The following is a 72,089-nucleotide window of genomic DNA, read 5'->3' as shown; positions in this document are numbered from 1 at the left end:
CCAGCACAAAGATGGTAATTAAATCCAGAAGAGTTGATGAGATCATCAAGCAAAGTAGTATAGAGGGAGAAGAGGATCCAGGACAGAAGTCTGTAGGATACCTACTGTTAGAATGTCTGTTCTGAAAGAGTATCTAACAAAGAAGAAAGAAAAGGAGCTGCCAGGGAGATAGGAGGAGAATCAGGAGAGCATGGTGTTTCAAAAACCTACAGAGAAGAGAGAAGGCAAAAAGGCTGATCAACAGTATCAAAGGATGTAGAGAGGTCAAAGAAAATGAAGATTACAAAAGTTCATTCGTTTTGGTAACTAAGATCATTAGTAACTTTGGAGAAAGTAGTTTCAGTGGAATGATAAGGTCAGAGGGTAGATCGTAAGAAGTTAAAAAGAGTGAGTGACAGGAAAGTGGAAGAACCTATTGTAAAAGGTCTTTGTGAGGAATTTAGCTACAAAGGGTAGAAGAGATATAGGATCATCGTAAGTGGTTATGGAAGGATCAAGTGTTTTTCTCAGGATGGGAGAGACATGGGCAAGTTTGTAGGTGGTAGGGAAGAAGCCAGTAGACAGGAAGAGTTTGAAAATAAGTGAAAGAGCCGGGATAATAGAGGGGACAATCTGTTGGAGGAGATAGGATAGAATGCGATCACTTGAACAAGTAGAGGGATTAGACTTGGTAAGCAGTAAGACCATTTCATTATGTGAGCCTGAGGGTAAAGGAGATATCAAGCAGAAGACATTTGAGTGGGAAATGAGAAACAGGGGAGAACAAGAATTCATGGTTGAATTATTTGAATTTTTCTGTAAAATATGGGGCAAGGTTCTCAGCTGAGACAGTGGAGGGAGGAAGAGCCATGGGCAGTTCAAGGAGGGATGAAAGGCTTAAAAGAGCTCCTGTGAAGAGTGAAATAATGAGAAGTATAGGAGGATTACCTAACAGCAGTGAGAGCCCAGTTGAGATCATATAATATAGATTTTTAATGGACTCAGTAAGAATGGTTGTGTGATTTTCTCCATCTTTGTCAGTGTCAGTGGACTCAAAGCTAAGATTTGTCTGGGCATAACTGGTGATATGATAAGGGAGCTGGGAATTCCAGAGAGGTTAATAAAGAGCTAATTTTTTCACTGAGGTATCAAAATGGGGGAAAAGGAAGTAACTAGTGTAAGAAGGAGAACTGGGAGTGACCTAGGAGAGAACTGATGCCTCAAGGGATTGAAAGTCAGTGGAGATGAAGAGTAGGATTTTATAAGGGAAAGCTGAGAGAGAGGTAAAAATCCAACAGATTAAGATTAGATAAGGGAATTTCAGAATTCTTGAACATGGAGGTGGTACATCTGTGTATGATGGCATGATCAAGGTTATGACCATCTTTATGAGTGGCTGAGATGAGGTGAAGGAATAATTTACTGATATTTGATGGAGAGTCACTATATATGTTGAAATCCCCTAGTATAAGGGTAGGAATTGGGGAGAAAGAAAAAGTGTGATCCAGATGTCAAGTGCATTGAGGAAGGAAGGGCAGTGATCTGAGAGTCTGTAGGACATAACTACTATTATTTTTATTGGGTGGTAGATATGAATAGCATGAGCCTCAAAGAGGTCACTGAGTGTTTGAGATGGAGGAGAACTTGAAGGTGGGATAGGGACTAAGGAGTATTTTAATTCCCTCACCTTGAACAGTGAGCCAAGAAGAATGAGTGAAGGTACATCCAATACTGAACAGAGTGGTCAGGGAGGCTATGTCATCAGGGGAGATCCAGGCTTCAATAATAGTTAGTAGATGGAAGGAGTGGGAGAGGAAAAGACTTAAGATTTAAGATAAAGGGAAGTTATCCATAGAACAGGCATTCTAGAGGGCACAGAGAAAAGGCTTAGTGGCATTTGGTTGAAACTTTGGGGTGGGAGGGTTGGGGGTATGGCAATAAGGAACCCGCTGGAGGGACTGGGAAATGAGGTTTGGATGGTGATCTACAGGAGTTCAAAGTTACTTGGCTATGAAGGATAAGATGAAGTATGAAAATATTCATCATTGAGTGGAGGGCACCACTCCTCTTCCCAGCGGAGGCTAGAGGCTGGACTAGAGGTCAGACGGTAAGCACATGGTTAGATGGTCAGAAGGAAGGTCCCACTTCATTCATACTCCTCTTCCCTTCAAAGACTAGATCTTAGGCAGGAAAAGGATATAGCTCCAGATGGAAGTTGAATCTGCACAGTAAAAGAAAGAAGTCCCACTCCCCACCAATTTTTCTCTTCCTTTTCCTTCAAAAGACTGATGCAGCAGAAGATGAGCAGTCATGCAACATATATTTCCATGTTAGTCATATTGTAAAAGAAAACACAGTCTCCCAAAAATTCTCAAGAAAAATAAAGATGTTAAGAAAGTATGTTTCGATCTGCATTCAGACTCAATCAGTTCTCTCTCTCTCTGGAGGTAGAAGGCATCTTTTCATCGAGTCCTTCAGAATTATCTTGAGTCATTGGATTGCTGAGAAGAGCTAAGTCCTTCACAACTGATCATCATACAATGCTGCTGTTACTGTGTACAATGCTTTTTTGGTTCTGTTCGCTTTACTTTGTATCAATTCGTGTAAATCTTCTAAGGTTTTACACTCATCAATAATATTCCATCCTAATACATCCTAACACAAAACTTGCTCAACTGTTCCTCAACTTATGGGATTCCCTCAATTTCCAATACTTTGTCACCACACAAACAGCTGCTACAAGTTTTTGTACGTGTGTGTACATGTCTTTTTTTCTTTCTTTGATCTCTTTAGGATATTGACCTAGTACTTGTATTGCTAGGTCAAGGGACAGGCATAATTTTATAACCCTTTGGGCATAGTTCTAAGCTGTTCTACAGAGTGCCTGAACTAGTTCACAATTCCACCACCAGAGCATTAGTGTACCTATTTTTTCATATTCCCACTAGCATTCATCTTTCTCTTTTTGTCATGTCAGAGCTTAATTTTCACTTTTCTAATCAATAGTGATTTAGAACATATTTTGTGTTTATTTATATGTGCACATATTGACTCCCCCATTAGGATGTAAGTCCCTATCACTCGTGAGGGACTATTTCCTTCATTATATGTGTATCCTCAGTGCCAAATACAGGACCTAGAACATACTGGGTACATAATAAATACTTATTCATTGATCAGTTTCCTCCTCTGAAAATGGAGATATTATTGCTTGTGCTTTCTATTTTATGGGCTGCTATGCAGGGAGGCCTTTCTGAATCCTAAAACCTTAGAAAAAGTGGAAGGATTATTTGTGCACATTTTTCTTTGGTTAGAACTTCAGCTGTGCCTTCCATTTTCTTTTTTTGATTTTCAAAATATCCATGAATAATTTTGTTGCCTATCATACTTCCTGTTCCTACTTTATTACTGCTCCTCTACTGCTTGACTCTGATTGGAAATGTTATCAAAAAAAAAGAAAATGTTGGGAATCACTCCAGAGAGTCTGTCTGGAGGGTTTCAGGCTAGGTTTTGCTGTCTCAAGGTGTCAAAGCAAGGCAGTTAAAGCAATCAGGCTTTGAGGACCTCTCCATGTGGATGGAGTCTCTCAACATTGTCCTCCATGATTCCGCCTCCATCAGAAATAGCATCAGCTGTTCTTCTTAAGTGCCTTTCAGCCAGGATATTACAACCCCATCTCCTAAATGCAAAAATTATTAGAACCTGAAGGGACATTGGAGATAATCTAGTCAATCCCCTCATTTTACAGAAGAGGAAATTGAGGCTTCAAGGATGCTGGTAACTTACATATGAACAGAAGAGACTGAGACCAGTCATTCCCCATCAATAGAAACAGAGAACTCAGGATAGTGTAGATTCTATCATTCTTGATAGTCATGATAATCATTATTATGGCTGAGATTTATATAACATTTTGTGGTTTTGCAAATCAACCAATTTAACAGCAAGCATTGATTGTGAACTCAGTATGTGCCAGACAGTCTACCAAGTAGTGGGTATACATAGACAAAAAGGAGATAGTCTCTGATCTCAAAAAGCTTACATTCTAAAGCACTTTACAATCACTTTCTCATTTTATCTTCCCAATAACTCTGTAGGAAAGAGAAGTGTTATTATCTCCATCTTCCATATGAGAAAATTGAAGCACAGAGAGGTTTTACAGAATTACTATCAATTCATTTTTATATAACATATCAACATTATAATATACATTTTCTCACAACAACTTTATGAGGTTGATATGGAAGTGTTATTGTTCCTACTTTGTAGATGAGGAAAACTGAGGTTCACTGGGTCAAATATGATCAGGAATCTACCACTGGAATTCAAAGTTGGAAGGAACCTTAGAGGTCATCTAGTCATAGAATCACAGGACAGAAGATTTTGAGTTCGAAGACACTTTAAAAGTCATGGCATCCAACCACTTCATTTTACAGATGAGAAAACTAAGGCCCAGAAAAGTTAAAATAATTTATTCAAAGACACCCAGCTGGTAAGTATCTTAAACAAGATTCCAATCCAAGTTTTTGCGATTCCAAATCCATTGCCCTCTCCACAGCATCACCTTGCCTCTGACATCCTTTAATTTAAAAAGATGAGGAATCTGATTTTTCAAAGAATGAAAGTGACTTATCTAATATGATACAGTTAGTAAGAGGCAGAGCTGCAACTCGAACCCACATCCTCTGTCTCCAAAACCAGTGTCCTTTCCACTGCATCTCACTGCCTCCCCCTAGGAGCAATCGCATGTCGAGATGAGATGGCTGATCAGCTGTTTGCTATTTTTTTCTGGCTGTCACTCCAGTAACTATTGTTCCTGAAATTGTTTCCCCTGATTAAATTACTGAGGATTGAAGGCAAGAAGGTACCTCCTTCCCCTCCTACTGCTGTTTCTGATTGGTTAGCCCCAGGAGACTGCAGAGAAGGCAGAGGAAAGGAAGCAGAGGGCAGAGACAAGGTTTCAGGTTCCTGTAAATAGCTAAACAATGTCCTATTCAATAGCTTCTGACTCTTATGGAAACATGAGCCCTGTCTTTTTGCCTTTCAAAGCAGGGGGCTGCCATTCATTCCTGTCTCTGACCATTGGGGCCTGTGATTTTTTTGCTGATGGCAGTTTTTACAGGAAATCTCCTTTGATCTTTTAGTTGGCTAAAGTTGTGATACTCCACAGTATAGTGTCATAAAAAGTACATTGGATCTGGAGTTAAAAGATCTGGATTCAAGTCCTGACTCTGCCTCTTTCCTGTGTGTTGTTGATACTTGTATATCCCTGGGCAACACACTTCTAACCCCATTTGTAAAATGAAGGAGTTGGACTAGATGACATCTAAGTTCCCAATGAAGATTAAATCCTAAATCTAAGGAACACCATATTGTTTTAGGAACCAAGCTTCAAAAGCTAGAAGGGACCGTCAGAGGCTATCTAGTTCAAACCTCCCCCCTCCCATTTTACAGATTCCAGCACTGAAGTATATTGATGTTATTCAAGGCCACAGTGAATGATCATCAAGGGGAATTTGAACCTATAGCCTCTGACATAAGAACCAATGTCCTGTCCATTATATCATCTTTCACATGGGGACAGAGCCTGGCATTTGGGGCACATCTGAAAAGGTCCTATCCTTCTTTGGACCTTCTAATGTCATTGCAGAACTGGAAATAAGGAAACCTCGGTGGTAGCTAGTCCTGAAACTATTGCATATTAGCTCTGCAACATTGGGCAAATCATAAAATCTTAGAGCCATAAGAGATTTTCACAATCATATAGATTATTTTACAGAGAAGAAAACTGAGGTCCAGAGAGAAGTGATTTGTGAATGTCTTAGGATCCTAACTTAAAAGAATCTTAGAGATGATATAATCCAAGCTAAAAATGAAAGTCACGTTATATGATCTATATGATCCCTTCTAATTCTAAATGTATGATCCCATGAATCCTTCCATTTTGCAGATCAGAGAAGTTATGCCCAGAGAGGGGAAGGGACTTACTCAAGGTCATAAGTAGCAGGCAGCAGGGTTGGGATTTGAAGCCAAAAACTCTGAGCAATGTTCCTTCCAATATGGTATACTTTCTTTAAGTCTCAACTAAATTCCTAACTTCTACCAGAAGTCTTCTCCAATCCCTCTCAAATCTAGTGCCTTCCCTTTGTTAAGGTTGCTTTTTTTATATTTCTTTTCATGTTGTCTCCTCCATTAGATCATAAGTTTCTTGAGGGTAAGAACCGTCTTCTGCCTGTTTTTGTATTCTCAGCACTTATCACAATGCCTAGCACACAATAGACTCTTAAAAAACTTTATAGAATATATTAATTTTTCCAATTACAGATAAAAACAATTTTTAACATTCATTTAAAATATTTTTGAGTTCTGAATTCTCTCCCTTCTTCCCTCCTCATCCCCTTGATTAGGCAAGCAATTTGACATGTTTTACGTGTACAAAAAAGCATACTTATTTCCATATTAGCCATGTTGTGAAAGGAAACGCAGAACAAAAAAAACCCCACATACAAAAAAATAAAGTAAAAAATAGTATGTTTTGATCTACATTCACACTCCATCAGTTTTTTCTCTGGAGGGGGGCTTTTTTCATCTTAAGTCCTTTAGAGTTATCTTACATGATTGTATTGCTGAGAATAATTAAGTCATTTACAGCTGATCATCATGCAATATTGCTATTACTGTGTACAATGTTCTCCTGCTTCTGCTCACTTCACTTTGTATTGGTTCCTGTAAGTATCTTCAGGTTTTTCTGAAAGCCATCCTGCTCATCGTTCTTACAGCACAAATGTGTCTCGTTGCAATCACATATCACAGTTTGTCCAGTTATTCCCCAATTGATGCACATCCTTTTAATTTCCAATTCTTTGCCATCACAGAACTATCATAAATATTTTTATGCAAAGGGCTATAAAATGGCACATAACCTTTAACCCAGCAATACCACTGTAGGTGTATATACCAAAGAGATGAAAAAAAGCAATATATATTATTATATATAATATGTATGCATAAAAATATCCATTGGTGTTCAATTTACCTTTTTCATTTTTGATACTGGTAATTTGATTTTCTTCTTTCTTCTTTTTAAATCAAATTAACCAATGGTTTATCTATTTTATTGGGTTTTCCCCCCATAAAACCAGCTCCTTGATTTATTTATTAGTCCATTGGTTTTCTTATTTTCAATTTTATTCATCTCTCCTTTGATTATTAGGATATCCAATTTGGTGTTTAATTGAAGATTTTTAATTTGTTCTCTTTCTAGTTTTTTTTAACTACATGCTCAATTCATTGATCTGCTTTTTCTCTCTTTTACTAATGCAAGCATTTAAAGATTTAAAATTTCTCCCAAGTATTACTTTGGCTGTATCCCCTAAATTTTGGTATGTTGTCTCATTGTTATTGTCTTTATTATTGATTACTTTTATGATTTGTTCTCTGACCTATATATTTTTTAGGATTAGATTATTTAGTTCCAATTAATTTTTAATTTATATTTCCATGGTCCTTTATGGAATGTAATTTTATTGCATAATGACCTAAAAAGCATGCATTTAATATTTCCCACCTTTCTGCATTTGGTCGTGAGGTTTTTATGACCTAATACATGGTCAATTTTTGCGTAGCTATCATGGAAAACTGAGAAAAAAGTACATTTTTTTCTATTTCTATTTCTATTCAATTTTTTCCAGAGGTCTGTCATAAATTCTATTCATCTCCTTTATTTACTTCTTGTTTGATTTGTGATTAAATTAATGTAGATCTGAGAGGGGAAAGCTGAGGTCCCTCGCTATCCCTACTGTAACTCATTTAATTTCTCTTTTCTGGTTACCTTTTTATGCTTCTTTTGAGTCTTGTGTTTGAAAATCAGATTTTCTGTCCAGCCTTGGTCTTTTCATCAGGAATGATTGAAAGTCCTCTATATCATTTAAATGTCTATTTTTTTTTCCCTGAAGAATTATACTCAGTTTTGATGGTAGGTGATTCTTGGCTATGATCATAGCTCTTTTGCTCTTCGAAATGGCATATTCTAAGTCCTTTATCGTTTAATGTAGACACTAAATCCTGTACTATCCTGACTGTGTTTCTACAATATTTAAGTTGTTGTAATTGTTGTTTCTGACTTCTTGCAGCATTTTCTACTTGACCTGAAAGCTCTAGAATTTGACCATAATATTCCTGGGATTTTCATTGTGGAATATCTTTTAGAAAGTGATTGGTAGATTCTTTCCATTTCTATTTTACCCTCTGATTCTGGCATATCAGGGCAGTTTTCCTTAATAATTTCTTGAAATATAACATGTAGGCTCTTTTTTGATCATGGTTTTCAGGTAGTTCAATCATTCTTAAATTACCTCTCTTTGATCTATTTTCCAGGTCAGTTGTTTTTCAAGTGATATATTGCAAACTTCATTTTTTTCATTCTTTTGATTTTATTTTATTGCTTCTTGGTGTCTCATGGAATCATTTGCTTCCACTTGCCCAATTCTAATTTTTAAGAATTATTTTTTTCAGTTAACTTTTGTATTTCTTTTTTCATTTGATCAATTCTACTCTTTAAGGAATTCTTTTCTTCAGTGGATTTTTGTGCTTCTTTTACCATTAGTTCACCATCTTGGGTCTGCCTCCCATGTAGACTCTTAATTAATGTTTATTGATTGGTTCCTCTCTGCCTTTTTAAGCAGACAACCTCCTTATACTTATGGAGGCAATTAGTGGCACAGTGGATAGAATGCTGGATCTAGAGTAAGGTAGACTAGGTTTGTGACCCTGGGCAAAATATTTAACCTCTGTTTACCTCAGTTTCATCAACTGTAAAAGGGGGATAATAATAGCACCTATTTCACAGGGTTGTTGTGAAGGTCAAGAGAGATAATATTTTTAAAAAAGAAAAGAAAACCTTTAGCACAGTATCTGTCACATAGTGGGTGATATACATACATATATATGTGTGTGTGTGTGTGTGTGTGTGTGTGTGTGTGTAGATGTGTGTGTATGTGTATACATATATACTTATTCCTTATGCCTTATTCCTTCACATGTCTCTATAAAATGAATAGGGAGGCAGGGTGTAAAGACTGTAACAGTACCCAACTCAAGGTTGTTTGTGGAAAATTCTTTGCCATCATTAAAGATGTGAATTGTTATTGTTATCAACTAAATATCTGTAAGAAGTTATAAGGGGGCAAGTTTTGACTTAATATAAAGAAAAATTTCCTAACAAAAGCTCAAAGTGGAATCAGCTCTTTGGAAGAAGAGAACTTCCCTCTCTGCTGAAGTCCACATGTAGAGTCTATAAAAATATTGATTAGGAATACTGTAGAAAGGATTCTTACATTGGGCAGGAAGCTGGATTAGATGTCCTCTGAGGTCCTTTCCAACTCTGCAATTCCGTGAGAATGAACATTTACTTGTGTGTTCCAGAATACCATTTAGCAAGTTATCCATCTGGAGATAGCCAAAGGGCACAGTGCAGAGAATGCTGCACTTGGAATTAGGAAAGCCTAAATTCAAATCCTGTATCAGCCACCTACTAAATGAAGAATCCTGGGCAATTCCCTTAGCCTCTGCCAGCTTCAGTTTCCTTATCTGTGAAATAGCAATGATAGCACTTACCTGACAGGATCAAATGAGATAATAAATGTAATGCAACTTTGCAAACCTTGAAGCCCCATATAAATGCTACTTATCTAAATTTCTCTACTTATGCAAGACTCAATGCCCCCTTTCACAGTCCAGAAAATTACTGTATTTCTCTCTCTGGGTTCTTTCTTTCTTCTCTTTTTTCTTTTTTCTTTCTTTTTGCCCCTCCTCCTTTCTTCCTTCCTTCCTTTCTTTATCTTCCTACCTCCCTCTTTTTTCTTTTTGTTTTCTTTCTTCCTTCCTCTCTTTGTCTCTCTTCCTCTTTTTTCTCTCTTCCTTTCTTTTTCTCTTTCTCTCCTCTCTGTTTCTATCTGCCTCAGTGTCTCTCCTTCTCTCTCTGTCTCTGTGTCTCTGTCTCTCTCTCTCTGCCTCTCAGCTTCTAATACCAGCTGATCCAGGACAATCAAACAACAGGAAAGACCTTTCCCTTAATGACTGCCTTCAAATACAATAATGCCCTTGAGATCTGCTGAGTAAATCAGCTGATACTATCTTGTTTCCTCACATCATAGGATCATAAGATTTAGAAGTTGAAAGAATCTTGGTAATGTCCAACCCCCTCTTTATTTTACAGATGAGGAAACTGAAGCCTAGACAGAGGAAGCAACTTGCCCAAAGCAGAATATTTACCAAGTAAGTAGCAGAGCTAGGATCTGAACCTAGGTTCTCTCACTCTAGACCAACTGCCCATTGCTGCAGTCCTTGTAGGGGTGAATAGGCATCAAGTACATATGCTACAGAACCTCTTTTCCCCCCACTTAATAGTGTTTTATTTTTTTTCCAATTACATGCAGATTTTTTTCTCCTTCCCTCCCTTAGGACAGGCTGCAATCTGATATAGGCTATACATGTACGATTCTATTAAACAGATTTCACATTAGCCATGTTGTGAAAGAAGATTCAGAACAAAAGGGAAAAATGATGAGAAAAAAAAAGTGAAAATAGCATACTTTGATCTGCATTCAGACTCCATAGTTCTTTCTCTGAATGTGGTTGGCATTTTCTATCATGAGTCCCTTGAAATTGTCTTGGATCATTGTATTGTTAAGAAGAGCTAGGTCTATCAAAGTTGGTCATCATACACATGCTGTTGCTGTGTAAAATGTTCTTCTGGTTCTGCTCACTTCACTCAGCATCAGTTCATGTTGTGTCCAGGTTTTTCTGAAATCTGACCACTCATCATTTCTTATAGAACAATAGTACTGAATTACATTCATATACCACAAGTTGTTCAGCCATTTTCCAATTGTAGGGCATTCCCTTGATTTCCAATTCTTTGCCACCACAAGAAGAGCTGCTATAAATATTTTTGTACATATGGGTCCTTTTCCCTTTTTTATGGTCTCTTTAGGATACAGATCTAGTAGTGGTATTGCTAGATCAAAGGGTATGCACACTTTGGTTGCCCTTTGGACATAGTTCCAAATGGCTCTCCAGATTGGTTGGATCAGTTCACAACTCCACCAACAATGCACCCAATTTCCCTACATCTTCTTCAACATTCATCATTTTCCTTTTTTGTCATTTTGTTCAATCTGAGGTGGTACCTCGGAGTTATTTTAATTTGCATTTCTCTAATTAATAGTAATTTAGAGCAGTGTTTCATATGACTATAGATAGCTTTAATTTCTTCATCTCAGAACCCCTTTGATGGAGATATCAGGGTTGAGAAAACTCTGTATGTGGCACCCAGAAAGACCTAGGTTTACAAGCCTACTCTTCTACTATCTAGGTATGTGACCATGGGCAAATCAATTTCCTTTTTAGGGCCTCAGTTTTCTTCTCTGTCAAATGTGGTTAATAATACTTGCACTATTTGCCTTACTGAATTGTCCTTTAAAAAAGCCCTTTGGAATGTTTGTTCCTCTGATGATATTTCCAGCTTGTGCAAGCTGATGAGAGACACAGCTTTGGTTTCTAACAGTGCCACATTCATTTGGAAAGCCTAGGAAGGGAAGGTCACACTGCTCAAAGACACCTGGATTGCATGTGGTAGCATGACTCCATTTGTTTAAGCCCTGGCTGAGCAGCGAGGAGATTAGCTGTTTTGCTCTGTCCCAAGGAGATGATCTCATATGAGATAGATTTTGCTTTTGTTCCACTGAGAGAGACTCACTTCCAACTGGGAGCTTAAATACAGCATGGGAAGCTGATACACATAAGACAAAGCAGGCCCCTGACAGTTCAAATATAGCTGTGGCAATGAAGGGTTTGCAAAGGCAAGCTAGAGGGGGTTTGGCTGTGGGCCCTTTCCTGGAGTTGCCATGGAGGGAGAATGGGACTGAGAACCAAGCTGACAAAGCAAATTTAACACCAGGGGTAAGGTGAAGTCCAGCCAAGCCCTGGGAAGGCTTTGCTGAAATGGCCCCTATCTGGGATAGCAGTAAAGAGAAGGCTCCTGCTACTAGGATTAACTCTTGAGAGGCAGTCTGGGGTAATAAAAAGCATGCTGGACTTGACATAAGGAGGCATTGAAGAGATTTGAAATTCAGCTCTAAAACACTAAAGTCTTTGTGATAATGGGCAAGTCATAAAACTTTTGGAGGGCCTCAGTTTCCTCATCTGTTAAATGGAGATAATAATACTTAGACTGCCAACCTGATCTGACTGTTGTGAGACACAACCCCCTCCCATTAACTTCAGAATGCTTTAGAAATGTGGGCAATTGTTAGTCTGAAATCTAATCACTGCTGGGATGAGAGAGAGACAAAGACAGAAACAGAGATACAGAGACAGAGAGAGACAGAGACAGAGACAGAGAGGAGAGATAAGCCATCATTTTTCTTGGAGTTAGTTTTCTCTGAATGATGTAGAAGAATCTCCAAGAAAGCTTGATCAGTTAAATTAAAATATGCCAGGAAACCAGTTCCCAAACCTGGCAACTCAAGTCCCTGTTCACTCTCCCTTCCTGTTCTGTTCTGACTTCAAAGGCAGCAAAGTAAACCATGGATGTGGTCAGGCTCCAGAGAGCTTGGTAGGACATACTGATTGAGTAGGTCACAAGGCTTGCCAGCCTTTCTTAGCATGCAGGGCTGCCTGCATTCTAATCTACCACATCAGGCTGCCTACTTTTCAGTCTCTTGATCTATAATCTTACAATATCCATAGTAGACGAAAAACAGGTATTCGCTGATATTTTTAAACACAAGACAACAAAGGCATGAGAAGTTGAGGTAGCCTGTCTAGGACCAGCTAGGAGTGAGCCACAATGTCAGTTACAGAACCCAGTCTCCCATGTTCTTAGCTGATGATTTCAGTGACACAGTGACATCTCCCTTTTCTAATTCCTTTTGTACAAATTTTTATTGATAACAATAACAGTTCACATTCCTGTATCCCTTTTCACACAGTAACTCTATGGGACAGCTAGTGTAAGGATTATCAAATAATTCCACTTCCCTGATGTGGGTTAGGGGCTTTGAGTTGAGAGAAGGAAGGTGATTTTGGATTCAGGCCTTCCCTATAACATACTTTTCAATGAAGCTGTTCAAGGGAGCCTTATTCTTTAAGAATCTGTACTACATAGTTCAAGGGCAGCTATGTGGTACGGAGGATAGAGCACCAGGCCTGGAGTCAAGAAGATGCATCTTTCTGAGGACAAATTGGACCTCAGATACCTACTAGCTGTGTGACACTGGGAAAGTCCCTTACCCTATGTGCCTCAGTTTCCTCATCTGTTAAATGAGCTCAAGAAGGAAATAACAAATCACATCAGTTGTTTGCCAAGAATCCTAAGTGGGGTGACAGTCAGACAAGACTGAAATTAATGAACAACTACATACATGGTTCTGTACTTTATTAAATACTACCTTGTTCACCAACTGAATCAGGTATTCTTCTCTAACAAGACTGTAAATCCTTGAGGGCATAATAATAGTGGTTGGTATTTTCATAGTACTCTAATATACAAATGTTTTACATGCATGATTTCATCTGATCCACCCAAAAAGATTGTTATATCAAAGATATTCAAATCTCATTTTATAGATGTGGAAACCGAGGCTCAGGAAACTGAATTGACTTGCCAAAGGTCAGGCATCTATAAATGGCAGAGCTAGGATTTGAACTCACTTTTCCTGGGACTGCATTAAATATTTTTTCCTCCACTATGCCTGAGAAGCCTCTCATTGGTGACTAGAATACATCTGAATACATGATACGTACTCAAAAATATTTGTTGCTCATTTTCTTTATGAGATTTCCTTTGTCAGGGATTCATACATTGTCTCCCCCAGCCTATATGCCCATTCTAGTTTGAATAAAACCAAACTCCAAACGAGTAAATGGAAGTCCACATCCCCACCCCACCCCCACTCATCATCTCTTCCACATATCCTACCCCTATGCCTCTACTCAGCAATCTGGTGTAGTGGGCCCTGGGTTCAAAGCCTACATCTGATTCTTAGTACCTGTGTGATGTTCATTGTGTCCTTTTATTTTCCTGGATCTAAGTTTTCTCCTCTATGAAACAAGGATCTTACTCTCTGTGGACTCTGACTTTCCTTTCAGCTATAGATAGAACAGTGAGCACATGAATTCACACTTTCCCAGGATCCCAACCAAGTATCCCAGGGTAGCCATCTAAGGAGAAAACAGAGGAGACATGACATTCTGAACTATAGAATACTTTGGGATATCAATTGAAATGTAATCTGGAAGGGACAAAACAGTGGAAACAGGGAAGAATATTTCTTATGACCTTCCATGAATTAGTTACAAACCTTTGCATGTGCCAGCTGGAGAGCTAGTCAGAAATATCAAGGACAATGCAGGGCAGGATAAACTCACTGTTTATACTCAAGAGTTCCCTTTCCCTGCCTGATCTTTATTTTAAGACAATGAGAAGGAGGCAATGAAGTGGCACAGTGGATAGAGCACCAGGGCTGGAATCAGGAAGACCTGAGCTCAAATTTAGCCTCAAACACATATTAACTATGTGACCCTGGGCAAGTCACATCACCTCTGTTAGTCTCAGTTTCCTCATCTTTAAAACAGGGATAACAATAGTACCTATCTTCTTTGTTTCAAATGAAACAATAATAATTACAAAGTGTTTAGATCAATGCTTGGCACATAGTAAGATCTATGTAATTGTTAGCTATTCTTTGTAAAATGGGTTAATAATAGCACCTACTTTCTAGAGTTAATTCAAGTGAAATAGCCATTACAAGGCACTTAGCACAATACCTGGCACATAGTAAGGGCTATGTAAGTACTAGCTGTTGTTGTTAGCATTATTATTATTGTTCACTTGTAAAATGGGGATAATAATAACATCTACACACAGGGCTATTGTGAGGATCAAATGAGATAATTTTTTTAAAGCATTCAGCACAGTGCCTGGCACATGGGAGATGCTACATAAGTGCTACCTATAATTATAGAGTTGGAAATTATGTTAGAGGTCATCTAGTGCAACCCCACGTCATTTTACAGATGAGGAAACTGAGGTCTAAAGAGGTTATGCCCTTCACAACATGACTAATGTGGAAATATGTTTAATATGACTGTACATGTAGAGCCTATATCAGAGTGCATGCCCTCTTTGGAAAGGGGTGGGATTTAGAACTCAAAATCTTATACAAGTGAATATTGAAAACTAAAAATAATTTTTTTGTAAATAGAAGTTGCCCCTGAGAGGCAGTAAGTACAGTAGAAAACAAATCAAGACATTGGAATTGGAATCAGAGAACCCAGATTTGAATGCTATGACTTTGAATTTTGAATGCTATGACTCATTTATTGCCTCTGTGACCTTTGGCAAGGCATTTAACCTGGGACTCAGTTTCTTTCCTCTTCAAAATGAAGCAAGTACACTACAAACTATTTGGTCTTGGAGCTGTTTTAAAAATTACTGATAACCCCAAAGAGGAAAAAAAGAGGTTATGCCCAAGGTTACACAGCTGGTTCTAATATTCTTGGAATGATCAGTTATTTGAGCAGCCTCCTACTGTCATGCATATCCAGATGGCCTAATCACAAGCTAATCACCCAGTTCCCTTGTCCACAGCCTTCAAGACTCCCTAGCTCAAATACCACCAGGAATATTGAACATGGAGTGATGGGCTGGAATAATGGAAGGAGTCCTGGACTTTGGGTCAGAAGACCTGGCTTGGAATCTTGACTCTGACACTTCCTGACCTGATAACTGTAATTTAGTCATTTTACTTCTATGAACCTCAATTTTCTTACCAGCAAAATGGGGATATACCAACTTGAACTCCCTATCTCATAGGGTTGTTGAGAGGAAAATGTTAAATAATATTTAAAATGCTTAAAAATCCAAATTGTTATTAGTAGCATTGTATTTGAAAGGAACCTAAGATACCATCTTGTTCAAGCCCCTCATTTTGCAGATAAAGTCATTGAGAATTGAGGCTTAGAGATGGAAAGTGACTTGCCAGAAATTATAGCTATTAGTGGCACATGTAGAGAAAGGAGGAAGCAAATCAGGGAGGGTGACTTCAAAAGAGTGATTCGCCCTTTAAGAACTGAGTCAAATACACTTGAGCTGAAATTGATGAGGAATGTTGTTTGTTTGTTCTCTGTTCTTGAAGATGACCATGACTTCAGAAAGCCAATGCTGTGACTTGCAAATGAATTGGATTTAAGTGAGGCAGGGCTGTGCAATGTCACCAGCCTCACTTTATCCTGTGGAGCCATCTGGGTCCAATGGCCAGATATAGATCAGGAACTAGTCCTGGATGCAGTGGAGGATCTTGGTCTTTTTTCTAGAGGGATTTTAGGGGTGAGAGGAAGGGCAAAGAAGGCAAAGAACAGTGGTTTGGGAAATATGAGAGGACAGTAGACTTCAGGGAGGCTACACTATTCACTTCCTATTGAACTTGTTTTCTCTTCTGAGGAGGGGGTTGTCTGCATGGGAAGGAGAGAGCAGAAAGAGTTAACAGGGAGTGAAAATCCAAGAAAACAGAGGAAAAATCAGACAGCACCATGCTGCCCTGAATGAGTTCAAATCATCTGGCCCAGAAGAACTACCTTCTAGCTGAGCATGAAAAAAACTGTCAGATTCCTGAGATTCTGTTGTATTCTCTCTCTCTCTCTCTCTCTTTCTCTCTCTCTCTCTCTCTCTCTCTCTCTCTCTCTCTCTCTCACACACACACACACACACACACACACACACACACACACACACACACACATGAAGATGGCAGACTCTGCACACTATAAACCAGTAGACCAATGCACCTGACTCATATTTTTAGCTGAAGTTTATAGCATCTTATTAAAGGTGTAGTTTGTAAGCACTTAGAGAGGAAATGATTGCTAAAAGCCAACATGGCTTTATCAAGCATAAATTCCAGACTAACCTCACATCCCTATTTTGACAGGGTAACCAGACTGAGAAGCAGCATGGCACAGTGAACAGGGAGCTGGTCCAGGGTTCAGGAAGAGATGGATTCCAATCCCACTTTTGCCACACACACTTTCTATGGAACCCTGGCCAGACACTTTATCTTTCAGTGACCTAAGTACCTCCCTAAACTATCAGTTGTAGAGACTGGACTGATCTATGCTGGTAAAAAATTTTCCACCTAGAGCTTCCTATATCAATAAAATCACAAGTTCTATTTTTAATAAAAGAAAGAAAGTTAGACTGATAGATTAGAGGAATGCCACAGACATAATATACTTAGATTTCAGCAAAATATTTGACAAAGTTCTTCATGCTATGCTCAGGATAAAATGGAGAGATAGTGGCCACCTGGAATGCAAAGAGATGGAGGTGGTGGAATGACTGGATCCCAAGACTAGTATAAAACAATTCAAGCCAAAACGCATGATGACATCAGCAAGGACTGATATCAGTTTGGAGGCCCTTCTAATGAGGGATCACTACTGTGCGCCAGGGATCTGTCCTTAACTCTAAGCTAGTCTCCATTTTTACTAATGGCTTGGATGAAGGCATAAATACATTCTTGTCAGCTTTGTAGACAGCATGGAGCATGGAGGGGTAGCTAGCACTTCAGATGACAGAGTCTACAGCCAAAAAGATCTTGACAGATAAAGCAGTAAGCCAAATCAACTAAAATGAGATGTAATAGACATAAAGTTATATACCTGAATTTAAAAGAAAATGAGTTTCACAAATACAGGAATTGGGAAAACATGGCTAGACCACAGTTGCCGTGGAAACAATCTTCGGTTTTAAAGATGGAAGTGCAAGTTCAGCAGGAGTCAACTGTGCATTATGGCTATCAAAAAAAAAGCATCTAGGATCTCATGCTACCTTAAGAGGAACAATATCCAGAGCAAGGGAGGCAATGTAATAGTTCCCCTATACTCTGTTCCACCAGGCTACATTGAGAGTAGTACTGTCTCCAGTTGGGGTATCACACTTTAGGAAAAACATAGGTAAACTGGAGCATATCCAGAAGGTGACCAGGACAGTAAAAGGATCAGCAAATGTGCCATGTAATTGCAATGCTAATAATAGCATTTATCTAATATGCTTTCAAAGCACACAAATTGATGTCATCTCATTTGGTCATCACCTACCATGAGATAGGTACCATTTTATACATGGAACAACTGTGTGTATGTTCATCCTTCCTTGCCAAAAAAGACCATTTCATCAGAGAAATAATGACCTGACTTCCACTTGACTTTTTTTTGAGTGAGGGAGGTCTGTGCAGGTCACCAGCCTCACTTCTCCTCCAGAGCCATCTGAATCCAGTGACCAGATGTTCATCAGGATGACTGGAGATGACCCAGGATGAGGCAATTGGGGTTAAGTGACTTGCCCAAGGTCACACAGCTAGTGAGTGTCAAGTGTTGGAAGTGAGATCTGAACTCAGGTCCTACTGACTCCTGCACTGGTGATCTATCCACTACGCTATCTAGCTGCCCCTAGATGGAACAATGGAGGCTTGGTTGAAAGAGGTGGAGATGTTCCCCTTGGAAAGAAGACTTTGGGAGGATACAATAGCTGTCTTTAAGTATTTTACCACATAGATGGGATTAGAATTGTTCTGTTTGGTTTCAGAGGGCAGAATAAAAAGCAATGGATGATAACTGTGGAGGGGTTCATTTAGGTTTGATGTAAAGACAAATGCCTCAATGACCTGATCTATGTATCCAAAAGTAGAATGGTCTGCCTTGAGCAGTAGTGAGATTTCTCCCACTGGAGGTCTTCATCAGAAAACCTAATACTAGGAAGGATTCTTGGTCAGGTACAGACTATAATAGATGATAATCAGGCTCAGATTCTTCAATTTGGCATCATACTCCTTGGACTCCAAGGAATCCTTAAAGGACAACTTCCCCACCCACCCCCAGTATCCATGCTTGTCTTGACCCAGAGTCATCTGCTTTCTTGCAAACAATAACAAATTCCAAAGCCAATTGAAAAGTCACAGAGTCAGCCGACCTTTATCACCAAAGTCACTTAGTTATCTGTGGTTATTCCACAGTGCCTTATTGACACTTCTGGATAAGCAGGAAGACCAGTGGTCCACCAGAATGAGGCATCATGGAGGAGTCTCTGTATCAGAAGAAGCAGTAACAGCACTGATCAGAGTGCTGATCCGTACAAGTATTGAAATAAATGCATGGTGTCATGGACAAAGAACCAAACTTGAAGCCAGGAAGAACTGGGTTCAAGCTTCCCCCTAACATCAACTAGCTGTGTGACCTTGAGCAAGATAATCAGTATCAGGTCAGCACTCTAGGTAACAACCCAAGAATATAAGATGCAGGAGAATGCATCAAACTGCAACGGGGTAATGGGAATTCTTATCTGGGAGTTCCCTTGAGAGAAATTAGTATTAACGACCAATGATTTGGGGAGATTCAGATTTCCCCCTTTTTCTTTTATCCACATTTGGAGACTTCAAGTTTCTGGAGGTGGAGGTAACCTTCTCATCTATCCAGATCTCACCCTGGTGGTGAAACCATTGTTCTCTACTCAGTTTTGGATGGGGGATAAATTCTTGGAATAGATTGTCCAAGACTCGTGTAACTTAGAAGTAAATGACATAATCAAAGTTCATTTGAACAGGCTCAGCCTCTCGTTGTAATACTCATTCTCTCATTAATTGTTTTTTTTAATTATTTTATTTATTTTCAGTGCTCTACAATCACTGCCATATAACTTAGATTTTTTTCCCTCTCTCCCCCTCCTTCCCCCCATACTTCCCTCCTCCCTCCCAGAGACAGCATACAATTTTATATAGGTTCTACACATAGATTCCTATTAAATATATTTTCACCATAGTCATGTTGCATACAAGAATTAAAATGAATGGGGGAAATCACAAAATAAACCAAAATGAATACAACAGAAAATGATCTGCTCCATTCTGAGACTGAATTCCATAGTTCTTTCTCTGGATGTGGAAGATATTTTGCATTAAAAGACCACTGGGAATTTTCTAAGTCCTTGCATTGGAATGAAGTTCTAAGTCTACCAGAAAAAATCCTCACACACTGTGGTTGTTGCTGTGTACAAAGTTCTCCTGCTTCTGCTCCTTTCACTCAGCATCAAATCATATAAGTCTTTCCATGTCTCTCTGAAGTCTACCTGTTCATCATTTCTTATAGTGCAATAGTATTCCATTACATTCTTATACCAAAATTTACTCAGCCACTCCCCAATTGATGAGCATCTCCTTGATTTCCAGTTTTGGGCCACCACAAAGAGTCCTGCTATAAATATTTTTGTACGTGTGGGACCCTTTGCCATTTTTATGATCTCTTGGGGATACAGTCCTAGAAGTGGTATTGCTGGGTCAAAGGGTATGCACATTTTTGTAGCCCTTTGGGCATAGTTCCAAATTGCTCTCCAGAATGGTTGAATCAGCTCATAGCTTCACCAACAATGAATTAGTATTTCAACTCTCCCACATCTTCTCCAACATTTATCATCTTCCTGTTTTGTCATGTTAGCCAATCTGATAGGTGTGATGTGATATCTCAGAGTTGTTTTGATTTGCATTCCTCTAATCAATAGTGATTTAGAGCATTTTTTCATATGACTATAAATAGCTTTAATTTCTTCCTCTGAAAACTGCCTGTTTATATCCTTTGACCATTTATCAACTAGGGAATCTCTCATTAATTGTTAACCAATCAAAGTTGATTGCAACCTGGGAGGGAGAGGTGGAGGGAAACCCCTCTTCCAATGGGCATATAAGCTGCCATGATTATCTTTGGTCTAAGAGAAAAAGGCTAAATGACTATCCTCTTATTTAAATGCTGGCATTATTAATAAAATAATTAAATTACCCAGAAATAATGTCTCAAACATTTTTAAATGTCACACCCTAGAGAAATAAAATCACATGGTACTGGCTAACAAACAGAGTGGTGGATTGGTGGAACAGACTAGGTACACAAGGCACAGTAGCAAATGACTATACTGTCTGACAAACCCGACAACTCCAGTTTCTGGGATAAGAACTCATTATTTGACAAAAACTTCTGGGAAAACTAGAAAACAGTATGGCAGAAACTAGACATAGACCAAGATCTTACATCCTATACCAAGATGAGTCTGAAATGATCATGTGATTTAGATAGAAGGTATGATATCAGAGCAAAAAATAGCTTACTTGTAAAATTGATGAAGGGAAGAATTTATGACCAAAAAAGAGATAGAGAACATTATGAAATGCAAAAAGGATAATTTTTATTGTATTAGATTAAAAGGGTTTTGCACAAACAAAACCAATGCAACCAAGATTAGAAGGAAAGCAAAAAGCTAGGAAACAATTTTTACAGCTGGTGTTTCTAATGAAGGCCTCATTTCTTAAACATGTAGAGAATTGAGTTCACTTTATAGGAATACAAGTCATTTCCCACTTATAAATGGTCGAAAGATATGAACAGGCAGTTTTCAGATGAAGAAAAAAAACCCATCTATAGTCATATAAAAAAAAAATGCTCTAAATCACTATTGAAACAGGCCCTAAAAGGGAAAGCGATTTGCCCATAGTCAGATACACAGATAGTGGTAGAGAAGGCATGTAAACCTAGGTCTTTCTGGGTGCCATATATAGAGTTTTTCCAACCCTGATATCTCCATCAAAGGGTTCTGAGATGAAGCAATTAAAGCCATCTATGGTCATATGAAAAAATGCTCTAAATCACTATTGATTAGAGAAATGCAAATTAAAATAACTCTTGAGGTACCACCTCACACCTATCAAATTGATCAAATGACAAAAAAGGAAAATGATGAATATTTGAGAAGATGTGGGAAAACTGGATGCATTGTTGGTGGAGTTATGAACTGATCCAACCATTCTGGAGAGCGATTTGGAACATTGCCCAAAGGGCTAAAAATTGTGCATACCCTTTGATCCACAAGTACCATTACTAGGTCTGTATCCCAAAGAGATCACAAAAAAAGGGAAAAGGATCTACATGTACAAAAGTTTTTATAGCACTTCTTTTTGTGGTGGCAAAGAACTGGAAATCAAAGGGATGTCCATCAGTTGGGGAACAGGTAAACAACTTGTGCTATATGAATGTAATTCAGTACTATTGTTCTATAAGAAATGATGAGCAGGCAGATTTTAGAAAAATCTGGAAACTTATACAAACTGATATTAAGTGAAGTGAACAGAACCAGGAGAACATTGCATACAGTAACAGTAACATTGTGTGATAACTAGCTTTGATAAACTTAGTTCTTCTCAACAATACAATGATCTAAGACAATGCCAAAAGAGTCATGATGGAAAATGTTAACTACATCCAGAGAAAGAACTATGGAGTCTGAATGCAGATTGAAGCAGACTATTTTGACTTTTTGGGTTTTTTTTTTTCTCATGGTTTTTCCCTTTTTTTTCTGATTCTTCTTTCACAACATGACTAATGTGGAAATATATTTGGCATGATTGTACATGTATAACCTATATCAGATTACTTGCTATCTTGGGAGGTGGGAGGGAAGAAAGGGAGGGAGAAAAGTTTGGAACTCAAAATTTTACCAGGATGAATGTTGAAAACTATCTTTGCATGTAACTGGAAAAAAATAAAACACTATTAAGGAAAAAAGAGACTAAAATAAAAAAGAAATAAAATCACAGATCTAGTCCTCATCCCTATATTATTTCCCTTATCAGAGCATAAGTTATGTGAAAACAAGAGCTATACCTTATTCTTCTCATTTATCTAGGACAGTGCTTTTCACAGAGCTGGTGCTCAAGAAATATTTGTAAAATTCAATGAACTTATGAACGTAATGTAAAAATATGAACTTTCCTCTCCCTTTAATCTGGGAATATTTTAGTAGTGGAAAGGAGAAAACAAGAATAAAGAGACTGCTATTGAGGATCATTTAAAAAAAACACTATTTCTGGACTCTGAAGGAATAAGGGCAAGAGCAGAAAAGGGGAAGTCAACGAGCATTTATATAGTGCCTACTATTTGCCAATTACAAATATTATCTCATTTGCTCCTCACAACAACCCTGACAGTAGGTGCTGTTTTTATCCCCACTTTACAGTTGAGGAAACCAACATAAAGTAACTTCCCCAGAGTCACACCCTCAGTGTCAGAGGCTGAGTTTGAATTTGTCTCCCAACTCCAAGCTCAGTCCATTGCACCAGCTAGCTGCCTCTAAGAACAACAAAGATGTGAAGTTTGTCTTGACTGCCAGCTCCTATATGAGGCCTTTCCTGACACCCATGTCTCTCCTCCCTCCCCCCAACAAAATTACCTTAGGTTTATTTCATATGTATTTTTGATTAATTTGTGTGCACAAATATTGTCTCCTTCAATATGTACTCAGTAAGGAATAAGTTACTTAAAGGCAGAAACCAGTTCACTTTTGTCTTTGAATCTCCAGAACTTAGCAGAGTACTTGGCACACAGTAGGTGATTTAATATTTGTTGATTGAGTCAAATCCACAGATCCTTTCGGGAAAGGGCAGAGTTGCATCTTCTGGTACCAAACAACATAATATAGTCTCCTCTTGTGAGTATTAATAATAAATACACACCTTGACAGAAAGCCTTGTGGTTTATAAAATACTTTCCTCCCAACAATCCTATGAGAAAAGTATCACAAGGATTATTATCTGCAATGTGTAGATGAAGATGCTGAGGCCCAGAGAAGCAACATAACTTACTCAGTCATACAGCTAGTTAATGTGTAACTGATCTCAGACCTAGGTTTCTTGACTCCAAATGCTTTTACCATGAATGTTCTCGTAGATATATCTTTCTCTTTAAATAGAATATGTGCTTCATTGTTTTCTAGGGCAATTCTGTTGATAAGAGAGAGACAGAACGGTATAATGGATGGTGCATTGGGTTTGGAATCAAGAGTACTGAGCCTGAGTTCCATACCTACCACTTACCCTCTGTATTACCTTGGACAAATCACCTCCTGCCTCTGGGCCTTAGTTACCTCCTCTCTAAAATGAAAGTGTTGAACTAAACAATGTCTTAGGTCTTTGTCAGCTCTAAAGCTGAGGCCCTCTGACCCTGGAAAAGGGACCCTCTGTCAGCACACACCAACAGGTTCTAGAGTGGTTCCATTGTCCTAGAATCAGAATCCAAATTAATATTCATGGAGGGAAGTAACTCGCTCTTCATGGTATGTGACCTATTCATATTTTTCCAGTGAGATTGAAAAACTTCTAGACAAGTGATTCCACCCTAAAAACAATTGACCAGCACCTTTTTTCCAATGTCCTTATATATTTTTCCTTTCCAATGCATCCTCTCAATATCCCTAGAAAACAGATTTTTGCTATTCCTTTCTAAAAACAAAAAACATCCAAGGCACAGTGACGTTAAGCAATAGTCCTGAGTCTCACAGTAGGTCTGGGTACAGCTGGGAATGAAATTCTGAAATTCAGTTCTTTTAACTTATCAACTTGGGTAGTCCACATAATCACAGCCCTTCCCTCTGACTGCTGAGCCACCATCTTGCCAGGGGTATCATGGACTAGGATTCTTTTTCCATTAATAAAAGAAAAAAAATTAAGGGCTTTCCAGGAATCCTATACCCCTTCAAGTATTCTGTACTTCCAGGCAAACTATATAAAATAAAATCTTGCTCCTATGATTCATTCTTATGCTATTCTAAGTTTTACAGTAGAAATGTCTTTATTTTGAGTACAGCGTAGAGCCATAGAATGCTAAGGCTGATGGGAATCTAGAATATAGAATGTAGAATTTCAAAACTGAAAGGGATGTTAGAATTTAGAACACAATGTTGAATCAGAGAGCAAACTGGGAGGCCACACTGTCTCGAGCCTTCATTTGTCTGAGAAAAAAAATAAGACCTAGAGAGAGGTGAAGTAATTTATCCACAGTCATGGAACTAGTAGGACTGGATTCTGCATCGTTTTCCAAAGCTCTTTCCCTACTTTGCCCCCTCTCAAACACCCTGGACTTGATTGTCTCTATATTCTTACTTAGAAGGTGTTCACTATATTCAGGCTTTTATCTATGCCTACAATGCCCCCCCTTCCCCATAATGCCCTTTTGAACCTATCCTTTTATTTTTTTTTCAAATGCTGCCTCTTCTGTAAATCCCTCTAAATTTTATTCCCTCTTCTCAACAGGCTCCTAACTTATGTATACATGGTAGGTGTACATGTATACAAGATAATGATGAGATTTTTTTCCTCTCCTCCAACACAAATGAGCCAGGTTTCAGCCAGCAGCATTCTCCCCACCCATTATGGCATGTGTGCAAAATTTAATACCATTAGCTGCCTAACCAAAAGAGGTAGAAAGGGGTATTGTAAGTCAAGAAGGAATTGCATCCGCAGACGTAGAGTTGAGGGTCAACTCTGAGTGAGCAAAGGCTTTTTCAGATCATATTAGAGGGCAGAGGCAAAGCTTTCTGAGTGCTGAGATGAAAGAGATTCAGAGGGTGCCAGTGATCTGAGTGGAGACAGTGTGATCCCATCAACTGGTAAATTGCAGCTGAAAAGGCCATGAGGTTGACAGCTCAATTTCTCTTTACTCAGACTGGAGTCTAATTATAGGGTGGACGCCTTTGCTAATGAGCAAAGCTGGACAGAGGGTAAAACCAAGGTGAATCTAGAGGGCATGGGGATAGGAGCAGCATTCTATTTTGGGGGACTACAGGCCAATGTTAGGGAATGGCTACTGTAGCATGCCTTCTTCCATTCTCATTCTGCAAGTCTTTCCCATAAGGAAACTCTCTCCTGTCACAGACTCCTGTAGATTCCACCTTTGGAATATCTCTCTAGTTGGATAATTTCTCTCCATTCCCACTGTCACCACCACAATCCAGGCCATTATCATCGATCTAGATTATTGCTGTAGATTTCTAAATGGCCTTATCTCTGCTCCCTCATATCCCTTCATATATATCCTTTACATTGATGCCAAAGTAATCACTTTGATGCATAGATTTGATCAGGTCATTCCTCTGCTCAGAAATCTTCAGTGGCTCCCTATTACTTCCTGAATAAAGTTCAGATTTAATTGTCCCACATTCAAAGTCCACCACCATCTCACCACGCCACTATTCTAACTTCATCTCATTCTATTCCCCTTCAGGAGTTCTATACCCCTTCAAGTATTCTATACTTCCAGCAAACTATACTGCCAATCAATTGCTATGCATTTATTAAGCATTTACTATGTGTCAGGACAATGTGCAAGCACTGGGAATACACCTCCCAAAGCAAAATGGTCACATCCCTCAACAAGCTTATGTTCTAATGTGGCAAACAACATGTACATGCATAGACTTATACAAAACATATGAAAATCAAACATAATGAAAAACTTGGAGAGAAAAACATTCACAATTGAGAGAACCAGAAATACCAGTGGTAGTACTGGAACAGTGTATCTTATAGGAAACCAGATATTCCAGGAGGTAGAGACATGGGCACAGCCAGTAAAGAGACACACATAGAACATGGAGCACTGGGTGTGAGGAATAGCGAACAGGTCAACGTGGCCAACATCCAAAGGGAAGCAACGTGTAATTAGACTGGAGAGGTAGAAAGGGGATGGGTTGTGAAGAGCTGTAAATGTCTGAGGAATCCTCTTTCTTTCCCAAGTAAACCCTGTGCTATCCTGATTAAACCTTTGTTTGTATTGTCATCTATATCTGGAATATTCTCCCTTTCTCTCTTGACCTATTGATTTCTTATGCATCTTTTAAAACCCAACTCAAATGCCATTTCTTTCATGTGGATCCCCTATCAATGTTAACTCCCCCCTTTAGGCATCATCCAAACTGATGCACCTAAGCCTGTACCTCTCCACCATACTTATCATATAATGTTGTATTTTATAATTACCTCTGTCAAATCTTTCTACACATCCCTTAAAACAAAGGCTTATACTTTTAACAATAGTATTTTTCTTTTTCGTTATTATTATATTTGTTATGATGATCTGTCATGAGGGATCTTTAATGTTATTATTGTAATTGTTTCGGGGCACCACAAACCCTGTCCGTGTAAGACTGTCTAGCCATTTCTGTTTCTCTCCCTATTTGGGGGCCTTCGTATTCCTTGAGAGGCAGCAATATTGAAAGGTCAGTTAATAACCCTACAATGATCTCTAAGTGTTCAAGTGAAAGGAAGAATCAGCTGATGTGGCAAACTTCATTGCTGTCTTATTGTAAGAAATTGCCACACCCACCCCAATCTTCAGCAATCACTACCCAGATCAGTCAGTGTCCATCAGCATCTAGGCAAGACCCTCCACCAGCAAAAAGATGATCACTCAGGGAAAGTTCAGCTGATGATTAGCATTATTTTCAGCCAAAAAATATTTTTAAATTAAGGTATGCGCATTGTTTTTTAAAATATACTATTGCACATTTAATAGACTACAGTATAATGTAAATATAACTTTTATATATACTGGAAAGCAAACAATTCATATGATTCACTTTATTACAACATTTGCTTTATCGTGGTGATCTGGAACCAAACCAGAAATATCTCCAAGGTATGCCTGTGTATCGGTCAATCATTAATCCCTTATTAAGTGCCTATTCTGTGTCAGGCAAGAATTAAATAGTCTTTGTTCTTAAGTTTATATTTTAAAGGGGTAGCTAGGTGGTGCAGTAGATCAGGAGGACCTGAGTTCAAATCTCACCTCAGACACTTGATACTCACTAGCTGAGTGACCTTGGGCAAGTCACTTAACCCCAGTTGCCTCATCCTGGGTCATCTCCAGTCATCCTGATGAATATGTGGTCACTGAATTCAGAGGGCTCTGGAGGAGAAGTGAGGCTGGTGACCTGCACATACCTCCCTCGCTCAAAACAAAGTCAAGTGCAGGTCATGTCATTTCTCTGATGGCATGGTCTTCTTCAGCAACGAAGGATGAACACACACACACATTCTTCTGGTGACATTGTATAAGTCGTGAATTAATATAGTCTCTGAAGAATCAGAATTACTAGTCACCCAAATGATGATGGAGAGGTGCATGATGGGTAGGGGAAAGTTGCAACATATTATAGTTGAGAAATTACTCAAGGAGAGTAGAGAGATACGTAACTTTGTATTTACCGGTATGTATTTTGTAGTTATCTATATTTGTACTTGTCAGTTCTCCCAAAAGAACATAAGATCTTTGAGGACAGGTACTGTTTTGGATTTTTCTATGTATCCTTAAAGCCCAGTGTGGTGTATGTATATAGTAGGTGCTTAATAGATGTGTGTTGAATAAATGAAAGAACTGAAAGGAAAAGAAAGAAAGACGAGCTAGTCACATGGTGAGAAGGAAGTACAACTGATACAGTAGCCAACCTCATTTTTCATTAGTATCCCTACAAAGTCAGGGAAAAAAACACCAAGGAGAACTCCCAGTGCCGTGAGTGTTGGGTACATAGTGGATACTTAAGAACCTACGCTGAAGTTCTAGGAGTTCCCCCATTTGCCAGGAAAGTTTGCCTTCTCCCAACAAAACAGGATTGCCGTAAATCTGTTGTTTTGTAAACACCCTCATCCTCTCCCTCCCCCAATCCCCTCCTAGCTCCTCAGTCATTTTCCACTATAGCAGTGACTTTTATCCTGGTGGTGGTGAGTCCACAAAAGAAAACTACAATAAAACTGTCCAGTAAAGTCATCTGGAAGAGTAAAAGCTGAATATTTTAGGCTGCCTGTTGCCCACCTTCTGTGGTCCCATAGATTCCCAAGGTATCCACCTTTGGGAATAAGCACTAGGAGTCAAGATCATCTTGGCCATAAGTCAGACACTGAACAGGACAGAATCTGGTCTTCTCACTTTCGTTATTGCCCACTCTCTATTGGTACATGCTTAGGGTACTAGTAACCAGACTGCAGGTTCTGCTATCCCGCACATTGTTCAATACACAGACCAAGGGAGTAACACAGGATGCTCAACCAACCAATCAGCAAACACTTATTAAGCACCTATCTTGTGCTGAGCACAGTGCTGGGTGCTCAGAGATGTACAACTTTTCAATAAGGCATGATTCTTCTCCCTAATGAGCTTACAATCTCAGAAGCAGATAAAATACAAACACTAAGAGCTGTAATACCTATTAAAGTATGAGAGAGAAGTAAAACGAAGGATTATGTAAGATACCGGGGAAAAAGACATTGCTAGCCAAGGGTATGAGGGCATACTTCCTGGAGGAGAAGTTATTTGAGATGATAAGCTTTAAAAAATGAGTAAAAGTTCAATAGACAAAGATGAAGTAGGAAGGCATTCCAGGCATTGGTATCCAATAAATCAAATGCACAGAGGGGGCATTAGTATACAAAGGCAGGAGATGGGGAAGGAGTCTCTGTTAGAATGGGATCCCTTGCATTTTCTCTCCTCAGCCCCTCAGTGTCTCAGTCTCCTTAACAGATAAGGTGTGGTTAGAGAGAGCATGAGAGTGTTTTCCTGTAACTGTGCAACAACATATCCTATCTCTCCTTTTTCCCCCATTTTCTTCTGCCTGGATGTCTATCAAGCAAGGAGATGTGCGGGGTGTTCATGGAGGACCAGCACCTCTGGTGTGAGGGCTGCTCCTCCATCTTTGGTGTCCACCTGTCACCCAACTCTCACCTGTGGTTCCACAAAGCTGTAATGTGTGCAGCAAACACACCCTGGTAAAACTATCTCACCTGGTTGAGATTAACCATCAGGCCTCAAACCTGTCAGTGTGTCAGGAGATGTCTAAGCCAAGCATATGAAGACTTGGCCCTGTGGAATGGGTGGATGAAAATAACTTGTTCCAATGGCCAGGAAGTTTCTGCAGTCACTGTGGAGCACTTGGTCAGACATCAAAGACCCCAAAGTCATCCACTGCTACATCCCCAGGACTTTTGTCCTACCACTGGACTTTGATGACTCTGGGAGAGACAGTGAGGTTGATGATTTTATGCAAAGCTACTTCACTTAAATCCATTTCACATACAAGTCAACACATCACGTGATGTCATTAGAACTCTTAAAAAAGGACAAACAGTACAACTATTAAGCAAGCAGTCAACAAGCATTGAGTCAGTACTACGTGCCACATACTGTACTAAGCTTCAGGATACAAATATAAATAAACGAAAAGAAAGACAGCCCTCTCCTCAAATAGTTTACATTTTAACAGGTAATAATACATAAATGGGGAGCTGAAGAGAAGGGAGAAAAGGAGGCATGATTGGAGTGTACAAGTGTTGGAAGTGGGGAGATGGTGGCTAAATCCAGGCAATCAGGGGTGGCTGGACTGGGCCCTTCCCCCAAATGAAGGTCCTGGGAAGAACTCACCAATGGTAGAAGGGGCCCATAGGAGCATAGTGAGGAGGAAGCTGAGGCATGGAGGCCAAGCCCAGAAAATGAGCAATGACTAGTTTGGGCCTTTCCTCAAAACGGAGGACCTAGCACGAGGCCAATATGAGCTTACATCCCAACAGAGTATGAACCTACAGCTAAGCCTGCCGGTAACCACGCCCTCCCTGCCCATGGTTGTAAATCTCAACCACCAATTGACACCAATTTCTCAGAGTTGTTGATGCATGAGGGCCTTTCTCAGGGGACAACTATCTGCTTTAGTCCATGCATTTGGCAATACAACCTCTTTCCAGAATGATACCCTGAAACTTGCTTTCTTTCCTACCCTTCTCACCTCTCCCCCTACATCTGGTCCAGGGAAGGACTTATTAAGATAGCTAACAAAACAGAACAAAGGATCTAGAAAGATTCGGTAGGGTCCTTTGAAGTCGTCTAATCTAACCCCTTTATTTTAACAGATGAGCAAACTGAGGGTCAGATGTGACTTGTTCAAGGTCATACAGGTAGGGTTCAGTATTACATCCTTAACTCTTTTTTTTTTTTTTGGTGGCAATCGAGGTTAAGTGACTTGTCCAGGGTCACACAGCTAGTAAGCATCTGAAGTCACATTTGAGCGAAATTCCTCCTGACTCCAGGGCCAGTAGTCTATCCACTGAACCACCTAGCTGCTTCTACATCCTTGACTCTTAAATCAGTTTTCTTCCACTGCACTCTATAAATGATAACTGTAAAACATATACTTTAGATATGTCCCTACATGACCTTTTGTGGGATATGTGCTGAGTGTGGGTACACTTCAGTCTATTTCCTCCAGAGCCCAACTTCCCTTCATCTCTTAGCTATAACCATAAATATTTATTATCATCCATTTTCCAAGTCTGCCTTTCCCTCCATTGCAATAAGAGCCCTGTCTTCTCCAAGCCAGTCTACTCTCACTCCAGATAATCAATATTCCCTGGGCCATTTCCACATTTCCTACTAAATAAGGACTGGGAAAAGAACAGGACAAATTTATGGAAAGCAAATCCTTTAGTTTCCCCTGTGCCACAAAGCGTGCTATCAAGCTTTATACAGTATTGTCAGAGTTAGAGCCAGAAAGGACCTCAGAGACGATAAACACCTAATCCTCAATGAGGCAACTGAAATCCGGACAGATAAAGTGATCTTCCACAAAGTTGTCTGGGGGTAGAGCCAAATCTGAGCCCAGGTCTCCTGATTCCAAATCCAGTGCCTCATCTGCCTCACTACGCTTCCCACACTGGTTCTCACTGGGGCTTAACCTCTCCCACTTCAGGAACCCGACCAGTTGAACCCCTTGACCACCAGAACAACTGCCTTTTATACAATGCTTTGAAGCATTTCACAGACACGATCTCATCTAAGCCTCACGTTACACCTGTGAGGTACATACTGCCACGATTACTATCCCCACATGAACACTGAGGCCCAGAGAGGCGAAGTAATTTTTCCAAGGCCATCCAGCTAATAAAAGTCAGAGACGGGAGTCAAACCCACGTCTTCTCCAGTCTTAAGTCCACCATTCTGCTTCCCTGTGGCAGGCATCTCTTCATTTTTATGTCGACAAAGTCAAGACTCCTGCTTCAACATTTCTCCTCAGGAAAGACTTCTTTTGTCAAGAGAAGCCCACCCCCATCTTTTTTCCTCCTCTCCGAGTTGGGGGCCTAAGTCCTGTTTGAAAGACATTTTAATGAAGGCCTGACAATGGCTACACCTGTGAGGAAAAGCAGGCCTGCGAAGATCTGAATAACCTCATTAAGCTCCTGCCTTGTGCTAAGGGAGGTGCAAAAAGAACCACCCACGTCCCAGGCCGGCTTCCTCCAAAGCCATCTCCAGGCAGTATAAATCATGCATGGCCACATCATCTGCTTTAGATTCCTCAAGCAGTAAACACTAATTATGCCGCATATTCCACAACCTCAGAGATGCTCACGTCCTGGCTAGTTAGCAGCAGCCCTGCTGCACCCAGGGAAGCTTCTCTTTCACAGCTCAGCTTCTGCTCTCACACGCTGTGTGGGTGGGATGTTGGATGAGGCAGGCTGCAGGCGACCTTCTTACTCCCTCACCATGGAAGATGCTCTTTCTTCAGTGGAAGCAGCTTGCTTCCAAGGAAGAAACCCAGATTCTGGGCTGAGAGACCTTGCAACAAAGTCCTGCCTCAGAGAACTTTGCAAACATCCCCATTATCCATGACTACCTGTGAGGCCTGGGACAAGTCTCTGCACTTTGCTAGGTCCCAGTTTCCTTTTCTGTAAAATGAAGGTACTATACTACAGGGTTTTTTAGGTTTCTTCTAGCTCTATTAGGCTGTTGTCTTGCTGTGTCAGACTCTTTGGGATCCCATTTGGGGTTTTCTTGGTAAAGATACTGGGGTAGTTGCCATTTTCTTCTCCAGTTCATTTTACAGAAAAGGAAACTGAGGAACACAAGGTGAAGTGACTCACTCAGGGTCACACAGCTAGCTAAGTATCCAAGGCTAGATCTGAACTCACATCTTCCTGATTCCAAGCCCATTGTTCTATCCACTGCACCACCTAGCTGTCCTCAAGATCTATTATTCTATGACTTAGAGGATTTTGAACTGAAAGAGAGCTTAGCAATCACCTCATCAAGCCCCCTCATTTTTCAGAAAAGGAAGCTGACATTTAAAGAGGGGAAATTATCTGTTCAAGGTCACATAGCTAATAGGCCCATCACTATTTGCATATCCTCCTGGTTCTGCTTACTTCCTTTTATGTAATTTTGTATGAGGCTTCCCATCTTTCTCTGATTTTCTTCTATTTGTAATTTCTTATGATGCTAGAGTTTTCCATTCTTCTAGCTCAAATTCATTTTTAAAAGTTATTAAAAAGTATTTTAAACACAACAATGTAGGCCCATTCTTACTTTGCTCCCACAAAGGCATAAGTATAATTTTTGCACAAGTTTGAAAACAAAAGCTTTGGGGTTGGGTTTCTAGTCACTGCGGGTATTTAGGCAGAGGCTGACTGACCACTTAATCGAGACATTATGGAGGGCATTGCTTTTCAGACATGGATTGGACTGGATGACCTCCGAGCTCCTTCCAGCTCTGAGATACTATAATTAGTCTGTGAGACGTTATGTCTAAAACAGCCAACTTGTCAAAGCTGAAAATTATAATCACTGACTTCATATAGTGATTTAACTTTAGCAACAGATTTTACATTATCTCATTTGTTCCCATTTGGTCTTCTCCTCTCCCTCCCTACATTTCAACCTCTACTTATCCCCTGAATCCTCCCCTCCTGTCTGCATTATTCCCAGCTCTCCCTCATCCTGAAAGAATTTTCATTTGAGCCTACCATTCCCTCAAGCTATAATCTTGCATCTCTCCTCCTTTCTAAAGCTGAACTCCATATCTATTGTCTTCACTTTCTCCTCCTCCACTCACTCTTTACCCCAATGTAATCTGGCTTCTGTTCCTACTAATGGACTAATGATCCTCTCCTCTTTGGACTTTTTCTCATGGTTTCCTTTATTGCTCCATCCAATGACAGTTCTCACTCTGTTGGACAGCACTTAGCACAATAACTGGCACATAGTAGGTGATTAATAAGTATTTGTTGAATTATAGGAGCTGACCAGAATGTACTTAGAGATATAGGATTGGAGCTTGGGAGAGAGATGGGGGCTGGCTGGATAAAGTTAGGAGTCACTTGTATAGAGTTGCTAACTGAATCCATAGAAGTTAATATGATCATTGAAATAGAGCACAAAGAAAGAAGGAGAAAACACAGGACAACATGTTGATATACACCCATCTTACCAAACAGGACATGGATGATAATCTTAAAAAGTAGACTAAGAAGGAATGGTCAGGGAAGGATAAAAAGAATTATGATAACATCATAAAAACTTAGAGGGAAGAGAGTATTCAGGAAGGGGGAGGTCCATGCTGTCCAAAGGATAGAAGATCAAACTTGAGATGATGAGCGGGGCCATGTGAAAGTGCCAACTCTCACTGGGACATCTCTGTGGCTCAGTGGATAGAGCATTGGCCCTGAAGTCAGGAGGACCTGAGTTCATATCTGGCCTCAAGTTGCTTACTAACTGTGTCACCCTGCACAAGTCATTTAGCCTTGATTACCTCCCAAAAGAGGGGAGCCAAATCTCATCGTTTCCCCCTACTTAGCATCTCTTACATCTGTCTTCATCCCATTTAGAATCATAGAGATAAAGCTAAAATGAACCACAAAGAACATCTAGACAAACCCTTTCATTTTAAACAGGAGGGAACTTAGGCACCTGAAGTGACTTGGCCAAAATCACATGGTCAATATCCCAAGCAGGATTTCAGCCCAGGTCTTCTGACTCCAGATCCTGCACACATTCTACTAGATTATTTCAATAGCTCCTACTTGGTCTCCCTCTATCTATTCTTTCCCCTCTCCAGTTGTCTTCCACATAGGTATAAAATGAATATTCCTAAAGCTTGACTGAAGATATTTCTCAGCTCAGGAAGTTTCTGTCATATAGAATAAAATAGAAATTCTTCTGATTGTCATTCAAAGCCTTCACAGTCTGGTTCCAGCCCATCTTTCCATACTAACTTCATGTTATTCTCCACACATGCACACGCTACCCTCTAGCCAAAGTGGTCGATTTATGTTTGCCTGTAAACCACAGTCTATCCTCTGTTTCCATGCCTTTGTATGGGCTGTCCCCCATCCATGGAATACTCTCCCTTCTCAGCTTCATCACCTGAAATCCCTATGTCCTTTCAAGGCTCAGTTCAAGAGTCACCTTTCTAATCTGCTCAGTTGTTAGCACAATATTTGCATTTATTTTTCCTTTTGTAATACTTATTTGTAAAAGTAGAGCACTTCTTTAGGAGAATGCAAGCTCCTTGAAGGCAGAAACTGCCTTATTTTTATATTTGTATTTCCTAACATCTAAAACAGTGCCTAAAATATATTAGGCACTGAAACACTAATCTATCAATTGATAATGGCTTTATGAAGCAGGTACTGCTAATATTATCATTCCATTTTACAGATAAGAAAATAGTCTTCAAGAGATTAAATGACCTGCCAATGATTATGCAGTTAATAAGCCTCAGATGGAGGATTGAACTGAGGTCTTCCTGACTCTAACCCTAGAACTCCTTCCACAAGTCTGTTGTGAAAGTACTTCTTGGTGATGAGAACCATGGAAACACACCTAGATTGGTCATTTTAAGTCAAGGTAGCTGTCTATCCTCATCCCAATAAGCTTCGGGCCAGAGTTATACTCATTGATGACCTTTTATAAACTCTGAAATATTGATGGTCCGTGATCTCATCCAGAGGGCCATTCCCTCTACCACTCCCTTCTCTATGTAATCTTTTTTCATGTATTTCAGGAAATCCTTTATATAAAGGTTTCACCCAACATGTGAAAGGTCTTCCTCTTGTCATTTTTAATATTTCATGGTTACTAAAGCAGTGCTCAGGCTATAGCAAGAATGAAAGCTAATAGACCTTTCACATTAGAGGCCTTTAACTGCTTATGGGGGAATCTGGTGCTTTCACCTTCCAGAACGGTAACTGCAGAGCATCTTCCTGGGATAGTTGGCCTTAGGAGTTTAATAACTAGCAGCAGGAGGTTTCCAGAGTGTTCATCCCAGAGGGAGGAAGTATCTACAAGGTCAGGTCAGTGCAAGGAGCCCAGGAAGTCTTCTGTTTTTCATTTGCTGGAGTCAGACCACAGGTTGGATCTGTGTGTTTCCTCTTATCTTTCCATGAAGTCAGAGGCAGCTGATGTTGCCTTGGTAACTTTGCAGAGTCAACTTCCAATCCATTTATGGTGGTTGTTTTTTTCCCCTGCAGTGATAGCCAGTTGACACGTCTATAGTGCCCACTGTAGGCAGACAGCTGCATTCATTGCTTTTCAAAGGGATAAGAGGAGCTAGAGGAGAGAGATACCCAGAGGGATAGAGTAAGGATGGAATCAAAGTTCATATTTGAATGAAAAAGGAAATGGTCCAGGCCAAAGAAGGAATTCAGTTTAATCCAACACATGTTTATTACATACCTACTGCAAGGAATGATACTAAACACTGGGGATTTAATCGAAGGGATCTGTGATTTTAGTGGTTTGGGAAGCTAGATGATGCAGTGGATAGAGCCTGGAACCTGGCCTGGAGCCAGGACAACTCACCTTCCTGAGTTCAAATGCAGCCTCAGACACTAACTAGCTGTGAACTCCACGGAAATCATTTAACCCTGTTTGCCTTGGTTTCCTCATCTGTAAAATGAACTGGTGAAGGAAATGGCAATCCACTATGGTATCCTTGCCAAGAAAACCCCAAACGGAGCCATGAAGAACTGGACATGACTAAAATGACTGAACAAATCCCTTCCAGCATTACCCATGATAACTTATCTATGCCTGTCCACTCTGGGAAACTTGTGTCCATGGCTTCCCATAAATTGATTATAGGGTATATGCCCAATGTGCCAGAGATTATCCTCGATTTCTCTGGACATTGCCAGGGTACTTGTAGAGCTCCTAGGCTATCTGTTAATTATCCTTCACATAAGCCATGTAATCATCCCATCTTCTTTTTCACTTAGACATTTCTTCGTTGACATCTTTTACTCGATTTAATAATTCCTTGTTCATAGTGTGGTACTGTCTGCTCACCGTGCACCTTTCCATTGACCTTTGGTGGTTCTTGTTTTCAATTCTTCAGTGATATTTATGTTCTATGACTCACAGCCATACAACAATACTGGAAGAACTGGGGCCATCAAGGAAATAACAGCATAGTCCTTGTCACTGAAGAGCTTATATTGTCCTGGGGGGAAAAGGAGGGATGATACAACATGTATCAACGTAAGCATAATACAAGATAATTTGAAGAGGGAGAAAATACTGGGAGGCTGGGTTGGGGGTTTGGGGAACCAAAGAAGGCTTCATGAAAGAGATAGGACCTGAACTGCTTAAAGGGTGAAATAACAAGATTTGGAGCTAGATGAAATCTTGGCGATTACCTAGCTCAGAAATCTCCAGCCTTTTGGAATGACACATTTTAATATGAAAAAAAAAATTCATGGGCCTCCATGTGATAAATATCTGGCTTTCCATAGCAGAAGGAATATTCCTATATCTGAAACTACTAAGGGAGATTCCAAGATTCTTCTTTCTCTTCAAATTGGAAGGATCCCCAGAGGTCATCTGGCTCTGTGGAATGGCAGGACAAAATGAGTAAAGGGCATGAGATGGCAAGTCGTTCTTGATCATCTCCATCATTACTTTTGCATACATTATTAGGTCACCAGGAATAGAGGGTGCCAAAGATAGAAAGATCAGCAACTATTGGAGTATACCTATCCTGGATCCACTGAGGTAAAAAGCAAAGAAGGCAGTTGGGTAGAGTAGAAAAGGCCATGGATTTGGAATCAGGAGACCTACGATCAAGTCCCACCTCTGATATTCTCTGTGTTATATGTTGCAAGTCATCTCACCTCTTTGGGCCTCAGTTTCCTCTTTGGCATCTGAGGTTCTTTTCAGATGTAGATTTATCATCCTAAAGTTAGGCTCCATTGACTAAATAAAATAAGTAATAGTAAAGAAAGAAGTCAGTTGGTATCCTGAACGGCAGCCTAGTCTTGAGAGACCTGAGCCCAAATTCTGCCACAGACTTCTCATGGTTGTGTGACCTTTGCAAGTGACATAACCTCTCAGTTCTCTAGGCAACTCTGTAAGATTAGAAAATGCAGAGTAGATGCCAACCTGCATTGATAGAGGGAGTTTTCTCATCCAAGAATTTCCTTACAATGAAATTATAGGTCTCTCTGTCTAATGACAAAAAATGATTACAGAATAATAATGCTTTTAAATGATTTTGTATTTTATTAATCATAAAATCATAAGATCATTGATTTAGAGCTAGATAGAAACTGAGAGATCATCTAGTCCAACTGTCTTCATTTTGATGTTCAGCTGTATGTGACTCCTCATGACCCTCTGTGGGTATCTTCTTAGCAGAGATACTTGAGTGGTTTGCCATTGTTTTCTCCAGCCCATTTCACAGATGAGGAAACTGAGGCCAACAAGGTTATGTAATTTGCCCAGAGTCACACAGCTAATAAGTGTCTTAGAACAGATTTAAACTCAGGAAGAGGAATCCCCCTGGCTCCAGACTGTGTGTTTCATCTACTGCACCACCTAGCTGACTTTCATTTTACAACTGAGGAAAATAAGGTTCAGAATTTCTTTAAGACTGTTCTAAGTGCACCATAATAGCAGGTCCTGGAGGTTGAGCTCAGCTAGAGGTCAACTTCTGATGGTGACATCTTGGACCTTTGACCAAACCTCCTGTAGGGTAAATGGGGAACAGTGAGATTTTTGTAACTCTCTTCCTCTGTTTTCTTTTCAGGCACCTTAGAACAAGGAATAAAGCTCTTAGATAATGATCCACTCTGGATAAAAAGCTGTTACAAAGGGAGTTTTGGTGCACTGCAAGCTTAATAAGAGTCCATGGGAGGTGGGATGTGACTGTCGAAAAAGCCAATGCCATGAGCTGCATTAAGAGAGACATCATTTCCAAGAATAGGGAGGTGGTCATTCCCTTGTGCTCAGTCCTTATCAGACTTCATCACGGAATGTTGTGTTCAGCTCCAGGCTCCATGGAAGGTGGACATTGATCTAAAGCAAAGTACTCAGAGGAAGACAACCAGAATCCTAACAGGCCATGAATCCGTGTTATATGTGAATGACTTGGCTTTCTGGGGAAAAGAAGACTAGGGGAAAACATAAAGGCTGTCTTGATTTAACTTGAAACAGTTTTCTAAGGAGAAAGTTGAGGTCTCTAGGAAAAGAGAAGTAACGTTTTTGGTATTTTCATTTTTTATTATACATAAGATGATTATAGGAAGCACACTATGATGCAGTAATAAGACTGCTGAATTGGGATTTAGAAGACTTAGATTTGAATCTTCTCTTTGCTACCTTTGACCCTGGCAGGTTACTTTTCCTTTCTGGACCTCAGATTCATCATCTGTAAAATGACTTCCAAGTTTACATCCTATAAGACTAAGGGTTAACAAAGGATCCAGAAAAGTAGTATTTGATTTTGACTTTGGGAATCTAGGAAGGATTTATTAGGATGTTCCAGGGAAAACAGCATGAGAAAAGGCACAGGAGTGGGAAAATAAGAAGTGTATCTATAACGAGAAGTCTAGTTGTCTGGACAAATAGGGTATCTGGGAGAGGTAAAACTGCAAAGATGCATTGAATTAAAACACATTGGAACTCAAATCAATCCAATGAGCAATTTTGACTCCGTGACAAAACATACCTCCCTTCTTCTCTCAGTAGAAACGTGGTGAACTATGGACAGGAAATCAGGCATATACATCAGACGTTAAAAATGTTTCAGTTTGTTTTATGTAATTGTGTTTTTTTATTGAAAGAAAAGTTTCTTACAAGAGAAGGTTAAGCTTTGGGGGAATGACAGTAAATATCAGTAAAATATTTTTAAAGGAAAAATACAAAAGTTAGGGATATATTATAGATAGCTCTGAATGATAGGATAAGGAATTTATTGTGTGACAGGGAAGGCTTTGGAGAAAGGGAATAGCATGATTGGAAGATGTCTATGTAATATCTTTCTTGCCATTTTTCAAAGGACTTTCTAATTTTGATGGGGAAGAAGGGAGGATGGGAAGATGACTAGGAAGATTTCTTTTTTTTTTTAGGATCATAGGCTTTAGAAATGGAAAGGACCTTAGTGATCATATAATACACCCCCTTCATTTTAAAAATGAGGGAAAAAGTTCAAGGCCATAAGAATATTTAGCTCACAATGATACAGGTAGTAAATATCAGAATTTGGAGTCAGCTCATTCATTTTTATTTTTGTATACTCAGTACCCAGCATAATACTTGGCATAGGATATGGACTTAATAAAGCTTGTTGAACGAATGAATGAATTATTCTAAAAGGCCTCTTCCCGGTGTGCTACTCAAGCCAATAAAGATTCCCCTCCACACTTAGAGAAACCTTTCCTTGAAGTATTGCTGGGTCATGAGACTCCCCTGCAGCACTATTATGGGCCAGCCTGGCCCACATTTAGGGGCTGGTATCACGTCTCTGAGGAAAGGTCAGCTGGAAATAGAAACCCTCTCTTTGTAATTATCTGGCGCCGCCTGCTAGGCCCCAAAGCCCAGCACATTCACAGCTCTAGGCAGCCTGGAGCAAAAGCTTTGGGAGAAGTTTTTGCTCACTCACACGTAAAGCCAACTGACCAGAAGACATTTAGCTGCAAACTCAGGGATGTCTGAGGCTCTGAGGTGAGGAGAGATGATGCACTTCCAGCACTGCGCTACCTGACCCTCAGTTTCATCTAGAATAAAGAATAACCACTGCTAAGTATTCTTAGAAATCCTCCAGGCTAATGCTCTTGTTTTATAAAGAAGGCAAATGAAGCCTAGAAAGAAGTGAGTTGATCAAAGTCACACAGATAAGAAGGAACAGATCCAGAATTAGAACTCAGGTCCGCTGACTCCTAATTTGGTGTCATTTTCCTTCTATCATCATCATGCCAAGATTCTTCTTTGGACACGGAAGACATGTTCTTTTTAGAGTGGGGAGACTCTGGACCCAAGCAATCCCAGCTTTGAGAGTGGAGAGGCCTGAACCAATACAGAATTGCTCAGGGCAGGCCTGATAACATTCTGGAGCAATGATTACTTCTCCTCTTAGAGTTCTCAGGGGTAACCCTGAGATGTGACACCCCATCTGATGAGTTCTTTAATATCAATCAACCAGTAGAACTCTAGTTTTAACAAAGGGTATTTACTGAGCAAAGACAAGTTAGGAAACAATTGCCTCAAACCAGGAACCACAACCTCCTCCCATATACACGCAAGATCCCCAAGAAAAAAGGAGTTCAGACTTTAAGTATAAAGAAAGGCTCTTGGGGCTGAAAAGCACCTTGCCACACCTGACCCTGGGAGTCTTTTTCTTCCGTGTTAGAGTCCCTACCAAGTTTGCTTCAGGGCCTTCTGTCATTGGCAATGGACCAGTCACTTCATTATTCAACTAGGCTGATTCCTTTCTGGGCATGGTATCTTGGTTGACAGGTCAATCTGTTTCTTGGTGAGGTCAGGCAGGTTGTTCAGCTGCTCTGCTAGGTCCACAATGAACTCTGTTGATGCTGTTAACTGGCTACAGTTGCTGGTGAGACTTCAAAGGAGGCTTTGATGATATCTTGATCTCATTGGCTAGCTTGGCACTCTCCTCTTGGAAGACTCATTCATCTGAGATCAGGAGGAAAATAGACACAAAAGAAATAGAAGCCCCAAGTGGTCATGGACAAATGGTGGTCAGGAAGAAATGGTAGGACAGCCATGGCCCCTCCTCACCTGAAACTCACTGTAATTATTGCTTCAATTCCCATGGAGTGAGTACTCTCTATCCTTGCTCTCACAGAGCTAAGTCAGCTGTATCTTCCATCCAGAGTTCCAGGAGTTCTCCTGAGTGGTTGGAACATCTGATTCAGTAATCAACAAGTGACTAGTACCCTAGTTCCATTTAACCAACTAATGTGATTAGCTTTTAATTTTAAGGGATATTTACTTCAAAGATTTAGAAAGAAGTTCAAACATAACACCCCCACTCCCATCCCATACATCAGGACATACTCTCTCCTATACTACCTCAGCTTCTGGAGAGAGTGGACTCATACCTAACATAGCTTCTATATAGCATTAATTTGAAGGAAGGGACATATTGACTCTGTTGTGTACAAACTCACTTTCAAAATCCTTCCACCTTCTGGCTCCTTAGATAATCAGAAGACTCCTTGTCCTGAGACACCATTCCTCCTCAACTCACCAAATCTCCATACATTGAATTGGAGCAAGCAGGGAATATAACCCACCAGGAAGTACAAATCTGAACATGCTCCATGGAAAGGGTTCTCACTGGCAGTTCCTCCCATTACACTAGTCATATTTTCATTCATCTATCCAGTCTCCTCAACTGGATTATAAATTTCTGATATACTAATGATTTTTTAAACCTTTTTACATAGTGCCCTAACTATGCCTCAAAGTTTGATGGGCAGCTCATGAGTTAGTAGGATTCTTTTGTTATTTGAATCTGCAATTTCCTTGGTGTGAGGAACTCCTGATACGGAACTTTTCTACCAATAATGTAGATGTCAATTCATCTACAACTTAAAAGTTGAGAGCTATGGTTAAGTGACTTATTGATGGTCATACAGCTATTTATTATATGTCAATCAATCAAACAACAAGTATTAAATGCCTATTTTATATTAGGCATTGGTGATACTAAGACAAAAGTGAAATAGCCCCTGCCCTCAAGGCACTTATATTAAATTAGAAGAAAGCAATGACACTTGAACTCAGGTTTTCCTGACTTGAATCCTGACTCTATCCACTGTGCTATGCTGCTTCTCGTTAGTAGATAGATGATGACAGATAGATAGATAGATAGATAGATAGATAGATAGATAGATAGATGATAGATAGATAGATGGATGGATGGATGGATGAATGGATGAGTGGATGGATGGATCTCCAACTATCTGTCCTTTCTATGTGTATGTGTACTTGCATATGTGTATATTTATGCATATCTGCATATATGTATATTTATGCATATATACATATATGCATGTGTATCATATGTATAGACACACCACACATACACAAACACATAAAATTCTTGGACAGGCACTAACGATGAAAAATGAACTGAGATCAGAATTTAAAAGAAGGAATAGAACAGATTGGTTCATATTTAGGAACCTACAAAGAGCTTTCAGTGATTCCAGGTTGCCCCCCCTCTCCAAAAAACCCTACCATAATCACCATTTTGTTACCCATTTTTTTATACCAAATGGTTAAAAATCAGGGAACACCATGATCTCAAAGAAAAAAAAACCAAACTACAATTATGGATGACCCCCATGGCGATGAGAAAAGGCATAGTGTATGTGAGTTGGCTGCAGCACATTGCCAACAATGGCATGGTCAAGAAATAGGGTAAAGAAACCGTAATGGCTACACATATATGGCCAGAAAATGGATTGGCCCACTGGTCACATCAGAAGAGTGAGGGAGAGCAGATGGACAGCCCCCGTGCTACACTGAAATACATGAAATATTAAAAGAACCAGGGGAAAAAAGGCCTCCAGTGAATTGAATGGCTCTTCTTTGGAGAATTTATGGAATGATATGGACAACATTCATGGGAGAAGGTGCAGAAGAGCTAGTGGAGAGAGCACTCATGCCACGGAGATCTTGGGTCCCCTGAATCCTCACAGTATTCTAATTCTGATTGCTCAATGCTAGGTCCAAATAGTTTTTCTTTCAAGAGGGTTGTTGGTAATGAAAATAATAGTGTCCTTTGTTCAGGCATCATCAGCTCTTGCCTGAACTATTATAACAGTTTCCTAATTAGTCTTCACACCTCAAAACTCTTCTCTCCAATCCATCCTCCCTGCAACTGCCAAGGTGACTTCCAAAGCCTAGCTCTGACTATATCACACCCCTGTTCAATAAACTTCAATGGTTCCCCATTACTTGCAAGATCAAAATTAAAAGCTTTTATTTGGGGTTTTAGGTTCTTCACAACCTGGTCCTTTCTAACCTTTTCAATCATCTCATGATCTCTACTCCTCTACATGCCACATGATCCAATGATATCGACCTAATTGTTGCTCCTAGCACATATGACACCCCATTTCCAATCTCCATGTCTTTGCTCTGGCTATTCACAGTGCCTGGAACATTCTCTTTTTTCTATTCTGACTCTTGACATCTCTGGCTTCTTTCAAGTGTCAACTCAAACTATGCCCTTTCTCTGCAGGAGAGAGTTTCCTTCAGCCACTAGATGGTTACCATTCTTTATAATTCGTTAATATCTTGTAGTACCTAGTTATTTATATATAGTCACCTCCATTGTACATAATCTCCTTGAAGGCAGGTGTTATTTTTGTGTTTTTGTCTTTTTATTTTTTATTCCCAGCCCTTTGCACAGTGCCTAGCACAAAGTAAGTACTTGATAAACTTCATGACTGATTGATGGATATTTATATGACATTTCTAGGTTTGCAAAATACTTCACATACATCAATTTATTTCATCCTTACAATTACCCTGTGAGATAGCTCTTACTTTCCTCACTTTTCAGATGAGGAAACTGAGTCTCAGAGATTCAATGAATTGTCCAGGGTACTGAAACTAGTGAATATCTGAGACAGGATTTTCACCCATGTCTCCCTCACTCTCTGACTCTATCCACCGTACCATACTGTCTCTTTGTTCACGAAAGCTAGAAAAGTTGGAGTATTTTTTTTGTTGTGTTGTTTTGTTTTGTTTTTAACATAGAAGGTCCCTTAGCTGATGCTCTAGTCAGTACGCACAGGGATTTAGATAAGGACTCAAAAGTTCTATGAATACATAAAGTTATGCAGACACACAGTAAGCCCAGTAGTAAGCAGACTCCCAGATGTTGTAACTAGCCTGGCCCAGTCTGGCCTGGGGATTACTGCCATGGAACAGCAGATGACACTGGGAGCAGGGTCAGCGTCTGCCTTGCAGTCAGACCTAAGGGCTCATTCTGAAGCCACAAACCCAACCTGAAATGCCAATTCTCTGGCCAAAGGCTGGAACTGAGGCTGCTCAGTTGTCATTTAATCCACTTCTCAAGCCCTTCCCCCACATAAAGTTTTGTTTTTGATTGGGAAAGAGAAGGCAGTCCAGAAAGAGCTTACACACATGCTTAGACACACACGTGTGCACACACACACATACACACACACATTCTTACACTCTCAGCACTAGCCTCTTTAGGTGCGAGAAGCTCTTTTCTGCTGAGCCATTTTGATGATCAGAGAACAAAGACAAGAGGACAAGCAAAGAATGAAGTTTGGTGGGTGAAATTGGAGCCCAAAGACCCAGGTTCAAATCCCAGGTATGCCTCTTAGTATCTATATGATCTTGAGCAGGTCAGAATGGAGCCACTTAGCACTAGCCCCTGAGCCAAATATTAAATTTTGACTGTGAGCACATACGCATCAGAAATCAACAAATATTACAAATCAGGGCTAGATTTACTGTTGTTGTTTTTAATTATCTAGACTTAAGAAAGTGATGGAGAAAATGTTAATGAAAATGCAGATTAAACTTAAAAGGGTATCCTAGGTTCATTTGAGTGTTTTAGCTCTGTTTTTCTAACAGTTAGCTGTTAGACATTTACCAGCTCACCCCTGCCTCTAAACCTCAGTTTCCTCTGTTAAAATTAAAGGATTATACCAAAAAATGTAGAGTCATTTCTGGTTCTAAATTCTATGGTTAATAGTATTAGAAGAGTGAGGCAGGGATACAGAATGCAAGTAGAAAGAAAAGAAAGTAAGAATATTCTGGACCTGTGGTTTCACTGGTATGGGGAACTTCCATAACGCCAACTCCCTCTACCTATGGTGCAGCTCACCAGTTCGTCTGCATCATCTAGTCTTAGAAAGTTGGCCACAACACTAAGTAGTTGTACAGTGGTTACACATGGTGACACGGCCAATACTGTTTCATTGGCAGTACTCAAACCCAAACCTTGCTCATTTCACAGCTGACTTTCTAGAAATTAGGTCATGCATGTTTATAAATGTCTTATCAGCTCTAGATTGTCTGGAAAATCTGCATTTTTTTTATATATGGCAGTTTCCTTTAAGAAGAAGGAAATTTTATTAGTTCCCCATGAAATATGAAGCCCAGAAAGTTTAGGTATCTTAGCCAAGGTAACCTAGTCAACCAGGATAAAAGTCAAGAATGGCCACTCACCCTCCTGTGTTTCTGACCTGACGCTTTAGAAATATGTATAAGTAGACTTAGCCCTTTATTATGCTACAGCTTCTCTAGAACTCTGGAGAAAAGGTTAGTCCTGGAGAACACTACCACACTGAACCTTTGGCTCATTCTGCTACAAAGGAATTGGCAGGAAATTAGGGTCCATCTAGTCTGACCCCTCCTCAGTAGAGATGGAGGGGCTCACCCAACCTCACACAGCCAGTGGCAAGGGTGAGATTTGAACTTGGGTCCATTGATTTCAGAGTTAGCTCTCATTCCAGTGATACTGTATCTCTCTTCTCATTGCAAAGATGAAGATAGGCTTCCTTTTCCTTATAATAATAATTATTTACACTTATAAAGTAATCTAAGATTCCCAGAGTACTTTGCTCACATCAACCCTGGGAAAAGGGGAGTCTGATCATTGTTCTGATCTTTGCAGAAAAGGAAGCCTCATAGAGAGATGAAATGATTTGCCCAAGGTCACATTGCAAATTAGGCAAAAAGCAAAATTTACAAATAATACTATTTCATATTTGTAAACCATATTACCCTAAACTTGGAGCTAGAAGGAACCCAAGAGGCTGTCTCATCCCTTTCACATTATAGATGAGAAACTGAGACACAAGAAGTTAAGTGATTGCTGAGGGACACATGATAGAAGTAAGACAGTACTGTGTGAGGAAGAATATGAACTGGGTTCATTCTGACTCCAAGCCCAATGCTCTGCCTACCAAGTCATAAAGCATCTCATTTGTTTTATTTTGTTTTTTTAAATATTCTCCACAATTTAGGAGGCAATACTGCATAGGGGAAGGAAAGAGTCAGAACCCAAGGGCCAGAGGACCCAGGCTTAAATTGCAGCACTATCACTTGTTCCCTAGATGTGCCACCTTGAGCAAGTCATCTCCTCTCTCTGGTCACCAGTTCCTTACTCTGTAAAATAAAGGAGCTTGGCTGAACGTCCTTTGAACTCCCTGCTATTCCTAAACCTATGATCTCATTTCACTTTTCTAACAGTGCTATGATATAAGGTAGAGACCCTGTGAGGTAGAAACAATATTGCTGTCCCATTTTACTATGGCCCAGTCAGGTGAGATGACTTTCTACGGGCTCTACAGCAGGTTACTGGCAAAACTTGGCCTAGAACTTGTGTCTTCTGACTCTTGGTCCAGAGAGAAATTTCATTATCTTGCCTTGCCTCCAACATTCATCCAGTTCCCAGAAAAATCTGCCAGGCTGCTTTCTCTGTATCCAGTCTTCCCTGTCTTGGATTTCACCCACTGCCCAGGCTTCAGTGGCACAGCCCCACCACCCTGGTGACTCATGAGATGCCCAGAAACTTAATTACAAATACCAAAGGCACAGCCGACCCTTTGTCTAGAGGGTATTTGTTTTAATGTCAGCTGAGCACTGACACCACAGTCTCCCTGGGAGCTGTCTCACTCTCTCTCCCCAGTTTCCCTTTCGCCCTTCTCTGGCCCCCACCTCCTCCACAGTCTCAGAGCTGAAGTGCAGGCGTTTCTCCAGGCTGATTTATTAGCCTTATCCTGTAATTATCCTTGATGTTGGGGGCTGGGCTCATTTGGTGACCTGCCTGAGGGCCCTGAGAAGGAAAGTCATTAGGCTATGCAAAGCCTGCGACCCGACCGACCCCATCTGTCCCTGCATCTGCCTCACCTCTCTGCCCACTCAGGGAAATACAATGTGAGTGAGCCTTGGTCTGGGTCAGGATATTCACTATAGGCCATTAAGATAAACCTAGACCCATTGGAGCACTGAGCCCCAAAGCAGAGGACAGAGAATTTGACCTGGTGTTGAGAGTGGGTCCTTAATAAATGTTTGTCATAAGCCTGAGAGTAGAAGTGATGTCAGAGATCATCTGGACCAACCTCTTCATTTTGCACAGAGGGAGGAAAATGAGGCCCTGAGAGACTACCATGTGACCTTGAATAGGTCATCTCCCTTCTCTGGGTCTCAGTTTCTCCACATCTTTAAAATGCAGAGATTATAATCCCTAAAGACACCTGCCAGCTCTAGATTCTATGAAGCCTTTGAAATCAGTTGGCTTGCCCATAGTTGCCAAAGTCATTAGAGAGTTGAGCTGCAAGTTAAATCCAGATCATCTGACTGTTTGAATGTTTACAGGACAAGTGAATGAGGTACCAGGGAGCGTTTTACTCTACCTCCATCATTCTTCTCTCAAATGCACTTATAACCTACTCTCTGAGAATCTCATGAGAATAAATGCTACATGTCCCCTCCAGTGCTCTGGTCTATGGATGGTGAAGGAGATAGGGATGGGGAATGGACTATGGATCTTTCTTCTGAGGATTTCAAAGCACTTTCCTAGCAGTAACTGCTAACAGGACGTGATGTCTGTTTTGCCTGACTTTCTATAATAGATGCTTCCTAGAAATTATGTAAGTCACAGGATGTCAGCTCCTCAAAGGCTCACCGAAATTGTCTTTTGACCCTTTCATCTGACAGAGGACAAAACTGAAATCCAGGAAGGGGGAGCAACCTGCCTGAGATGACATCACCAGTAAGGCAAAGAGTCAGTAATACAATCCTGGTTTTCTGCTTCAAGTCTAGAGTTCTTTTTTCTGTGTACTGTGGCCTCCCATTCTTTGTAAACAGAAAGATAATAAATATGCCCTAGGGAAATAGTGCCTTTAGAGGAATCCTGCAGTGACTGAATCCTTTTGAAAAACAAATAATCTGCTCCAGATTGTCTAGACGAGCCATATTTTTATATATAGCAGTTTTCTTTGAGTAGAGAAAAACTTTATTAGCTCCATGTGAAACAGGAAGCTCAAAAAGGTTTAGGTGTCTTAACCCAAGAAATTTAGTCAACCAGGATGAGAGCCAAGAGCGGTCACCCACCCTCCCGTGTGCTATCGCCTTCTGTTTCTGACCACTCCCCGCCAGCCTCCACGTGGCTCTCTCCCTGGATGCCCTCCCCCTAGGAAAGGAAACAAACCAGTGCAGAATAGAGATTGCAGATGTGTGGTGATCCAGGCAGTTTAAACAAACACAACCCTCAGCTCTCAATAAATGTTCAGTCATACTGACTGGCCCACAGGGAAGTCCAAGCCCTGGGAGTGCTGGAACTCTTGACCTTTGTCACTGACACAAGGGGAACTAGTTACTTCTCAGGACTTGGTTTTCCCTACTTATAAGCAGATATATCCACCTGATTTACCTACCAGGGTAGCAAATGAGGAAAAGGAATAAAAAACACTCTTAGGCCCTTTTTGGAGAGAGGGAGCTAAGTGCCAAAGGTGGGATCATAGCTACAGAATGGAAACGGACCTCTGAGGCATCTTGCACAGGAGGAAAGAGAGACGCAGAGAATCACTTGCCCAGGGATCACCAAGTGACTCAGTGGCAGAGCTGAGGTTCAAACTCAAGCTCTCTGATCCAGCATCTCTTCACAGTGTCACACTGTCTCCCCTAAATGAGATTATGGAATATCATACTTTACTTCTCCCCCATCTCCCTCCCTCCTCTTCCACCACACAAGCACATTTTCAACACAGGTCAAACCAGAATCCCAGACCTGGGGGGTGGAAGAGATGTAAATAACCATGGATGGCTGCAATGGGAGAGATCTATGAAAGCAGAGACTATCAGAGTTAAGAGCCATTGTAGAGATCTCCTAATCAATGAATCCTGCCTTCACTCCCACTACATTGTTACAAAAGGGAAAACTTACAGTCCAAGAAGTGATTCCTTCCAACCTCCTGCTTTAAGGATGACAGGTACTTGATGGGGTAGGGTGAGTGAAGAGACCATTGGATTGTGCTTTAGGAATATGTCTCTCCCATCCTTCTCCTTTGTTCCACTCAAACAGCCACCACCTTATCTCAGGCCATCCAGACTTTTGCCCTGGTCTCCTAATTGGTCTCCCTGCCTCAAGTCTCTTTGCTCTCCAATCTGTCCATCCTCCATACAGCTGGGTGGCACAATGGATAGAGAACTGGGTCTGACATCAGGAAGATCTGAGTTAAAATCAAACCTCACACATTTATGTGACCCTGGGCAAGTGACTTCCCCTAAGTTTCCTCAATTGTAAAATGGTGATAATAATTACCTCCCAGGGTTGTTGTGAAGGTCAAATGGGAAAATATTTGTAAGGTGTCTAGAACATAATTGGCACTTAATAAATGCTTGTTTTCTTACTTCCATGTAGCTGTCAAAGGGATTTTCCTAAAATGCAGGTTTGACTGTGTCACTGCTTCTCAGTAAACACTGATAGTTCCCCTTTGCCTCTAGAATCAAATATAAGCTTTTCTGTTTCACTTTCAAAACTTTTCAAACCTGGCACCAACCTAAGTTCCCAACCGTTTTTTGTCCATAGTTCTCCTTCTCAGTTCATCTAAATCAGCCTTCTCTCCACTTCCCACACATGACACTCCACCTCTGGTCTCTTTGTCTGTACCTTGGCTTTTGCCCTTGCCTGAAAAAATACTTCTACCTCAGCTCTGCTCCCGGAATGCCTTGTGCTCATCAAAAGTCTTCCCAAGCTACATCTTCAATAAGTAAACTCTCCTTATGCCCACCCCCCTTCTTCCACGTTATTTCTCCCTGCTTCAAAAATTTGCCTTGTGCTAATTTCATATATATTTTCTATATAAGAGGTAATGTGGCATGGTGGATAGAATTGGCTCCTGAGTCAGAAAGACCTGGGTTCAAGTCTCAGCACTAACAATACTGACAATGTGACCCAGGGCAAATTGTTTAACCTCTCAATGCTCTAAGGCAGCTTTCAGACTTTAAGTTGCAGAGAACACCCTGATCTGAATTAGTAAAGGGAATTTTCTCACAAGAGTCCCCTATACTAATGAAATCACAAGTCTTGTCCTTATATTTGGTATACACATAGGTACATGCTGTACTCTCCAATAGAATATAAGTTCTTTGAGGTCAGGGACTTTTTCATTTTTGCCTTTGTAACCACAGTTCCTAGCCCAATGGGTACATAGTATGGGCTTAATAAATGCTTGTAGATTGATAGTTGGATGGCAGAAATTTATTAAATGTTTGTCAAACTGAAATGGAGTCTTAAGTCCTAGACTCAGCTCTACCATGTAATCCTTAGAGATTTGAGCAAGTCCCTTCTCTACTCTGAACATCTGTATCATCTATAAAATAATCAGAGGAACTTCCCAGGGTCATAGGATTTAGAGCTCCATGGGCCTTTAGCAATCATTTAATCCAATTCCTTTGGCCCCTCTAGATTGGATGTTTCATCAGACAAGAATAACTCTTCCCCATCTTCCTGAGAGAAATAAATGGAAACATCTTTCAAGAAAGATGAAAAGGGCAATTATTCCTTGCAGGGTTTTTTTTTTTTCTCCTCCTTTTTTGTCAGGTAGGTATGTGTATGTGCATTTGTGAATATGCTTAATACACACTAGCTACAGCTGCTGCAACTCTAAGAGGGCTGACAGTAAACTGGCGCTCCGATGACCAGGAGAGAGAGGATGATGAGAGATGAAGAACAAAGCCGGCTGCTCTCACACATGGCTTTCATCTCTCTCCCCTTCCTCTGTCCTTCTCCTTCTTCTCTCTCTGTAGTTGGCCATTATTTAGCTCCATTGTCCAGAGGCCTGGCCAGCTCACAAACTCACTGGGTATTTAGATGAACGCAGACCTAAAGGGCAGCTTCTCCTTGAGTGATCAGCCCCAAGTGCCACCCAGACGTCTTTGTTCCTGAAAGGGTGCCAAGGAGCTGTTTGAAGACATCTCGATCAAGTCAATGTTTTCTTTATTTAATTAAAGTGATGATGCACAGAGGTTTCCCTGTTATAACACAGGGAGGGAGAGAAAGCATGCCAACCTGACTGGGAAACAGAGGACTGGCAAAGCAAACGGAGCTTACAACGAGAGCTGGGGGGCCCGTAACACAAGCTAGCTTGACAGAAGGGAAGGCAGCCGTTTTGCCAGCAGATGCCTGTGAGCAGAGAACCGTGGCGTACAAAATTAACACGCTGGCTCATCAGGAAATGGGAATGTGGGTGGGATGGGAATTGCTTCATATGGACAAACAATCTGTCCAGAAGTAGATCCACAACCTGGAAAACTAGGGCCTAGCGGGCAGGCAGCTCCTCACCACAGCCTCTTTCTTTAAGACTTTCCTGTGCATGAAGCTAGGCAAGCCAGGCGGAGAAGGAAGTGAAGGGTCATCAAGTGCTGGGGACGAACAGGGAGGACCTCTATGGCTGGCCAAGCATGAAGCTGAAAAGTCTCCAAGAAGGAACCATTCTCTGTGCCAGAGAATCCAAGATGGGAAGTCACTGGCTTGAGCATTTTATGTATCCATCATGGCCTCCAGAGCATTCATTCATTCATTCATGCATTGTCAGTCAGTCAGTCCTGTCAATCAGACAGACAGTCAAAAAATATTTGTTAAGCCTATATTGTGTACAAACTATTGTGCTAGGCACTGGGGGAGTCAATGTTTAAATAAGCAAGATCCCTGACCTCAAAGGACTTCTAGTCTAGTTGGAGTGTATGGCAGGTAAACAGGAAATGATTACATGCTAAATATATTAGGGAGCTGCAAACAAAGAATAGTGTGAAATCTAAAGGAGAAGTTTGTTACTAACTAACAAGAGGGAGGGAGAATAGTAACTAGAACAGCAACAATTGTTGCTCATCGTTCGTTTTTGATGTTACATCCCAGTAACATCATGGGGCCATATTAAAGTCCTATTAAAAGTCACTCGTACATGAACTGGATTTAAGTGAAGCAGAGCTGTACAAAGTCATCAGGATCACTCTGTCTTCCAGAGTGATCAGACTAGTGGCAAGATAAATGTCAGGATGACCGATGACAGCCTAGGATGTAGTAGATGACCTTGGCATTGTCAAAGTTTGACCAAGCTCTAAGTGCTCCATAGCATCTGCTTTAACTGTCTTCATGGCCTTTGGAACAAATTGTTCTCATTCGCTTATTCGGCTGGGAGAAGTCTTCACATGCTTGGGGTAGACATTCCCCCAACTCACCAATGGGTTTGAGGCCTATTGGTCACCCTCAACCTGGTTTAGCTGCTGTGTCAAGGTTTTACCAGAATGTAGCCACTGAGCATGCTACAGCTTCTTGGAGCCACAGGCGAGAGTTAAATACTGAGTAGACACCAAAGGTGGGTAATCAACCCTGGAAAAGGTTCTGTAAACCCTCACATCAGAGGTGCTGGTCCTCATAAAACAACCTGTTAAATCCTTTCCAGTTTGATAAGACTTGGAAAACATCATGCATGCATACACACATGCATGTATGCATTATATGTGTATACATACATGCATGTGTGCATATGCATGAATTAATATATGCATATTCGTATATACATAAGCTTATATACATATATTTGCATGTTTGAATATTATATGTATGTGCATATATGCATTTGCATGTATATATGTGCATATATATGTATATTATAATCAAGAAAAATACTTAGAAAAGAAAGAACTGGTATATGTGTTTGCCTGGCTACTTTCAGTGATATCTGAAAGATGATGAACAACAGGAAATCAAGGGCAAACATTGGCCCAATTTTCAGAGAAGAGGGTGAACAGAACCTGAAAATTCTAGGTCAAGGAGATTGACCAAGACTTCTGTGAAAATTGTATGAAAGAATATCTACAAAAGGAAACAGTGCTCATAACAAGCCCCTGTGGCTTCTGGTGATGAAGCTGACTCCACAGAAGACAGAGTTCATTTCAAGCTTCTTTGTAGAAGTAAAAAGACTATGGGTATGTCAGACTTTTTTGATATGCTGATGAGTTTCACTCAATTGTTTTATTTTCTCCCTCTCTCTGTTTATAAGGGTTGGCTGTCTGGGAGAGAGGGACTTGGGGGTGGGGAAGGGATACAATGGGAAATGAAGTCATATAAAAACAAAAGCTATCAATTAAAACTAATTTTATTTGGTCAGACTTTCAGGTCATGTGAGCACCAAGATGGCGGAGTAGATACTTTCTCTCCTCCCCATAATATTCCCAAACCTCTCCAAAATAGAAATCATGAGCCCAAAATGAAGCAATTTCATCTATCTCCACGGTCTAAGACACCCAGAATCCAAAAGAAGGTTTAAAAAAAATCCCCAAACCAATGACCTGACACTCATTGATCCTGAACTTACCCAGTCCTTCCCCCACCTCCCACACTACAAAATGAGTCTTCACTAGCAGAACCAAAGACATACTTACAATAAAATCTCAGCTCCAGGATGTGGAAATTTGTCCTGGCCATGACAGATAGACAGACAGTATGGCTGTATCCATTCAGGAGAAAAGCTGCTACAGACCACAGCCCTGTAGCATCAGTTCTATACAGCCCCAAACTGCAGGCACAGGACTCAATTAAGTATGAAGGAAAGAGCCTAGCAACTAACCAAGGCCAGTTCTGACTACCCCAAATTCCCCTGGGTCAGAGATGTAGGTTGTTGTTTTTTGTTGTGGTTGTTATTTTTCTGGGGCATGGGGTGAGGATTTGGAGGCAATTTGGACTTAAGTGACCTGCTCAGGGTCACACAGCTAATAAGTAGCTGAGACCAGATATGAACTCAGGTCCTTCTGACTCGAGGGCCAGTGCTCTATCCATTGTGCCACCTAGCAACCACATAGGCTGGTTTTTTAACTATGAATTGCCCAGCATGGAAAGAAACTGAAATATTTTGAGATCCAGTTCCCAAGAAAACCACAGAAGAGAGGGAGTCAAAAAGCGAATGATAATGGAAAATAAGGGGGAAAAAACCCTGAATTTATTAACAGGGAAAATTAGTAATGACTGAAGGAAATATTCTCCAGATCTAGTAAACAAGTTCAGGCATCTCTGAATAATAAATACTACAAAACAAAGGAAAATGATCCAATATTTTTGGAGATAGGAGACTCTGTGGAACTTGAAGAAAACATAGAACCACAACATGCTGTTCCTCAGTAGCTCAAAAGAGGAAGGAGAATTATGAGAGCAAAATTATGAGAGCAAAAATAATAAGTGAAATAGAAAAACTAGAATATGCAATGGCATGCTTCACCAAAAAATTTAAAAAAAAATGAACAATAGATTGGGAATGCAAATACACAGAAATGAAGGATATTATAAAAGAAGAAAAGTAAAAAATGAATGAATAACACTAAAAGAAAATATACTTACTTTCCAGTAAAACATACTGATATTGAAGACAGGATACATAGAAACAACTTAAGGATCACAGATCTTCAAGAAGAACATGATAGGATAAAAAGAATAGATTATTAGAGAATACATTTATTTCTTCTTTGGGGAGGGTTTCTAATCTGGATGGTCCAGAGAATGTTTTGAGTATAATTTACCTAAGTTTTGACAAAGCATTTTTATAAAATTTCTCATGTTATGGTTGTGGGACAGATAGAATAGGTGACAGTAAAATCAGATAGTCACTAATGATTCTATGTCCATTTGGATGGAGATACCTGGTGGAGTGCTTCAGAGATCTCTGCTTAACCCTATGGTAGAATATGTATATATATATATATATATATATATATATATATATATATATATATATATATACACATGTACATATCTATGTGCATATGTGTGTGTATGTATGTGTATGTGTATATATGTGTGCATAGATATGTGTATATGTATGGATATGAATATATGCATATATAAAACATATACACACATGTGGGTTTATACATGCCCATGCACATTATACATGCATGTGTATATAAGTATGTGCGTATGATCTAGATAAAATTTATCATATTTGCAGGTGATACAAAGCTGAGAGGGCTAGTTAATGACAGGCTAGAAAACAGGGTCAAATTCAATAAAGGCAAAATTAATAAGAATGCATATAAAGTCTGTGACTCCCTCAGAACTCTGGTAGGTGATAAATGATACTGACATGGAGGATAAAGATATTTCTAAGGTAAGTATTCCTTGATTATTGTTAAGGGTCCCAGAAAAGCCAGGTTGCCAGTGAGAACAAAATGAAACTAGAGACAGAAGGTTTTAAAGACTGTGCCTGAAAGTGAAACAGTGACTGATGGACTTAGCACTAGCGTAAATGAAATAGGTAAAATCTAAGTCGAGGAATATTCTCTAGAAGACCTTTCCTACCTTGTCCTAAGTCCCTGTCATACAGGCTAGGCTAATTTTCCCTTAAAAAGGTAGAGAAGTTATCCCCAAGATTTGATTGATTTAGGAGGCTAAAGTTTGAGACAATTACCTGGCATCTTGACCACCTAGGAAAATAACAAAGGCCAGTCCACAAGGACCTACTTTGCATACGTATCACTGTCATGAGAGTCACTATACCTACATGATCTAACTCACGCTGTTGACTAGAAACATTTTCATATGGAATGTGTATCTGAACCAGTGCTATGTCCTTGCTGAATATCCTTCATCTCAGGGAATGGCTAAGCAAATTTCATTAAAAAAAAATTATTACTTATTTTAACTTTTTTGTTTTAATTTTGAGTTCTGAATTCTCTCCCTCCCTTCCACTCACTGAGAAGTCAAGAAATATGATATCAATTACACACATGAAATCATGCAGAACCTATTTCCATATTATCTATGCTGCAAAAAAGCAAGAAAAATAAAGTGAAAAAATATGCTCAATTTGCACTCAGATTTTATCAGTTCTCTCTGGATGATATTTTTCATCATAAGTCCTTTAGAGTTGCCTTGGATCATTGTATTGATCAGAATAGGTAAGTCATTCACAGCTGATCATCATACAATATTGTTGTTGCTATGTACAAATACTCTTCTGGTTCTACTTGCTTCACTTTGCATCAGTTCGTGTAAGCCTTCCCAGGTTTTTTTTAAAAACCATCCTGCTCACCATTTCTTGTAGCACAATAGTATTCCACCACAATCATATACCGCAGTGTGTATCATTTCTCAGTTGATGGGCATCCCCTCAATTTCCAATTCTTTGCCACCACAAAAAGAGCTCATATAAAAACGTTTGTAAATTTAGGTCCTTTTCCTTTTTTTTGATCCTTTGGGATACAGACCTAGTAATGTATTTCCAAGTCAAAAAGTACAAACAGTTTTATAGCCCTTTGGGCATGATTTCAAATTGTTTTCCAGAAGCAAATTTCCTTTGGTCAATTATTAGATGGTTTGCAAATGTCTAATTTCATTTTAATCCTAAACCTACAGAATAGCCAGAAACAAACCATGCCTATAACATAGGTCATACCTACATAGGCTAATCAATGGAACTTGATGCAGATGTACCTATTTCTGTATATGGGATGTCACATACAGCATATATTTTTGAGTAGCAGTGGTAGGAGAGAACATAAATGTTAGATTAAGATTGTAGCATCTCAGTCAGAAAAGTTCCCATTAAACATCTAATTCAATTTGTACTACAACAGAAATACCAGTTGAATTGGATGTCTCGTGGGAACTTTCATCCAGCCTTCATGTGAAGACCTCTGTTGACAGGGATCCCATTGCCTTATAAGTTATTCCTTATCTTTTAAGGTTAGATTCCCCAATTGTTAGAAAACTTTTCCTACATTGGGCCAAAATGTTTCTTTCTGCAGCTTTGCCTTATTATTCCAAATTTGGCTTTCTCATTTTACACAGAAAAAGTCTACTCCCTCTTCAGAATAAAAGTCCTTCAAATGCTTGAAGACAGTTCTTATTTTCCAACGACCTAGAGAAGATTCTTGGTTTTACTACTTTTTCACTTCAGTTCTCCATTATTCTGAATCTTTTTCCCCATGATCCCTTGCACACACAGACATTTGTGCTCTATTGCTACCTTTTCCTCTTCTATTCTTAGCTGAATTTCTTAAAGAACTCTCAAAGTATATTGCTCCAGAAGACCCACTCAAATTATTGTTTCCTCTAATCCTGCTTCTAAGTACTTTGGATTCTAAGAAAGATTCAATTTAGGTCAAAAACCACATTTTGAAGCATCTATGCTACACTGTATGCAAAGCTTTGTGCTAGGCCTTGCTGATAGAAATGTGGCTGTATCATAGGCCCTGTTCTCAAGGAGCTTATAATCTACTGGGAGGAAGAAAAAGTCCACAAAGAACTATATTATGAAGCAGAGTGAGGAAAGTGCAAAGAGGAAACCTAGGAAAAAGTTATGAGAAATCTGAAAAAGGAAAGAATGATTTCACTGAGAGGGTGGTCCAGAAAAGCTTAGATGTTCAATTAGAGTTGAACCTTGGCAGAATAGAAGGATTTCAACTGATAGAGACTGGGGGAAGGAGAAGCTATTCAGGTGACAGTATAAATAACAAAAGCGAGAAGAGGACAGTTTGGCTGACATGTAGACTGTGAAGAAGAAAAGGGAGGAAGGAAGGAAGGATGGATGGGAGAGAAGAAAGGAATGAGGAAAGGAGAAAGGGAGGGAGGAAGAAAATAAGAATTTATAAAGTACCAACGATTCCAGCCTCTGTGCTAAACACTTTACAAATATTATCTCATTTGATATTTACAACAACATTGGGGGAGGTGTTATTATTGTACCCATGCTACAGTTGAGAAAATAGAGGCAGAGAGAGGCTGTTACTTTCTCAGGACTCGATTTAAACTCAGATTCACTCAACTTCAGGCCTCTAGGTGGCTAGGGAGTAGTATGCATAGAGCCTGGACAGATAGGTGGGAGTTTAGTTGTGGTGGGCCTTGGAATTCAGGATCAGAAACCGCTTGGGTTTTAAATAGAAGAGTAGTATGTTTAGAGTAATACACTGGGATGTCACTTGGGAAAGAACATGGAAAATAGATTGAAAATGAGAGAAAATAGAGGCTGTAGATCAGTGAGTAGACTATTGTAGTAATAAAGATGAAAAGAAAAGAAAACCCAAGCAAGAATCAAATTAAATGTTAAAGATGAATGGCTAGATGCAAGAGATGTTGCAGAGGTAGTATCAACAGGATGGTTTGTTGAGAGGTGGGAGAAGGAAGAACCAAAAATGATTCCAAGGCTTAGAGTCTTGAGATGGGAGCAGTAGTGGCACCATTAAGCATATAAGTGGGGTTGATTAATGTAAAGAGGGATCATCAGAGTTCAAGTTGATAAACTGATCAAGTTGCTCCATTCCCTCAATCAATTTTACAAGATTATAAGGCATGAACCTTTGCCTGGAAGCAACTACAGGACCCTTCCTCATGGAATGTAAACATGACCACTAATGCCTTGATGATTGAACACTAGGAACTCCTGATGATTGACTGATGGAGACTTAGGGGGTTCAAACTCTTGGAAGAGGTAACCACCGTTGAAGTCTATGAAATCAAGCTAATAGATTCTCTCTCTCTCTCTCTCTCTCTCTCTCTCTCTCTCTCTCTCTCTCAAAATCTCTGTTTTTCTCTCTCTCTCTCTCTCTACATATATCTGCATATATATGCATATATACACATTTATACATATATACATAATGCACACATATATGTATGTACATATATGTGTATATATGTATGTATATACATGTATGTGTGTATAAAATCTGTCTATTGGCTCCTGTGAATCATTTAAAACTTCTACATTTCTGTCATCAAGAAATAAAAGCTATCCAATTTACATATACTACTTTGAATGCCTATATAGGAGCAGTAGACTCCTTTGACCTACATTTGGAGAAAACTGTCTGGAAAAACTATACCCTGAGTATATTATGTTTTCATAGAGCAATTCCAGAAGGTGACAATAAGCTAAAAAAGGAGAATTATCATTTTGGGGAGTCAGTCTCCATGATCAGACTCTGTCCAATTGAGCCCAAAGTTTGGGAAGGGAAGAAGCTGGGCTATAAGTTACATAAAGAAATAAAGATTTCTAGGACAATGGTTTGTAAGTGGACTTCTCCAGAGGTGTAGCAATTTCTATCGCCAGCGTCTGTCTGACTCCATTGCCTCCAAGAAGTCAAAGCACTGGTTATTAGAGTTACTGATGATGAACAATAGATATGAGTGTTGACTCAGAGTCAGAAATTAGAGAAAGAGGAACCCAAGGAACAACAACCCCAGAGGAAATACAGTAGAATGGTTGGCTATCTGAGATTGGCAAGGGTTGTACTGATTGCTTTGCATCAGGTAACAGAAAGGCCATTGAACGGATAGTCAAGATCCCTGACTTCAAATTCCACCTACTACACCATCTAACCTGAGTCAGTCAGCTAACTCTCTGAGGTTCAATTTCCTCATGCCCAAGATGAGCATAATCAAACTCACTGTAAGATTATATAATTAACAACCTAACCGGAAGTGAATGTTTAGGAATAAGCTCTCCAGGGGGAAAAGTACATATAATACTTTCAGTGTTTAATCTATATTATTAATAATTTTCATCACTTAAGTCTTGACAATTAAGAAAACAATAAATTGAACCCTGATTTATAGCATTTGATAATTTCTAAGTTGTGAATTCTCATACTGAAAATTTAACAAATAGCTCTGCTGGTCCAGACTGGCTCCTTCACTCCCTTGAACTAATTATTATAAACAAAGTTCTTTGCAAATCTTAAAATGTTTTAGTAATGTGAGCTATATTATATATATATACATATATATGTATACATAAGCATTTATGAAGTGCTTATGGTGTAGGCATTGTGCTAAGTGCTTTACAAATATTATCTCATTTAATCTTCATAACAACCCTACAATATAAGTACGATTATTATTCCTATGGAGGCAATTGACTAAACTGAGGCACACAGAGGTGAAGTGACTTGCCAAGGATCACACAGCTACTCAGAACAAGTCTACGTTCCTAGTAAAAAAATAAAAAACAAAAAACCTGACCACATAATGTCTGCTGCCTGATAACATCATGAAGCCTTCTCTAACCCTGGCAGCCCACAGAGGTCATTATCTCACTGACTGGGTCCCTAGCACAGACTATCTATGCCACTAGTGTGCCACTTATACTGTTTGGTGTTTAATTTTTCACATGTGGATATCTCTTTTCCTTAACTACACGTGTGTGTGTAACTAGATTTCTAAGCAAGACTGAGGCACTTTGTATGCTGGTATGAAGAAGGAGACAGTAGGCAGAGAGAACATTGAGATGTACTGGAACTCCCATAATGGTCAACGTGGGTGCCGCAGCTTCTTGGGAGAGAACATGTAATTCCAGAAGCAATAACATTTGCTAAGTGCCTACTATGTGCCGGGCACTTTGCTAAGTACAGAGACTCTCAGGAAGAGTCATACATGAAGACAGAGATGACAGATATGTAGGAGATGACAGTTCTGCAACATATTCCTGATTTCAAGCTCACCTTCCTAAATACTGCAAAATGGACCTCCTTGAGTGAGATCAGGTTCTGTCTCTTGCTTTGAGGTGAAGTCTCTTCTTACTTCCAGAAGAGATTATTTGTTATTGTGTATTTTCTGGTATTAGTTCTAACCTGTAGAACTTCTTCAACTTCTTTCTATTGTTTTGCTTGGGTTAATGAGTTTACTTGCTATTCACTATTTGTGATGGGGTTTTGTATACCCAGAAACAGTTATACTAGTGAAGGTAAGCTAGGGGCCACCCTCCCTCTCAGGGACAAAAACTGCCATATAAGTTGTTTTCCTTTGGAACCCCAGAAGATCATGCCCCTAGAACAGAGGTGTCAGAGGGGAACAAATGGATATAATTCTAGCCTGATACCCTATTTGGAAACTGGAGGGAAAGTGAGGGAAGGAACAATCCCAATCCATGATCCTTTTCCTGTTCCCTCAAGGTAGAAATGTCAGGCTCCCTTGGAGATAGGCAGGATAAATTCCAAAGATATTTATCCATGGAACCTATAAGCCATGTCTATATGTTTAGACAACCTATATGGGCACATTTATCTTACAAAGGTCCCACATATCCTACACTTGTCTGTATCCTCTATAACACCATAGGCAATTTGGATTGGAAGGTACTTTAGAACAGGGAATGTCAAAGCTACCAGGTACATTAGAATATGGAATGTCAAAAGTAGATGTGACCCTAGAACCTAGATTATAGAATATTAGAGGTGAGAAGGACCTAAGAATCCAGAATATCATACCTAGGAGAAACATTATTAGAACATAGAATGTTGGCACTAGATGGGAACTTAGAACACAAAACACAGACCACCAGAGTTGGACATTGATTTGAATATAGACTGATGTGTATGTGTTCATCCTTCATTGCCAAAGAAGACCATGCCATCAGAGAGATGATGACATGATTTGCACTTGACTTTGGTTTTTGGTTTTTTTTGAGTGAGGGAGGGCTGTGCAGGTCACCAGCCTCACTTATCCTCTAGAGCCATCTGAATCCAGTGACCAGATATTCATCAGGATGACTGGAGATGACCCAGGATGAGGCAATTGGAGTTAAGTGACTTGCCCAAGGTCACATGGCTAATGAGTGTCAAGTGTCACAGGTAAGATTTGAACTGAGGTCCTCCTGACTCCTGCACTGGTGCTGTATCCACTGCACCACCTAACTGCCCCTAAATAGACTGATAGACATGAAAGGAACCACAGAACAGAGAATGTTAGTTTTGAAAGCGGTCTTAGAGATTATCTAGTTCTAACACCCTAAATAACCAGCAATATTCATATGCCTTTAAGACAGATGGTGAGGGGGTAGGGATATAATCTATGGTCACTTATTAAACAATTCTTCACTATACAAAATGAACCAGATCTGATAAGGGTAAAGACCTTGGTCAACTGAGTGAATAGGCCCAGGCAAAGTCCCATCTAATTACAATTACACCAAAAGGAGGCATCCTTCCCAGGGGGGCAAAGGTGAACACAGACCACTTTACCAGAAAGAAAAACTGAAAATTTTGATTTTTTTGCCCATGGACAACAAAGGCAAGTGACAGAGGGGGTTACTACCATGACTAGCTTCCCCCAAGAGTAACACAGCATTGGTTTAAGTGAGTGGCCTTAACACTCACATGTGCTTTTCCAGGGTGGGGTCCAGCTCCCCAGGAAGTCTGCTACCAGGGTCTGGGCATTACAGGAGCTTCCCTGGCCTGCCCTGTATAGGTCAGGGCTCTTCACAGACAAAGGTAAGGTCTGGGTTTTTTTTCACTAGATTCTGAGAGATACCCAGATGGTTCCCTCATCTAAATTCATAACCAGTTCTCCTCAGGACCCATTCACTGTTCTGGCTTTCTAATTAGATAACAGGATATTGTCATTTTCTCCCCCAGAGTCCATTCAATTTAGTTTTTAGATTCAACCTCAGGACACTGTTCACAAGTCATTAAGTTGACAAGAGAAGATAGACTGGATGCTCTCAGAATTCTGTAAGGGAGGACACTGTACCACAGAAAGATGAGTAGTATGGTTCTGCCTGGGTAGTGTTAGATTCCTATTAGAGTCTGAGGTCCCTTTCCTGCAGGAACAATATCCCAAGGAAAGTGATAGTAGCCACCTTTGCCCTCCTGAGGCCTAGTCTTAGTGTCCTCATCCCAAGGGGACAGCCACTGCTAAGAGGAACCTCCATTTGTAAGAGTTCTACCAGGCATTTAGAAAAATGAGGTTCCCTCCTGACATTTTAATCAACAAAACCTCCTCCACAAATGTCCTAAATCATGGAACAGCTTTCATTATCCAATGCCACACTTCCCCAGAAAATGGGCCAGATAAAGACCTATCTCTTTGTTTTTAATTAATCCCCAGCAGAAGCCTCAGTTCTAACCAAGGGGTCTCCCTCCTCCACTCATGGATCATGGATCTGCAGCTCCCTGGTCCTAGGACACTGCTGACCCATGTCATAGAGGAAAGTTTATGCCATTTAATAAGCATCTCCCCTACATATGACCCTATGATGGGTGTGGGGATAGAGAACTCTAAAGGATACAGACCCTGCTTTTAAGGAGTTTACAAGGTTGGGGGAGAGAAGGGGAAGTACTGAACAGAGAAGGAAAATATACAAATGACTATGTTGCAAGGAAAGCAAGAAAAAGGCAAATGAGATTTAGGCAAAGTGCTCTGAGAAATGTGATGAAGGAAGATTAACTCTGGGGCAGTGGAAGGAGTATTGGAATCAGATCATGGTACCATAGATTAAGGGCTAGAAAAGACCTTAAAGGACTTCTAGTCCAACTCTCTCATTTTACAAGTGAGGAAACTGAGCCCCAGAGAGTTTATGTGACTTGTTCAAAGTAACAAAGGTAAGTAGGTGCCAGGGCTAGATTCATATCTAGTTTCTTTATGCTTGGAGGATCTGAGTTCAAAACCTCCTGTTACTTACTATTTGTCTGACTTTCAGTAAGTGTCAACATCTTTGGGTCTCAGATTCCTTCCCTATAAAATGAGACAGTTGACTAGAAAGCTTCCAAGGACCCTTCCAAATTTCATTATCCTATGATCCAATAAACTGTAACTAGGTGGGGGAAGAGGATCAGTGAACACTTGATGGAGGAGGAGACATCTAAACCAAGGCTTCAAGGAAGAGAGAAATTGCCATAAATGTGAGAAGATTTGAAACATAGGAGTCAATGTAAGGAAAGATTTGGAGATAATCAGAGGAAAGGAGGAGAATAAGGAATAAAAAGTAGTCCATTGACCAGGATACAGAACATGTGAAGAGAAGTAAACATGGGATAAGGTTGAGACCAGGTCATGAAGGGCCTTCAATGATCAGCTCAGGTTTGGAACTCTGGGGGAAAGTTACCAATTCCCAATGCCATTGTAGATAGGAAATTGAATTTTGGGTAAAGGAAGAGATGGACCTGGAAAATATTCACAATAATGAAATTTCTCTCAGATTTCCTTCCCACAACCCTTCCCTTTCTCCTTCCCTTTCCAAGAATCAGGCTTATCTCTCATTTCCAGAGATACCTGGTCCTAGCAAGATGTCATAATCCCCCTTAAGACTTTTAGTAGACAGCAAATTATGATATAACCTTTGGAGGGGAGGGGACTGGGAAAGAGCGTTATGGTATTTGTATATCAATAAAGCCTCTACGAAACAATTTTGAGACGTATGGAACTGCTCTAATGATAAAATTTCAGACCAGAATGAAATTTTGATGGGTGAGATAATGGTTCTCAAGTCACAGGCTGCAGGTAAATATAAGTGAATAACCGATTCTAGGAAGAACCTCAGACATTATCTAAACCAACCCCATCTCTTTTGAATTTTTAATTGATTTTTTTGCACCACTTTCATTTGTTAATATATCTGTCTTCTTCTCCTGTCCATAGATTAAAAAATTTAAGAGAAATTTAAAAAGCAGTTCAGCAAAATTAACACATCTGTGAAGTCTTGTATTATGGGCAACATTTCATAGCTCTAATCCTCTATCTCTGCAAACAGGTGCTTTTTCTTATCTCTCTTTTAGGGAAAATTTCCAAACCATCATCTTCAAGGAGAAGAGGCTAAGATTCAGAAACGAAAGAAAACAGCTCAGTAGAAAGAGAATTGACTTTGGAGTCAGAAATCTTGAATGCAGATTCTGACTCTGCTACTTGCTACCTATGTAGTCTTGGCCAAGTTGCTTCCCCTCTCTGGCTCTCAGCTTTCTCATCTCACAGTGAAGGGGACTGGGCTAGATGATGAAAGTAATTTATGCAGCACTTTAAGGCTTGCAAAATGCTTTACAAATATTATCTCGTGTGATCCTCATAACAGCCTCAGAAGGCAGGTGCTATTATTACCCCTACTTCACAGTTGAGAAGACTGAGGCACAGAGCAGTTAAGTGACTTTCCCAAGGTCACACAGCGGGTAAGTGTCAGAGGTCAAATTTGAACTCGAGTCTTCTTGACTACAGTTCCAATGCTCTATCTACTGCATTATCTGGCTGTCTCTTTACTTTAGAGATTATCTCTAAAGCCCCATTTCCAGATCTAAATGATAACCCAGAATGACTTGCCCAAAGTTAATTAATGGTAGAGCTGGAATGTTGAACATTTCTTGGCCAAGTGCTTTTTATCAGGACACCGTGCTGACCATCCACTGAGTAGGAATTGTGGTGGAAAAGAATGGATGAATGTGGCCCAGTTGATAGAATGTTAAACTTGGAATCAGGAAACCTTAGTTCAAATCTAGCCTCAGTTTCCTCATCTATAAAATGGGGATAACAATAGTACCTACCTCACAAATGAAATAATATTTGTAAAACTCTTTGTGATTTTTAATGTGGTGTATAAATGGTAGCTGTCATTAATATTATCATGAAGAAAAAAAGTATTCATTAAGCTCTTACTATGTGCAAAACACATCAAGTGCTTGGAGATACAAATAGAAAAATAAGGCAGGACCTGCTCTCAAGAAACTCATTCTAACAGGGAGAGAAAACATAAGAAGGTTTTAGCTGCAAATATAGTGGAAAGGCCCAATGGCTCTGGGAGTGCAGTAGTAAAACAGAGGTTAATGCCTCTTCTTTACTGTCATTTCCACTGGTATTATCAGTTTCCATTACTGAACCATTTAATAGTGCCAAGGACTTCCCTTTCTGAGGCTTGAGTATCTGTAGCACCCAACCAGGCCCCTTTCCAAGATAATGGCTGTCAGGGCTGGGCCTGCATCACTAGAGGTCTGGGATTGCTGCCACTCTGAGGGTCCTCAAGCTTAGCTGCCCACTGGTAGTAGTTAAGTCAGAAATTGGTGTTGGTGATCATGAGGAAGGTGACCTCCTTCTTTGAAGGAGATCTCTCATCAATGATGGCTGCAGGGCATAGACTAGAAGTAGAACCAGTGTTCCGGGGAAGAAAGGGTAATGGCCATTCCCAAGGTCACTGGGTTCAAAGTCCTGGGTTGTATACCTGGGATCTGAAAGGAAGTGGTGGTTTGACTTGGTGGGTAGGTTGGAGGAAGGGGAAACAATGAATTTGAGTTACCTCTTAGCCCCACCTACATGCAGAGTTTTAGCTGTGAGCCAACCACCTTAACAAAAGCATACTCATGATTTCTTGAGTGAATAGTTTCCCTTCTTACTCTCCTGAAGCTGAGATATAGTTTCTCCACCCTGGGCTATGGAAGGACAGCTACTTCTCCACCAGCTTGCATACAACCGTAGTCCCTCGTCTTCCTTCCTAGGCTCAAGTCTACTTGCAGGGCAAGGTTTTGGGGTCATGATGCCATAGTTTGGTCCTCCAAGGAAGAGGCTGAAAGGCAGCTGAAATCTAGGCTGAGGAGAGGTCAGAGAGTGACTTAGAAAAGCTGAATTGACACAAATTTGGAGCCCAGCACAAAGCCAACCTGTTGAGAACTGAAACTCGATCTCATTATATTCATGAGAGCCAAGTCTGTACTGTCCTTGTATCAGAAGAGAAAGGGCCCTTTCATTAGATAGGGCTGGGCCTGGCTTCCATGGGAGAGGAGGAAGCAGCTGGAAAAGGGGCTCCGTCCTCTGGGTCCCCTTCTGGGAGGCGAAGGGCATCTTGATTAGCAAAAAGGAGACCGTCCCCTGGCTTCTGGCAGCTGACTTGAAAAGAGCAGGGCTCTAGGAGGTCAGCAGGGAGGAGAAGGCTGAGGGCAGGAAGAAAGAGAGAAGCCAGGGTGAAAAAATGTCAGGGTGAAGGTTCTGGAGATAAGAAGACAGTGTGTGTCTGTCTGAACCAGCAATTAGCTCATTGGCAGATTAAATTTAGGAATAACTGGGACAGATATGGAAAGAGAAAGACAAGTTTCCTTAATGAGCAGGCCTTTATTTAACTTCTTAATGATTTACTGAACTAAAAAGCTGGAGGTGACTTGATAAGTCAGTGGTTGGCAATGATGCACTGAACAATACAGCTAGTGTCCTACTGATGCAGTCCGTAGCAGGTTCTTAGCCCATAGGACCCTGACCCCTTCTCTTTATCCTTGACCATGGGGGCCACAACATTCGACTATCCTGTAGGTTATTTCACAAATGCTTTTCAGGAGTATGTGAGTTTATCCATGCATGTCTTGGTAGCCTGCTGCTCCCCTCCACCCCTTTACACAAGCTCTTTGAGGGCTGGCCCAAGTTTTTATTTTGTCTCCCCTTTTAATAAATGCTTGTTGGATTGGTTTGGATCATATTGCTTTGAGTTGGAAGAAGTTTGAATGGTGCTTGAGTCCAACTCCCTTGTTTTACAGAAAAAGAAACTGAGCTTCAGTGGAGTTAAGAGGCTCACTCAGCTAGTAGGAAGCAGGACTAAAATCTGAACTGTCTCCTGGCTCAAACCAAAGCCTGAGCTTCTATTCTTTACACCACACTTCTTATTCACTAAAAACCTCACCCACCCCAACCTGGAGTATCTCTCCCATTTCTCCAGCCTGATTTAAGTTCTGTGCTAAGGAGACGAAAGATTTCCTCTCCCTCTCCTCCTTCCATAGAGAGAAAAAAGAAACACCATTTTAGAAAGATGCTGTGTGACTAAAATGGCAATTTTGTCCTTTCCTCTGGGAGGGGCTTTCCAGCCCACCAGCTGTAAGAACCACAAGGCAGGATATGGGAGAGAGCAGTCTGATTAAGCAAGCAAGTGATGCAACACACTACTGAGCCTCCTATTACAGGAACCTCAGCCAGTCAGCATCTTCGCATGGCAGATCAGTCCAGTATCGGTCCGGTTAAATGGAGCAGCAAAGTCCTGAGCAATCTATTCATCCCTGTCCAGCAGTGGCAGACTTACAGATTCATTAACTCATTGCTCATGCCATATTTTGGGGTGAGGTTGTGGGATGAGGAGTGGAGGTGGTGGGGCTGGTGAATGTTATGCAGAAAATGCCTCCAGTCTGAACTCACTCTCCCCAGCCTTTTTGTGATATAAGGCAAAAATACCCCACTCCCATCAAGTGTTGGGAAAGGAAACATTTGGACTTCTGCTATTGCTGTACCTGCGAAGTAAATATCCCTTTACAAAAATTAATTGATATCCAATGATTAAATGGAACTAGAGTATTAAATACTGGGGGCCAACACTGAGGTAAGAACGCTGGAATGGGGCTTGAGTCATAAGCATTAGGGAAAGCCACCCCATTGGCCCCCAGGAGCACCTCTAGAGCCCTGATGGGAAGATAAAGCAGGCTTTACTCTGGGAGAGTGGTTCCAAAATCATAACTACTGGCATAATTCATATTTCAAAAGTGTCATAGGGGTTAAAGAAAACACTTAACCTCACAATAGCCATATGAAGTAGGTAGCATGAATAGTTTTATCCTCATTAGACAGATGAGGAAACTGAGACTTGAAGCACTATATGACTTTGCAGTGGGTCACATTGTTTTATAGTTTTGAAGCAGGGATTTGAACCCAGGTCTCTTGACTCTAAGTCTGGTGTTCTTCCCACCTTACCTGCAACTCAGTTGGGAGTCACATTTGACTGTCAATAAATGCTCATTAATGGCATGTGTGTGTGTGTGTGCGTGTGCAAGTCCCAAGGCAGATAAATCAATGCCCTGCTAAGAAAAATTAGTGACACTGAGAAAATAAAAGAGAAGGATGAAAATCATCCAGAATAGTATAAAAAGGGGAGTTTGTGATCTTACCAAGGACTTTTACAACTAGTTTCTTAAATCTGAAAGCTAATGCAATGACCATCAGAGTAGGTGGGTTCAGAGAGAATACTGAGCTCACTCCACTTTTTGGCCCATCTGTTGGAAGATTCTGCCTGAGGTATGGCTAGGACTCAACTGGCTCAGGCACATGGGTACCATAATGAGAGGTGGGAGGGTGAAAGAAAGATACCAAGTTCTAAACTTAATCTTACACAACCCTTCAGAATAGATTTTTATTGAATTGTTTCAGTTGTGTCTAACTCTTCCTGACCCCATTTGAAGACTTCTTGGCAAAAATACTGTAATGGTTTGCCATTTCCTTTTCCAGTTCATTTTACAGATAAAGAAACTGAGTCACTTAACATCCAGGGTAACACAGATAATAAGTGTCTGAGGCCAGATTCGAGCACATAAAGATGAGTCTTCCTGATTCCAAACGCAACTCTCTATCCACTGTACCACCTAGTGTCAGTAGTTTTATCTTAGCTAGTAGAGGCCAGAGTCTAGATTTAAGCCCATATATCCTGACTTCCAGTCCAATGTTTTTGGCGAACTTTTGGTTTGCAACTCATTTGTTAGTAAGGGATTGCCTCTATTTTGTGAAAACCACATGGTGATTCCACCATTATGTACACTCCTAAAGACCATTGGGGTCATGCTTATGTGCCAAATCGTCCCTGCCATACTCTGACAGAACTTTGTGGTATGTTACACAATACCGAGAATGACTTACAGAACTAAGTAGGAGCTTTACAAGAAAGTGGCAAAAAAAAAAAAAAATGGTGAGGCAACAAAGAGAGTGGAAAGAATAATAGTGGAAAGAGGCAAGAAACTTTTGTATAAACTCCAGTTTTACTGATCACCCAGCCTGATGAGATACTCATGAGGTTCCAGAGAAGATTAAGACACAGTGCCTGCCCTCATGGAGCTTAGTGTCACACAATTACCGTTCCTGGTCACCTTTTCTCCATGTTCTAGGTTATCCTTTTTTCCCCAAGGCACAGAATCAGAGATCAGAAGCCATCTTGTCCAATATTCTCATTTTTCAGTTAAGTAAACTGAGGCTCCTGGACTATATTTGCTCAAAATCACAAAAGAAATGAACATCAGAAGCAGTATCTGAACTCAGGTTCTCTGACTCCAGAGCTACTCTCTCATGTTAAGTTCATATCTCAGTGCTGATAATTTTTGCTTTGTGACCTTAGACAAGTCACTTGACAGTTCCCTACAGCATTCTTCTCTCTAAATGGGTGAGGGAAAGCTCAGAAAATAACCAATTCAGATAAGTGATATAAGACCAAATGTGGCCATAAATTTGTCATCATTCCTCTTCAGTGTTTGTACACATGTGGCATTTGTTTGCGGGCTGGGGAAAGGTGAGAGGAGGTAAAGCTCTAAGTCCCAGACTCCCCTACATAGAGTTAGTTCTTCTTGGATCAGGGCTTTATGCACAGCTGGACTGGACAGCTCTGAATTTGCCCTGAAATGTCTTTTTTTCCCTTTGGATCTTCTCCATTAATCCTCTCTTGCCAACTGGACATTCACTCACACCATTGATCCTTTTCCGCTTTTAGTGTCACATCTCTTAAGTTCTCAACATGAACACTGACTCATAATTTTCTAACACACTTCACTCCATGCTCCATCTCCATCTCAGCTCCCTCCTTCAACATACTCAGGTCAATTCATAAATATAGTCCATGGCAGATACTAGTCAATCAGTTAATAAAAATTTATTAAGCACCTACTATGAGCCAGGAGCTGTACTAAGTAACTGATACTAGCTCTGAAGCTACTTCCTGACGCCTGCAGGTAGGGGAAAATGTTTAACAACCAGCTCTCCACTGTGTGGGTGTGTATACTTACTCACCCACACACAATATACTCTTTCAATCCACACTATTAACATTTTCTCCATCACTTCCTTAAGTCTAGATAATCAACACAACAATAAACCATGCTCTGACTTAACTTTTGTTGATTTGGGAGGTATAAATCCTCACACTGAAAATTTAACAATTGGATCTGGCTCTAGTACATCCCTGCCTAGAGGGGCATAACTGGCAGCTGTTTGTTCTCCCATAGTCTCCAGTCTACAGCTGTTCCTCCTTCTCTGACATCCTAATACTCTGACACTATTTAAATAGGGAAACACACGAATGAAGTGAGTGGTACTAACTAGGAGCAAAGGGAATTCAGAGAAGCTCGTCCTTGATTGTGTCACACACACACACACACACACACACTCACATTGTTTAATAATTTAACACTACCCTGACATTCTCCCCAAAGTGTGATGTTGATTTCAAGTAGTCAAGGAAGAGGATGGAGTTTAGAAGACAGATAACAATAGCTCACACTTAATAACATGTGTTTACAAAGCACTTCACTCAGAAATTCTGAGAAGTGTATAGTATAAATTATTATTTTTATTTTTTACAGATCAGGAAACTGAGGCT

This window comes from Notamacropus eugenii, chromosome 1, assembly GCF_028372415.1.
Source record: "Notamacropus eugenii isolate mMacEug1 chromosome 1, mMacEug1.pri_v2, whole genome shotgun sequence".
Taxonomy (NCBI): domain Eukaryota; kingdom Metazoa; phylum Chordata; class Mammalia; order Diprotodontia; family Macropodidae; genus Notamacropus; species Notamacropus eugenii.
Note: the sequence above shows the minus strand (reverse complement) of the source record.